At 52.5% G+C, this 69849-nt stretch overlaps 2 protein-coding genes and 1 pseudogene across 2 annotated transcripts; 2 read left to right on the top strand and 1 right to left on the bottom strand.

Moving 5' to 3' along the window:
- Nucleotides 1-15821: 15821 nt before the first annotated feature.
- Cebpb (CCAAT enhancer binding protein beta) lies at nucleotides 15822-17271 on the bottom strand. The gene has a single exon (XM_051143847.1). It carries the CDS (start codon nucleotides 17192-17194, stop codon nucleotides 16304-16306), a length of 891 nt encoding a protein of 296 aa, XP_050999804.1. The 5' UTR covers nucleotides 17195-17271; the 3' UTR covers nucleotides 15822-16303.
- Nucleotides 17272-40413: 23142 nt separating this feature from the next.
- Peds1 (plasmanylethanolamine desaturase 1) lies at nucleotides 40414-60355 on the top strand. The gene is made up of 6 exons (XM_051143848.1): nucleotides 40414-40551; nucleotides 48240-48359; nucleotides 56368-56459; nucleotides 57538-57682; nucleotides 58637-58849; nucleotides 59378-60355. The coding sequence occupies exons 1-6, from the start codon at nucleotides 40428-40430 to the stop codon at nucleotides 59497-59499; spliced, it is 816 nt and encodes a 271-aa protein (XP_050999805.1). The 5' UTR covers nucleotides 40414-40427; the 3' UTR covers nucleotides 59500-60355.
- A 2840-nt stretch (nucleotides 60356-63195) lies between these two features.
- LOC127187739 (40S ribosomal protein S13-like) lies at nucleotides 63196-63681 on the top strand (annotated as a pseudogene).
- Nucleotides 63682-69849: the final 6168 nt, after the last annotated feature.

Raw genomic sequence — 69849 nt, 5'->3', positions numbered from 1 at the left:
CCCCCACATAGAGCAGAGGAGGTTGGTTTCAGGCCATGCAAAGCCACAGAAGGCAGTAAGAGGGAACTGACAAGACCTGTCAAGTGTGGTGTGGAAGTGTCACTCTTGACCACCACTAGAGACAGCCTACAATGTTCTAGCACCTGAGGGGCATGCCCTGGCCTGATACATGAGGCTCTGGAGTTCAAGACTTGATGAGACAATTCAGCCCCACTTGGACCTCCTAGAGAACATTCCAGGCTGTGACTATCTCAGTCTTCAGCTTCCCTCTAGAGAGGCCCCCAGCCCTCCTGGCCCTTGGTCTCTTGCCTGAGGTCTGGGTAGATACTCTTCTGCCTAGCTCCAGGGGCACAGTGTAGGGACTGGTGTCTTCCTCCCAGCTTCCTCTTGGCCAGGAGAGGATGGACCTGCTCGGTTCTTCCAGCTCAGCCCTGGCTAGGTCAACCCATCCCAGGCCCTACCACCCTGAACCTGCAGGACTGTGGGAAGATGAGGTGTGACTTAGGGCCTCCTGGGAGCACACACTTGAGCAGAAAGACTAGGGCTGAGCCTCCCTGAAGGACCCCCATGTGGGGAAACCAAAGCTCAGAGAGGGAGCACCACTGGCGTAGGGCCACACAGCTAATTGTAGGCAGAACATGACCCCGGGCCTCGGGCAGGGCTTCAGAGAGATTCCCTCCCCCTCCACCCCCCAGCTTCCTTCCGCAGAGGCCACTGGGCCTCCTGTCCTGGGAGTGCTTCCAGAACCATCCACACACCACCTGCTTCTCACACAGGTAGGGAAGCAATCCACTCTTTCTGCACCTGTGCGGTGACTGAGAGTCCAGAGAGCTTGTCTGACTCAAAGTTCCTACCTCCAGTGTGCCAGCACCCTGACAGCTTCCACCAGGCCTCCTCCCAGCATCCCAGTAGACGCCAGTCTTTTCTGGTACAGGAAGTGACTGTGCTTCCTCATATCCTCACACGTATATGCACACATACGCATACCTCGCACCTCCAAGGCTGCTGAACTATAGGACAGAAGAATTGTGGGAAGGTGGCACACAGTCATAACTAGGGGCAGCAGGTGACCTTGTCAAACTACAGGTCTCCGGGGGTGCTCCAGACACCACCAGAACAGCTAGAGGATACTGGCCGTGACCATCAGAACGGAGGGAGGACTAGAATGGAGCAGGTTGTGGACCACTGAGCTAGGTCTCTGGCTGGCAAGCTTCCTGGGGGTGCAGATGGTCAGAGCCCCAGCTCTCCTGAAGCCCCCTTCTCCTTGTTAGTGTGTTTGAGGTTCTCGGAGAGAGTGGGAGCTAATATGGTGAAAACATCAACCAAGCCAGAGTGTAGACAGGAACAGAGCTGTGAGAAGAACTCCAATGGAGGGACCACACAACCAGGAACCAGCTCCTAGGATGCTAGGTAAGGAGTGCTGGGAACCCCTGCAGGGGTCTGACCCACTTCCTGCCCATCCCAGGGCACCAGCTAAGGCCTGCCTCCCACTGAAACCATCCCCCAAATGTATATGTAAAAACTAAAAAAAAATTTTAATTAAAAATGTACAATTAAAAAATAAGGAACCCCAAGAAGAGACTTGATACCCTATGAGCATATATAGGGGGAAGAGGTCCCCCTCAGTCACAGTAATAGGGGAGGAGAGTAAGGGGAAAATGGGAGGGAGGGAGGAATGAGAGGATACAAGGGATGGGATAACAGTTGAGATGTAATATGAATGAATTAATAAAATATATTTTAAAAAATAAGGAACCACCCCCCTCCCCTGCTCCACCAGCTCCCTCTCACTCACCTGCCCATCATCTGGGACAAGCTGTCTCCCTACCCTGCGGCCTTCCAGGGATCACAGAAGGTAGTGGGGTAGGGGGAGCACAGAGACCACCTCCCCTCCAGGAAAACTACTGAGTCTCTCTGCTCAGCCACCATAGGAAGGTAAAGGTACCTCAGGTGGTAAAGTGTCTGCCCATAGAATCTGTGTAAACAAGCCAACCTTGGTAGTGTCACACTTGTAAGGAGGCAGAGACAAGTGGCTCCCTGGGACTTGCTGGCCAGCCCAGCCTACTTGCTGAGAAGCCTGGGGGTGCAGTGGCACAAGCCCGTAATCCCAGCACTTTGGGAGGGAGAGGCAGGAGGATCGCTGTGAGTTTTGAGGCCAGCCTGGTCTACAAAGTGAGTTCCAGAACAGCCAAGGCTACAGAGACACCCTGTCTTGGGGGGGGGGGGGGGGGGGGGGGGGGGAGAACAGGTGGATAGTGCCTGATGAACAGCACTTGAGATTGGCCTGTGTGCATGTAGGAGCCTGCATGATTAATAATAATAATAATAATAGTGAGGAAGAAGAAGAAAAGACAGGCCAGGCAGGAGTCAAGAGAACTTTGTAAGGATTGAGCGTCCCTCACACTCCCAGTGCTACTGTGTGCCCTACCGATTTCTTCTTTGCCCATATTTCTCACTGCAAGGGTAGAGCCCAGGGTTCACCCTTGTCAGCAGTGGCCTTTCCTGGGGAGGACACAGGTCAGCTAGGGAAATGACAGGGACTGCTGTCCTCAGCTTACCGCTGAACCTCAAAGGAGATGATTCCAGTGAAAGTGCAGGTGACTTGGCAGGCCATCTATATGGAAAGGCCGGGTCTTCTAGAACCACTAAAATTTTCAAGATGGTAGCAGCAGGCTGATGTTAACTTGCATGGACCAACACTCTCTTCCTCCTCTTTCTCCTTATTTTTGTTGTTATGTTTTTGGTTTTGGTTTTGGTTTGGTTTGGTTTGGTTTGGTTTTTTTTTAAGACAGGGTTTCTCTGTGGAGCCCTGGCTCTCCTGGACTCGCTTTGTAAACCAGGCTGGCCTCGAACTCACAGCGATCCTCCTGCCTCTGCCACCTGAGTGCTGAGATTAAAGGCATGTGCCACCACACCCGGCCTGTTTTTAAATTACGTGTGTGTGTGTGTGTGTGTGTGTGTGTGTGTGTGTGTGTGTGTGTGTGTGACCATACATGTGTGGAAGTCGAAGGGCACATGGGGAAATTGGTTCTCTCCTTCCACTGTGTGGGTCCTGGAGAGTGACCTCAAATGATCATGTTAGCAGCAAGCACCTTTACCCACTGAGCCATTTCAACAGCCCCTTTCTGTAACCCAGGCTGGCCCCAAACGCTTGATTGTCCTGCAGGACCTCTGAGTGCTAGGATTGGGACCTATCCTGACAGCTGCCCCGGGACAGAGAATACCCCAGGAGCCCGCCCCAGCCCCCTTAGACTGCTGAGAACCATCCCAAACACCACTGTGGTCAGTTAAGAGTCCTTTCTGACCCCAGGCAGACAGATAGCTGCTTTCCTAGAACTTTCCACTCTGTTCTGCCATTCTGGCAGGCTGGGGTTGAGAGTGCCCCTTCTACCTTGGCAATCCCAAGATCAGCCAGGCACTGGAGTGTGTTCCACCCTCTCCAGAGACCTCCATGCTGCCAGAAAGAAGCTAAGAAGTTGGGCTCTGGGGTTCTAAAGCCAGCCCTAGGCCCATGTTACCAAGCTAGATGAAATTGGATTTGTATCCAAGCCCGGGGGCCTAGAGATCCCACGCTCTGACCCAGGAAGCAAGGCAAAGGCCATGGGAGGTAGGTGGAGGCTGGGGCTGCCCAGGGCCTGGAGAAATAGATGCTCCAACTGGGGGGGGGGGGTGTCTGTGCCCCACTGGCCCCCCTCCCTCCCCACTTGGAACTGCAGCTCTAGGCTGGACCTTCTTTGCCAAAGGGCTTTCGTCATCTCCGCTGGGCCCTGGGGAGCCTCCCAGGTTACAATGGGGCTGTTCCTGCTGGTGAGGCCAGCGAGGCAGGGAGGGAACACACACCGGTATCCTCAAACCTGGGTTCAAAACAGGTCCTGCCACCCACTCCGTGTGTGACCTCCAGCAATGTGCACGTCCATTCTGAACTCTGGGTTTGTTTTAGTTTTTCTCCTTAAGCTCAGGTGCCTAGGGCACCCCTTCCCCTGGAGACATGAGTGCCTGCACAGGCCCCTTTGCTTGCTTCCTTGCTTTGTCCCTTTTAGCCCACTTTCACCTCTCTGTCCACCTCGTTCTCCCGTTACTCTGAGTGGAGCTTTAACTGTGTGATTTTTTTTTTTTTTTTTTTTTTTTTTTTTTTTTTTTTTGAGACAGGGTCTCTGTGTAGCCCTGGTTGTCCTGGACTCACTTTGTAGACGAGGCTGACTTTGAACTCACAGCGATCCGCCTGCCTCTGCCTCCCAAGTGCTGGGGTTAAAGGCGTGCACCACCACCACCTGGCTGTTTTTCAAAATAATGTCTCGCGTAGCTCATGCTGGCCTGAAACGCCCTATGTAGTCAAGGATGACCTTCAACCTCTGCCTGTTCTGCTTCCACCTCCCTTGTGCTGGGATGACAGGTGTGCACCACCACACCCAGTTTTTGCACAGGGAATGGAACCCAGGGCCTCTTGCACAGCAGCCAAATGTTATGCCAACCAAGCCCTGGCCATTCTACAGTCCTACAGGCAGGTTTTGATCTGAATGGAGGACCACCTTTGTGGGTAAGATCCAGAGATGTCTCCGCTGTACACGAGACTTCCTGATGCCTCTACGCAGGCGGTAACTGCCCTGCCCACAGAGGGACTTGCCAGAGGGACCACGGCCTCCCTGGTTGGTTGGTGACTGCCCTCAGGTTTTGTAGCAGAGGGCTTAACACAGAGAGTGTTTTGTATCTGGCCTCTTTCACTCAGCGAGCACCTTCAAGACGCACCAGCCACATGCTCTGACCCACAGCTCAGCTGTGATTTCGCTATCATCAGGGCTGCTCCGTGGCTTGGGTTTGAGGCTATGGCAGCTCTAAGTGCTGTTCGCTCACAAGCCTCTTTGCAGGCAACTGTTTTCTTTCTCTTGGGTGCACCAGAGGTCAGAGTTTCTTTTGGTATCATTTTGAACATGCAGAGAAATGGGAAGAATCGTGTGAGGCTCCAGGCTGTCTCCCCGGGCTGTTCCTCCCACAGCTTCCCACAGAACTTTGGTCCTCTTCCCTCGTCATTTTCCTTTTATTTTTAAGACCGACTCTCAAATCATTGTGTAGCCCAGGGTGGCCTGAAACATGCCATCCTCCTCAGTGCTGGTAACCCAGGCATGTGCTGCCAGACCCAGCTTTTCATCGCCCCTTCCATCTGCGTTTTTACTTCTGGCTGGATGTGACGTCACTCTCCATCCAGTGTCTCCTGACCTCCATCACGCTCATTGTGCATGTGGTGCACACACCAGCAAACATGCATTCATATGTACGTGCGCACATGCGTGTGTGTGTGTGCGCGCGCACACACACACACACACACACGCACACACACACAGAAGAATAAAACTGAGTTCAAGTCGACATCACAGTTGTCCCTACATGGGTCTTCTGACATTTGTCTGGTCCAGAATGACATAAGTCCCTGCAGTTGTGTTTGGGTCTCACAGTCTGAAGCAGCTTCTTCCTTGGTGTCCCCTCACCACTCACAGACTCCACCTGATGGAGGGTGCCAGCCTCCATCAGGGCATTTCCTTGACTTGAGCTTAGCCCGCATTCCCTGAGGGCTAGAACTGGACTTCTCTGCTTCTGCACAGCGACAGCAGAGTGAGACCAGAGTGGCACCAGGTTCCGGAGTGTCCTGTGAGGACACCTGCAATTTGTCCCACGGCTGGAAAATGAGGACAGGGAAATATCCCCACCCCACTGAGCGATTTCAAGGATTAAGTGAGACACAACCCAATGTCTGCTTTTGTAATGTTCTCTCCCTGTGTCTGACCTATCTCCTGGGCCCTGTCCCCGGCCATATCCCAGAATTTCCACCCAACCCAGAAAAAGACAAGGATACAAAGAGCTTGGAATCCATCCCACCTGGTTGCAGGCAAAGCTGGTGCTGGCTCTGCCTGACCTCCTGACTAAGTGACAGGGACAGAGGCCAGAGAAGACAGGTGCTTCTCACATACCACCAAGGGACACTCAATCTCCCTCGGTACCAGAAATTTTTCAACCCAAGGCAGTTTTACCTCCAAGCAACAACTGGCAGCTTTAGGGGGAGGGGGGGGCCTCGCACTGTTAGCCCAGCACTTCAGTAGCTGAGGCAGGAGGATGGCAAGTTTAAGGCAAATGTGGGCTACACAGGGAGATCCTCTCTCAAACAAAGGGGGGAAAATATCTAAGAGTGGTTACTTACTCCTGTAATCTCAGCACTCAGGGTGCTGAGGCAGGAGGATCACCATTTGTTTAAGACCCCACTGGATGGAGAAGCCAGTGAAGTCCAGTAGGTGAAGAAGACATGAGCTGGCAGGCAGGCGTCACCATCGCTGCCTTCCGCTTTCTGCCTGGGTCCAGTGGCAGAAAAGGAAAGGGCATGTGACATCCCGCACACCCAGGACGTAAGAAACAATTTCACCCTATGGAGAAGGATGTTGGGTTTTTTGTTTTGTTTTGGTTTGTTTTTGTTTTTGTTTTTCTAAGCCCTCAGATGCTTCAGAGAGGCTGAAAACCCCCAACCTCTGGGAAGCCGAGAGTGAGGGTCTTACGGGGCAGCCAAGTCCTGTCTTTGGAACACAAGGGCAAGGGGTCCAGGATCCAAGAATCCCAGGCAAGTTTGGCATATTAATACATTAAAATGATGATGATGCTATCACGACGATGGCGGTAATGACTTGACCCTCGCCCCCCAGATAATGAAGAAACCATGGCTTCTGTACAGAGAAATGTAAACGAGGAGCTGGTAGATGCCTCAGAGGGTAAGGTGCTTGCCTTGCAAGCTTAAGGGTCTCTATTCAGAGCCCCAGCACAAACACAAAAGCCATGTTTGACAGACCGTGTAAGCCTGTGACGACGGTGCTGGGTAGGTGGAAACAGGAGGACCCTAGGTCAGGTGGATGGCCAGACAGCCGAACAAATCCATGAGTTCCGGGTTCAGTGAAAAAGCAGATGGAGGCTCATGTCTTTCATCCCAGCACTTGGGAGGCAGAGGCAGGCAGATCTCTATGAGTTCAAGGCCAGCCTGGTCCACAGAGTGAATTCCAGGACAGCCAGGGCTACACAGAGAAACCTTGTCTCAAAAATCAAAACAAAAACGAGAGAGAGAGAGAGAGTCAGAGTCTGAGAAAGACACCTGCCTATGACTTGCAGCCCGCACAGGTGTGAATGCACCAACCCTCAGATGAACACACACCACAGGAACACACACACACACACACACACACACACACACACACACACACACACAGAGTCAATAAATAGATAACTAGAAGCGTAGGCTGTTTGGATGACTCAGTGGGTGAATGTGCTTGCTACCAAACCTGACAACCTGAGTTGATTCTCTGGACTCACATGGAGGGCATTCCTACAGGCTGCCATTCGACCTCCACACACACACACAAACAAGCAAACAAATAAATAAATATCATAAAAATGCAATAATATGCATTTATATGATATACATTTATAATAATATGCAAATAAATGAATACTTGAAAATTGGAGGCCAGTCCAGCAGTGGTGGCATACACCTTTAATCCCAACACCCAGGAGGCAGAAGCAGGTGGATCTCCGTGAGTTCAAAGCCAGCCTGGTCTACAAAGAGAATCCAGAACAGCCAGGGCTGTTACACAGAGAAACCCTGACTCAATGGAGGGGGGGGGGGGGAAATATTGGAGACCATTTAAAATAGTTACTCTGTTTCAAAGTCCCTCCCAAATGCCTATTAAGTACAAAGAAGGAAAAGCTACATTTTAAGTCTGAGCCTCTGACCACCCGATAGTGGCCGCTGGTGAGCCCAGAGCTCCAAAGACAGAAACTGGGCACTGACTACAAGTTTGAGGCCAGCCAGGGGAGTTTGTCCAGGCCAGGCTGGTCTCAAAACCGAAAGTGAAGCCCTGAAGGACTTGCTCTGATCAGGTGACCAGAGTGTGACTGTCAGCACTAGGACAGAGTAGCAAGCACTTAGCCCTCTGGGTCCTGCAGAAGCTCAGGGCCTGAGTCACATGCCAGGAGACCTGCGGAGTTGCTTGGGAGGACCAAGCCACAAACAGTCCCCTGGAGTCCTTCCAACCGCCACGCTTGACAGAGGCCTGATGAGGCACAGGACAGTGAGGAGATGAGGCCCCCCAAGGCCAGCCTGGTCTACACGGTGAGTTCCAGACCAGCCAGAGTGACATAGTGGGACTGTCTAGAAAACAAATAAACAAAAATTGTATTTTATTTTCTTTTTGTATTGTGGTTTTTCAAGACAGTTTCTCTGTGTAGTCCTGGTTGTCCCGGAATTCATTCTATAGACCAGGCTGGCCTCAAATCACAGCAATCCGCCTGCCTCTGCCTCCTGAGTGCTGGATTAAAGGCGTGTGCCACCACTGCCTGGCAAGAAACAAAAATGTTAAAAGAAACAAATTGTGAAAGGTTGAAGAGAACTCAGTGATTTATTCTCCATTATTTAGAGTTTGTCATTTTCCCACAAAACCTAGGTCTTTTTCAAAATGGTAAGTGTTTTTTAAACCCCTCCCCCCCCACACACACACACAGATGTCATTAGCACGAGCGGGAATTTAAACAGCCCTATCATCTCCTATGTTTCCCAAGGTGTGGCCCTGATGTCCACTCTTTGGACCACTTAAAGACCTGTCTGTACAGTGTCTACCTCAGCCACCTCTAAAGAGCCCAGGAGGGGACCAATGGGTCTCCAAACTATTAAACACTCAGAATAAAAAGGACAAGGGAGCCACACACTGCCACTTGGGGAAATGTCAGCTTGGACTTATGGGGCCATGGTGTGGGATTCCTCTAACACAATTTACAGAAACAGGTAAGCCAGTTCTTGCTATCAGAAAGCAAGGTACCAGGGCTGGGGCCAGGGCTGGGGCTCCCCGGGTAGAATGTACTCACACCTAGCAGGCGCAAAGTCCAGGATTCAATCCTCAATCCCCACATTCTCATGAAACCTGGCATAGTGCAGACCTGCAATCCCAGCACTCAAGAAGTAAAAGAAAGGAGATCAGAATTCCAGGGCTAACCTGGGCTACAGGACATACTATCTCATCAACGAAACTGGGATACTGACAACGTAGGTATCGGGAGGGGCTCTTGAGCACCGGGTTGGCCCAAAGAGGTCCCAGGCTAGAAAAGCTAAGTGCCTTTGCAGGTGCGAACAGTAGATTAAAAAAGAGGGACACAAAAATAAAATAAAATAAAAAATAAAAAAGAGGGACACACTGCAGGAGATGGCCACATGGGCCAGACAGGATGAGCCTATAAAACAAGTGCAAAATGTCCCTGAAGTAAGACTAAAGGGACTCAAGCCAGATGCATCGGAGCCCTTGAACCTTGTGGCATGTGCCTAGAGCCAAGAACAAAGGCAAAAATTGCTGTTTCTGTCCATCAGTTACCACCCTGCCACCCCATGGAGCAGGAGAGGCTGGGGCCTGGCAGCCCGGACCTGCCCCAGTGCTCTCTCCTCCACAGCCTCAGCCTGGCTCCCAGGCCCCTGAGGAGTCTTCCTCCTCCCTGGCTACCTCAGTCCCTGCCAGGGCTGCAGGGCTGGGCCAGGGATCTGGTGACAGCTATAAAAATAATAACTCACCCAGCCAGCTCCCTGGCCTCCTGACTCGTCTCACGGTGATCTCGGTGGGCTGGCCCTGGCGGCTGGTGAAGGTGCCTTCCTGCCCTGACAGGCTGGCGGCTCTAAGGGAGCAGGTGCTAGTGGCTGAGGCTTAGGGCAAAGAGGTCATTCCGGGTGACATCTGGGCCCTACACAGTTGACAACAAGCTCTACGTACCACACCGCGGCAGGACCCTGGGCCTCTCTGACATTCTGGTGGGAAAGCAGGGTCTGAAGGCAGCGGAAGCCAGACGAAGCCAGCTAAGAAGTCTCTACCCAGCCCTAGGGCCTGGGTCACGCCTGACCTGAAGCACACTGAGATTCCAGGGCCATCTGGAGACACCAGACGCCTTCACACATGACTTCTGTAACTCAAATGAATTAAATCAACCCTTTCACCTCATCTGACAGAGAGACCTTTTCTCCTCTCAGGGCAATGTTGTCAGTAGAACAGCCTAGACAAGGAAGGACTAGGCCACCACTAAGAAACACAGGTGACAAAAGAGGCCCAGTCAGCTCTATGCCATTTGGGCAAATGTGTCAGAAATGAATTTTGGCTGCCAGTAACAGGAAACCAGCTGACAACGGTCTCAGTGAGCAGAGATATCTTTTCTCCGCCTAAGCAAGCACAGAGCAAGACCAGCAGGGACCAGTGTGGTCCCTCCGCCACCACCGGGGCTCAACCGCCTCTCATCTTCTGGGTTTGCCACCATGTATTAAGTGTTGCCTCTGGGTTCAAGACGGCCTCTGCAGCTCTAGCCATCACATCTGAGTCCCAGGAAGAACATAGGAGGTTATAAGGGATCCCGCGAAGCAGAAAGGGAAATCAGAGGTGTGTGTGGCTCACAGCTGAGTCCCGCGGTGACACTCCTGGCAGCCCCCTCCTAGGGTTCAGCTGGTGGCGCATTCCTAGCTGCAAGAGAAGCTGGGGGGAAAGGTAGTCTCCCCACAAAGCAGCTGTCCCCAGAAACTGGGCAGTCCCATTGCTGAGGGAGCTGGGGAGGTGTAGACACTGAACTGGCAACGTTAGCTCTGATGAAGGGGGATGGGATAAAAAGCCGTGGAACAAAATTCTAGACACTAAACAAATGCCATCTCCAGAGGTCTCTGCATGAACTAACCTGTCAAGTCTTTTCAAAACACTCCGAGGAATGCTGCTATTTTCTTGTCACAGCCAGGGAAAAGAAGAGCTTGCTTGCCCAATTCACATGTCTAGGACACAGTGGACTCAGCTGCATTGTACAAAAGAATGGCTAACAGCCACCCTGTACCAGGATGGGACCATTTTAAACATATCATGTAGACCAACTCAGTCCTCGCTACATCCTTATCCTAATGGAGCTTGTTCATTATCATCCCACTTAATAAGCAATGAATCAGAAACACCGAGAGGCAAAGTAACATACCCCAGGGCACACAGCAAGAGTTAGCAGGTTTATTTCTGAGTATTAAAATATGAATGCTTTTGACTTTTTTTTTTTAAGTTATCTACATTCTCTGGAAATTAAATAAAAACAAAAGGCCTCTTGAAAGTCCAGTCTCCTGCCTGTGCCCCAATCCTAAGGCCACCAGAGGCCTGGCTTCCCTCTGCAGCATGGCCTATCTCCCACCCACCACCCACCCCTAGGCAGTTGACCTCTGTCCCGCAGTCAAAGCTTCCCAGAGAACTGCTCTCTGTCTTGGCTCCCAGCCTTTGTTCTCCCAGTCCCTCCTGGCCAGCCTGGCCCCTCTTCCTGCCTGGCACGAGGCTCGAATGGCTCCAGGCCCTGGGTCACAGGCTCAAATCCCCAAGCTCTCCTGGGCCAGGCAGGCAGGCAGGCAGCCACTCTGCTCCTTCACCCACTGCACTTTGCCTAAGCCTCCAGGGCCAAGGGGCCTGTTTCGTTCGTCACAGACTTATCAGGGCCTCAGTGGGTGCCAGGTCCTGGCAGGGATACCCACTCAGCCATCTTCAAACAGTGTCTGTTGGCCTCACCCTGGCGTCGGAGGCCGTGTAGAAAGAACTCACCACCTTCCATCCTCCTCTGAGGCCGTGTAGAAAGAACTCACCACCCTCCATCCTCTTCTGTGAATTCCGGCCTTCAATGCAACCCCTCCAGCCTGCCTCAGGACCTTTGCACCTGCTGACCCCCTGAGGCCCATCCTCAGACACCTCCTACCATTTCTCAGTCTTCTGATTGCTGTCTGAATGAATATACCAGTTTGCTATTGCTTCCTTCTGAGGGGTAAGGAGTTTGAGACAGGGTCTTATGTAGCCCAGGCTAGCCTCAAACTTTCCACGTAGTGAAGGATAACTTTGAACTCCTGACCTTCCTGCCGTTACCTCCTGAGTGTTAGAATAACAGGCAAGTGCCACTCCACCGGGTACCACCCAACATTATTTCTACTAGCTGGTAATTTCCCCCTCACTTGGCAGCAAGCATTTGCTTGACATTGGTTAACCAGATGGAGTCTTTTGTCCACCATAGTGGAAGCCAAGCCCAGCCAGAGAAGCCAAATGCTTTGCTTGATGTCTCCAGCCATCAAGAGACAAAGCTCAAAAAACAAGCAAAACAAAACAAAACAAAAGGAGAGAGAGAGAGAGAGAGAGAGAGAGAGAGAGAGAGAGAGAGAGAGAGAAAGCTCAGAGCCATGGGTCCTGGGGCACATCTTATCCTCAGAGGTTGTGTGTGCCTGTTGTCAACTTCACCACATGGCCAGGCCAGCAGGAAGGGGTCTGAACTGACCAACTGACCTGGGTTCAAACCCAGCTCCATCAACACTGATCTTCTGGCATTGAACATTGCAGGTGTCTTCCAACACATACACACTGCCCATCTTTTTTCCACAACAAAGGTACCCTCCACCTGCCACACACACTCCTGGCTTGGTTTAAATTCCCTTCAAATCCTGTGCCTTTAAGTTACCCCATAATCTTGAATTTAAGAAAAAAGACAGACAGACAGACAGATAGACCATACTGCCCTTTAAGCAAAGAATGTCCTGTAGAGAGCTGTGGGTCTCACATATCACAAAACAGGGCTCCGGGCTACTGCCTCATAGGACGCAGGAGAGGCTTGGTCACCAACTCTTGGCTCCTCTGCTTTGCCCAGCCTAGGAGCCCTCTCCCGCTGCCCCAAATGACATCTGAACCCCCACAGGATTGGTTGGAGGAATAGCACTGGGGTCCCTCCATGTCAGCCCTCTGGCATAGGACCTTTAAGGGGAGGTCTAAGGTCACTGCAGGGCAGGTGAAGAGCCTCTGGGGTCACACTGAGGTGGGAATTCTCATCTTGGTTTAGCTGCTCAGCAGCTCTGGGGACGGGGACTTTGCCTCTGTGCCTGGCTTCTCCCGTGGGGTTCAGGAGGTGGGAACTAGGACTCGTCTCATGGGGGAGTTGAGGATAAAACGAAGCACACAGTTCAGTGATTAGTGCACACAGTAACCTGGGCTCCCTACCCAGCCTAGGCTGGCCGAGGAGAGACACCTCCTTTCAGAAGCCCTCAGGGACCTTCCACTCCTCCCCACCCCTTCCTGCTCCACTTTTCTTCCTTTAGCCTTTTTCTGTCGGGGGAGTTCTCTTTCTTTTTTTCCCTCCCCAAGTCGGGGTTTCTCTGTGTTAGCCTTGGCTATCCTGGACTCACTTTGTAGACCAGGCTGGCCTCGAACTCACAGAGATCCACCTGCCTCTGCCTCCCAAGTGCTGGGATTAAAGGTGTGCGCCACCACGCCCAGCGCCTTCAGCTTCTTTGTCTCCACCTGTCATTATCTTGTTCCAGTGGTTGAATATTTAAGTGTTCTTCTCTCCTTGTTAATTGTCACCTCCGTCTTTGTCACCACCCAACACCAACAATGGAGCTGGCATACAGCTGATGCTCAATAAATGTTTGTTACATAAATGAAAAGTAACCAGGCAAATAAATGTCTAAGAGATAAAGAACAAACAAGTCAGGGCCGGATATGGGGGAAGGGAACATTCCTCAGAGGGTTGGAAGAGACAGTCCCCCGAGCTCCCAGGCCAATTTTTATCCTTCCCGATTGTGCCAGGCAGAAGTGTCCCCGCAGCAGAAGCTATGGCCAAGGCTGAGCCTCCATCTTCCCTTTCTGACACCCACTTTTCTCCTGGTTAAAGTCACCAGGTTGTGGGTGGCTGCGTCAGACAATAAGATGAGAGTACATTTTGTGAACACTCCCATTCTGAGCAGGCGTGGGGAGGGCTCTGCTTGCCCCTGCTCCTAGCGAAGTCTCAGCAATGACAGTGGGGCTAGGGGCAATATGGCTGGCCAGCCCTGGGAGCAGGAGGACCCAGCAGCCCACCTGTGACAAGGACCTGGAGAGACACTTCAGCTCTGGGCTGTCCTCTCCCCACAAATATCCTTCAGGATGCTGTTTTCCCCACCCCCGCATCTTGCTGTTCTGTCTGCAGGCTTTTCGTCCAGTGATCTGATCTGTGGCGTATGTGTTCCCATCAGTGACATCGATCGTTCACGGTGTCCCTACACTGGTCCACACTGATAGCAGTCAAAGCCTTTAACCCCGCTGCTTTTGCCAATCCTGGAGTTACCCTATGGGCCTCGGTTCACATCTTACCACCCCCAAGCTGCTTTCCAGTCTGCTGCCACTCTGCTTGGGGGCTGGGTACCTGATTTTGGGGGGCCCAGGAAATGAACCTTCCAAGAAGAATGGAGGATCGGAGGTGGGGACAGGGAAAACAAACCACCCCCAAACTTGCTGAAGATAGCAGGTAGAGCCTCATACCCCTTGAGTAACCTGTGCTACTTCTGAGACTTCAAGTTATTTTATGCCAAGAAATGAATGCAAGGCCACCTGGCTACACAGATACACTAAAGTTTCCCGTCCCTGGAAAGATAGACACACACATTTCCCAGGTCCAGCCCAGGCTTGACTTCTAAGTGGTTAAATCTTGGAGCAGCGTAGCTGACCAGCAACCATTGGTATAAACAGAAGCCCCCAAGACACTGGGCCATGGGGCTGCACTGACCTTGGCCCCAGGGCCCATCAGGTCAAATGTCTGTCCATCTGTCCAGGCCTAGAAAGGGGCTAAATGGAAGCTCCAAGTGTCTGAGGCCTCCAGCCTCCAGCCACCTCAGCATTGGGCAAGCAGGGAGAGCCTCAGTCCTCAGCCCTGTGACAGTGAAAGGCCACAGGTGACCAGTCCCAACACTCCAGGTTCCCAAAAAGAAAAGGAAGAAAAAGCACTACCTATTCTCAAGCCAGTGCCACTGGTCACTCTCAAGACCCCAGTCTCAAGGTCTCTGGCAAACCACTCTGTTACCCGCTACCCAGAATTCCTTGAGGCAGGGTGCTCACAAGGACCTGACAGCCTCAAGCTATTCACATCCATAAAGCAAAGGGCACACAGTGGTGTCCACCTTCCATGAGGCTTGAAGGAGATACCGGCCCTGGGCAGGCACTCCACACCAAATGCCAGGAGCCTCCCATCAAAAATAATAACAAGAGCAAACGCTTATGTAACAGTCCTACCGTGCCAGGCACGGCGGGACACAGCATATCCACTACTCTTTGGGCACCCTCAACTCTCACTAATGCAGCCGGGCTGCAGCAATCAGTGCTGCCCCAGCAAATCCAAGTGGTGGTCCTGTGTTCAAGTCCTGACTCAGCCACCTTGAGCCAGGTGAGGTGAGGGAGGCTCCAAACTCCCGTTTGGGCAAAGGTGGTGGGGAAAAAAAGACCAGAGTAGGAACTGTCCCCTCCACCCTCCACTTGGCCCCAGTCTCTCCTCCAGCTACACTGAAGACACAGAGAACAGACATGCCGGGTCCCTGCGCACCATCAAACACACAGTACTTTGTGCAAGGTACTTACCAAAGCACCTGCCTGACAGGGCCGTCCGGACCAGCCCGTCCTATAGAGTCACTCACTGTCTGCCTGACACAAGCCTGACACTCAGAACCAAGCCCAAAGGCCAGCCCCATCTCAAGAAGAGTTTCTAGCAAGGTCCCCAGCACCGAGGGGTGCTGAGTCACCCTGAATTCCTGACCCAGCACTCTGCTCCCTCTCCTGGGGGGAGGGGCTGGCACCCCATCTGCCAGGGGAAGAGAAAAACCCAGATGGGACACCCCCACCCACCACCACACACAAACCAAAAATAACTCGCAGCCCCCTACACACCAGAAACACAAAAACAAAATCTCGCATAAATCCAAAGTCAGGAGGGAAGAAAAAATTTTCAAAAGCCAACTACTGCCCCCAAAAGGCTTTTAAACATTCTCCAAAAAAGTTTATTAAAATGTCTTCACTTTAATGCTCGAAACGGAAAAGGTTCTCAAAATATACATACGCCTCTTTTCTCATAGAAATAGAACTTTTTTATAATACAAAAAAAATAATAAGACCAAAAACAAAAACAAAAAAACCAAAAACATCAACAGCAACAACCCCGCAGGAACATCTTTAAGTGATTACTCAGGGCCAGGCTGACAGTTACACGTGTGTTGCGTCAGTCCCGTGTCCACACGCGCTTAGCCACGTTTGATCCGGATTGCATCAAGTCCTGAAACCCGGTGCGCGGTGCAGGTGCGTGCGTGCGTGCGTGCGTGCGCGCGGTGCCCACGGTGCCCCTTCGGTGCAGGTGCAGGTGCGCGCGGTGCACGCTCGGGGCCCTCGGCGCGCTCGGGGGCGCGGGACAGGGCGCACGGTGCCCAAGGGGGCCGCGGCACCCCCACGGCACCCCCACCGCGCTAGCAGTGGCCCGCCGAGGCCAGCAGCGGCTCGGGCAGCTGCTTGAACAAGTTCCGCAGCGTGCTGAGCTCTCGCGACAGCTGCTCCACCTTCTTCTGCAGCCGCTCGTTCTCCGCCGTCAGCTCCAGCACCTTGTGCTGCGTCTCCAGGTTGCGCATCTTGGCCTTGTCGCGACTCTTGCGCACCGCGATGTTGTTGCGCTCGCGCCGCATCTTGTACTCGTCGCTCAACTTGTCCACCGCCTTCTTGGCCTTGGCCTTGGCGGGCGCGGCCGGCGGCCCCGCGAAGCAGCCGGCGGGCGCGGCCTTGGCGTCGGCGGGGCTCGGCGTGCCGGGCGGGCTGGACGACGACGACGTGGACAGGCTACCGCTGCTACCGCTCGGCGTCGCCTGGTAGCCCAGGTAGGCGCGCAGGGCGAACGGGAAGCCTGCCGCCATGGCTGGCGCGTCGTCCGCGCGCTTGCAGTCCGCGGGTTCGAAGCCCGGCTCTGCCTTGAGCGCGGCAGGCGGCGGCGGCGGGAAGCAGGCGGGCGGCGGGGCCTTGGCTCCCGCGCGACCGAGGCTCACGTAACCGTAGTCGGCCGGCTTCTTGGCCGGCTTGGCGCCGTAGTCGTCGGCGAAGAGGTCGGAAAGGAAGTCGTGGTGCGCGGGCGCGGGCGCGGCGAAGTCCGCGGCGGGCGCGAGCGGCTCCAGGTAGGGGCTGAAGTCGATGGCGCGCTCGTGCTCGCCGATGGCCGGCTCGGCGGCGGGGGCGCGCGGCGCGGCGCGGGCCGCCTTCGCCCCGTAGGCCAGGCAGTCAGGCTCGTAGTAGAAGTTGGCCACTTCCATGGGTCTAAAGGCGGCGGGCGGCGGCGGGAGGCATGCTGCGTCCCAGGCCAGCAGGCGGTGCATGAACGCGGGGCCCGCGGGCTCCGCTGCGTCCCGGTCCCGTGCGCGGCTCGGACTCGGCGCGGCGGCGGCCGAGCGGGAGGTTTATAAGGCGGCGCCTGGCAACGGGGCTGGCTGCGTCACTCTGGGGCCGCCCCGACCCCTCCCGCCCCGCTGCCCGGCCGGTGCGCGTCATTGCCTGGCCACGGGAGCGCGAGAGGGCGCGGCGGGGAGCGGGGCAAGGGGCGCGGCGGGGGTCCGCGCGCCGGGTACTGAGCGGTGTCCTGGGCGCCCTGCCAGCCCCGCGATCGCCCCGGACGCGGGAGACGCGGGCCCGCCCCCTTCCTGCCCCCTCAGGGACACGGAGGAGCGCGGCCGGCGCCCGCCCCCTGCTGGAGGACGCGGTAGCTGGTCCCCCGCTCCTGACTGCTGTCCCGGGCCCCCAACTTTTGGGAAGCGCAGACCGATCCACCCCGTACTCGACCCAAGGCCCTGGATCCTGCCCGCTGTCCCGGGCTCCCAACTCCCGGGAAGTAGCTTTCCACACAATGCAAGCACCCCCTTCCCCTCCCCCGCCTCAGGTGCTGCCCCCTCCCCGGGCCCCAACTCCTAGGAAGCAGAACTCTCCACCCGGTACCCGCCCAACCCCAGGATGCCTGCTGTCCTGGTCTCCCAACCCTCCATCCTAAGTATGGCCCGCCCACTGCACCTGCCTACACCGCTCCCCGCTGCACTTTTCTTTGCGAAGGTAGCCTGGGGTGGGGGTTCCGTCACTCTGTGTCTGTGGGTGAGTCACTTCACTTCTTCTGAGCTTCCTCCGTGGAGGTTGTTGGTGTTGTTAGAAGTAGTGGTGTCGGGGTGTCAGAGAAATGAACCCCGCGTACCAGGGACGCGGATGCCTCCCTAAGACCTGCACAGCCCTGCCCAGAGGCTGCAGACTTCTTAAGTGGTTGAGGTGGGATCCTGCTAGACTAAACTCCAACCATAGGGACCCAACGGTAACCCCGCAAGCTGAAGAAGAGGGTTCTTCGTGCACTTAACCGGACCCCAGGCATGGACCACCAGCCTCCACCTTGGTGGGACCCTTTCAAGGAGGCCCAGGGCAGCTCTTGGGGCCCACTCTTCTGCCACTCCCAGCCAGGCCACTCAGGCAGGAGCTGCCAGCCTGTCTGGGGCTGACCCCCGACCCATTGACCCCAGCCCTGGCCCCAGCAAGCCAGCGGGCGTTGCTCAACCTTCGGTGTTATCTGCTGAGCTGGGGTGACCTCCGCCCCCAAGAGCTGGAGAAATGACATCTCCCGGTGCCCTTGGGGGTGGGGGGCAGGGAGGGAAAGGATAAGACACTCTTGCCCTGCCTGCGGCTTTCTGGCCTTCCCAGCAGCCTCTGGGCCAGAAAGGGATCAGGGCCCAGGGAGGCGTGGTGACATCCCCAGGGCCACCCAGCCAGGCCTGGCTATAAAGTGGGATACTGGGGCTCCACTGTCGGGCCCTCCCTCGGCCGTCACTGGTGACTGTGCTTTCCAGACTCTGGGAGGGATGGCCTTGGCAGAGTGAAGTCCGTAGCCCACCACAATCCCCACACTTCCTGTTCCCTGGGGACGCTGAACCCCCTGCTCGGGTCTCAGCCCAGCTTGCCTATGGGAAGACCAAGACTCCCTGACTGCCAAGGCCCTAACCTGAAAGCCCATCTCACCTGACCACTCTTCCACTGTCCCTGCCGCTGCCCTGTCCACCCCCCCTTTCTCAAATTATATTTTGTTCACTTGTTTACTGTGTGTTTGTATGCCACAACTTGTACCCACAAGGTTCTCTGACCTTCACAGGTCTCTACTTCCATCATGTGGGTCCTGGGAACTGAACTCAGGTCATCAGGCTTGCCAGTAAGTACCTTAAACCACCGAGCCATCTCACTGGCCTGACGTCTCTCCTTTGCTCACTGTTTCAGCTGAGTGTAGCCTCAGGTAAACTGGCTGCCCTCTCTGAGCCTTAGCTTCCTACCCAGCATTTCAGCAGTGTTGTGGGGAAAACACAGCAAAACCTGGGGAGAGCTATACAGCAACTCAGGCATTTGCTGTGTGACATTTTATGTTCATTTAACCCTCCTGGTAATTTGTGGGAGCTAGTCCTGCCATCTGAGCTTTACGGGTAAGGAAACAGGTTCGGCAGAATGTGGTGCTGGCTCAAGGTCCTCGCAGTAGAGAAATGGTGATGGAGAAAGTCTCCCCTCGGGTTGGTAATCAGCCCCAACAGTACACTGAAGTCTAAAGAAAGGGTGACTCGGTCACACAGGGACTCAGAGGGTGACTCAGGCCCTGAAGACCAGACTGCATCTCATCAGAGAGCTCGGCCCTCTGGCCTCCAGAATGGGCTAGCCTGCCCCTACAGCAGCTTCCCTGCTGGGACTCACCCACCCACAGCTGACCCAAGCCTCTCACAGGGAGGCCAGAGGAGTGTGCCCTTGGTCTCAACAGGCCGTGCCCGCCGCCTCGCCATGGCTGCCAGCCCTTCCCCAGGGTTCTGAGGCCCCACCATGCCTGAGCAGCTGGCACAGCCAGCCTCCTGCATCCAGCTGTGCCCAGCTCCTCCCCTCTCCCTGTACCACCCTCCTGTTTGCAGAACCTGGGCTGCAAAGGTCCCTGCTGCGGCCAGATCAACACAGAAATGGGTTAGCAGGCCACCACTGTGGTGCTTGGGATTTTCTTTCATTTTATTATGTTACAGCGCTGGAGTTGGAGCCCCCGGCCTTCATGTGCTGGCCACGGCTCCTCTTTTTACTTTTGAGACAGGGATTTGATAAGTTGCCCAGGCTGCCGTTGAACTTAGGACCCTACCTGTTCAACCTCCGGAGTAGCTGGGATCACAGGCCTGCACTCCCAGGCCAAGCTGTCTTTCTAAGTGAATTTCATCCCTAACATGTAAAGACTGGAGACGTCACACCAGGACTCCAGTTTCCAGTTCTTTTAAACTTGGAGGCCTGAACTGGCCTCTCTGGTGTGGGGACCGTAACCATGGTGTTCACTAAGGCAATGAGCATTTCCAACATGAGTCACACCCCATCTGCTGCCCCCAGACTCAGGGAAGGGGGCACTTAGGAGCTAAATCTTGATGCCCGTCTACAGGAAGGGTTAGGTTGAAGCCGAGCCCACCCCCACCTCCACCTCAGCCAGCTGGCAGCAGGTGGGACAAACTGGTGGTGAGAGGGGCCCGGGAACCCAGTTTGTTCTGTGGGGACCCTCCTTACATTAGTATTCTGGCCATTTCAGTCTTCAGCCTCCGTTCCTGACATGGGGGTGGGGGCGTGGCCTTCTCCTGACAGGTGAGGGCGACTCAGCTCCCTGCAGCCCCCCACAGGCCTTGATGGTGACAAAGCATAAAAACCCTACAGAGCAGGCAGATGAGGAAACAGACCCCTGTGGCTTGCAACTTCTCCCACATACCTGGTGAGGGCCGGATCCCCTGCGCCACATCTGAGCCTTACCTGGGTAGAGCACTTGGTTTCATTCCCAACCAAGAAAAATAAGCAGAAAAGGAAACCACCAGGCCTCGGCTCTGATGCCTCAGTTTCCCCGCTGTACTCAGCAGTCTTCAATCCTAGAGCCTCCACACACGCTGTCTGTGAAACTTGGCCTGTGTGTATGCTGTCACCAAGTGGCTGAACCTGGAACTGCAGGAGTGACTTGAAGGTATTTTGGACGGAAACCAACCGGGTGCCAGAATTTGATGCGGAGAGGCTCGCTCTCTAGGTATCGCACTCACAGGACATGATCACGCTGCTAAGGGAAGCACAGATTCCAAGAGATGGAGGAAAGGCCCTCAGCTTTCGTGTAGTTACTCGTCAAACCTTAAAACTATTGTTCAGATCCTAGAGACACACGATCCATGAGTAAAATCGCTCTTTTCAGGCTCTGGGAAGACTCTGGAGGAATGGGAACCTCAATGTCATAGGTGAAGTGAGGGGGGAGGGGCGCGAGTAAAGCTTGTAGGTTTGTACCAGGCAGTGAAACCAGGCAAAGGCCCCGCCTCAGCAGGGTTGTGTTGGAGGCCACATCGCAAACAGCTTTACTGGCTGTTTGGCTGTTATGGGGACAGGAGATGAAGAGAGATGGCGACAGACCCCTCTGGGTCGTGGTCCGTGGTACAGACCAACGAGGGCGAGATATAAGGGTGGACCTGGTGAGAAGCGGTCCTGTTCAGGACCTCTACTGAGGAAGAGACAATCGAGCTTTACTGACCTGCATGGTGGGACGCTGCATCTCTAGGGTCCAATCCGCAGGCAGAAATGGTTCGACGAATGACTACAACCAAGCCTGAGCTGCTTTGTCGCTTGTTCCTCTCAGTGGCTACTCATGACTGGTAATTGAAGCCCTTGGGGGGGGTTGCTCTGGGTTTTCAAGACCAGGCTTAGCTCCATAAGTGAGACCCTGGTCAGAAGACAAAAGTGTGTCAGAGACAGGAGCATGCATCCATCCACTGGTCAACAATGGCAGCACTCTGTGAGAAAGCCATCTTACTCAGAGCCCATACTGCCTCTCGCCTCCCTCCAGGGTCTTCTGAGGAGATCTGGGGTCCCCCTCTCCTGTATAAAGACCACTGCTACACCTTCAAATGTCACTACCCCTGTAATGGCACATCTCTTTTCATCTAAAGCACTGGCTGGAGCGTGACTGGGTGTCTATGTCACAGCGAGTTGGTGGCCTCTTTACAAGAGAATCACAAAGCGTGAGAGGAAAGTGATCGCATAAGCAACTCCACAAGAGCCAGGCATGGTGACGAAAGCCTGGGACCCTGCGCCCAGGAAGTGGAGGCAGAAAAAGCAAGAGGTCAAGGTTTCGGGACATGGGGGCGCACACCTTCAATACCAGCACGCCTGAGGCAGAAGCAGGAGGATCTCTCTGCGCTCAAGGCCAGCCTGGGCTGCAACAGTGAAACCGTGACTCAAAAATAAATAGACATAAGGATATCTTTCGATATCTCTGGCCTGAAAATGCTAGTTCACGTACAAAAAGACTCTGAGACGGGTGGACACGTGCCAGCGCTCGTGATGTCACAAGCGTGTTGTCCCTACAGAGAATGTAAAAGGATGAGGTGGCTTCGTGGGGGAGGAACGGGGCAGTGCTGTTCAACAGAACTTTCTGGTATGCCTGGAACAGCCTCTCCCTGTGTGTCACGTCAGCCACATGTGCTCCCAAGCACCTGGGACCTGGCTGATGCCATTGGGGAGGCTTTTACTGCATTCTTGTTTGGTTGTTTGGCTCTGTTGTTTTTGAGACCGCTTTGTGTGGCCCAGGCCTCCTCCACTGGGATGGCAAATGTGAGCCGCCACACCTGGCTTGAATTTCAGTATTTAAGTTCTCTCCTGTGGCTGTTGACCACTGTACTGAGAGGCAGTCTTCTACAAATTCTACAATCTACGGTTTCTCTTCTTTTTTCTTTCTTCCCCCCCCCCCTTTAATGTGTGTGGGTATTTTGCCTGCATGTATGTCTGCATGCCTAGTGTCTGCAGAGGCCAAAAGAGGATGTCAAACTCCTTAAAGCCGGAATAGCAGACATCTGTGAGCTTCTATATGGGAATTGAACCTGGGTCCTCTGGGAAAGCAGCCAGTGCTCTTAACCACTGAGCCATCTGTCCAGCCCCCTCTGTGGTCTCTTGTTAGAGAAAAAAACTGTAAGGTGCAAACCTGCTGTATCTTATAAATGTGTCTGTCTGTCTGTCAGTCAGTCAGTCTGTCTGTCAGTCAGTCTGTCTATGGGTCTGCTGGTGTCCATAGAGGTCAGAAGAAGGTATTGAATGGATCTGCTGGAATTGGATCTATAAACAGTTGTGAGCCTCCGTGTGGGTGCTGGGAATTGAACCCTGGTCCTCTGAAAGAGCAGTGCATGCTCTTAACTGTTGAGCCATCCCTCCTGCTGTATTTCTGAGGGAAGGTGGAAGCTCCTGCTTGAAATGAAAGACACAAGAAAGTAGGAGCCATGCAGATGGGGACCAGGCAGTTCACCCCAAAGTTCACTGATTTGACCTCTCTTTTAGCTTAACTCATTGCCTATCACCCCAGCACTCGGGAGGCAGAGGCAGGCGGATCGCTGTGAGTTCGAGGCCAGCCCGATCTACAAAGCAAGTCCAGGACAGCCAGGGCTACACTGAGAAACCCTGTCTCAGAAAAAAAAAAAAAAATCACTCAGCAGACTGGGACAGGAAAGAGTGCCAGCCTCAGCTACCTAATGCGTTTGGGACTAGCCTAGACTCTAGAGTAAGGCCTTGTCTCAGGGTGCCAGGGGAATAATAAGAAAAAGCACATTGTTGTATCCTTCTAAGGTCCCGTGGCTCTAAGAGCTTGCGCAGGGCAGGGCCAGTTGCCCACTGGAACATCCACAAGGTGGCGTCTTCACCCCTGAGTACAGCCCTCAGATAGGGTGGCCAACACGGCTGATGGATGGATAGACGATGGTGCGTCTGTGACTGCAGTCTTCTGTTCCCTAGCTGGCCTCCAAATAGCTGCTTCCTCCCCACGCGGTTTTCCACATGGTTTTCCATGTGGCCTTGGTATGTGGTCCATGTTGGCGCTCCTGGTGTCTTCCCCGTGTGGCCCACCCTCCCTGTCTTGTGGCTCACTCTTCTGACACGGCAGTGGGCAGTGGGTAGTGGGTAGTACAGAAACGGAAGCTACTGGACCTTCCTAGGCTTAAACCCAAGAGTGCCACCAGGACAGAGGTTACAGCCTCCGTCCGGCTCTCATGTCAGGATAAGGTTGAGGCAGAAGACACCCCACCATTGTGACCTTCTGGTTGGTGTTTTCGTCACTGTGACAAGATGCCTCGGATGCACATGACCTAATGGGAGAAGAGGGGTGTTGGTCATGCAACTCAGCAGGTAAGAGTTACCGCAGCCTGAGGGCCACAGTTCCATCCCTGAAATTCATGTGGAAGGAGAGAACTGACTTCCAAGGTGGTGCGTGCCTGTAATCACAGCTCTCAGGAGCCCAAGGTCAGAGGACCCGGAGGACAGGGCCAACCTGTGCTACATAAGAATAAAAAAATACTACAAGAAGAACATCTGGATGGGTGGATCGGGGACCAGTGGAATCTGCTCAAACTATTGCACTAACCAAGGACAATACAAGTAGCAAACATCGAACCCCTACTCTGATCTAGCCAATGGGCAGGACATTCTCCACAGTTGTCTGGAGAGTGGGGACTGACTCTGACATGAACTCTGGTGCCCCATGTTTGACCACCTCCCCTTGGTGGGGAGGCCTGGTGGCACTCAAAGAAAGAATAAGCGGGATACCAAGATGAGACTTGATAGCCTATGACCATATAGTGGGGGAGGAGGTCCCCCTCAGTCTTAGACCTAGGGGAGAGGAATAGAGTGAAAGCAGGAGGGAGGGAGGAATGGGAGGATACACGTGATGGGGTAACAATTGAGTTGTAATCTGAATAAATTAATTTTAAAATAAAATAATAAAAAATATAGGGACTGAAGAGATGGCTCACCAGTTAAGACCACTAGCTGCTCTTCCAGGGGACCCTGGTTTAATTCCCAGAACCCACATTGCAGCTTGCAACTGTCTGTAACTCCAGTTCCAGGGGGATCTGACACCCTCACACAGACACACATGCTGTTAAAAGACCAATGCACATAAAATTAAAAAGAATTAAAAAATGTAGAGAGAGTATGGGGCTGCAGAGATGCTCTCAGAGGTAAGAGCACTGGCTGATCTTTGGATATCTGGCTCAGTTCCCAGCTCCCACAAGACAGCTCACAACCATCTGTAAGTCCAGTTCCAGGGGCTTCTGGCACCCTCATCTGGCCTCTGCAAGGACTGCACACATGGTGCTCAGATATACATACACACATTTCTACACATTTTTTTTTTTTTTTAATATAGAGAGTTGCCCACCATTGGATCCTGTTCCCCTAACTGGGCTGCCTCACCTCATCATGATAGAAGATGCGCCCAGTCCTTCTCCAATGGGAGGCCTCCCTTTTTCTGAGCCATCTTCTGAGGAGAAAGGGAGGACTGGAGGATGGCAGGGAGTTGAGGTGAGAGCGGGGACTGGGAGAAGAGGAGGGAGGGGAACCTGCGATCAGGATGTAAAATAAATAAATTCATTTATTATGTCTATGTTTTTTAGAAAATATTCATTTAACTAACAAGGAAAAGAATCTCTGTGTTGTCTCACAGTTTTAGAATTCTTGTCCTGGGTCGTCGGCTCCATTGCGGAGAGTCTGAGGCCAAGCAGAAAGACCTGCAGAAGAAAGGTAAATAAAGCTGTAGGAACGCAGAGGCAGAGGGAGAAGGAATGCTCTGGGCGATGCCCCGCCTCCTCAGAGCCCTCCCTGGGTTAGCGGCGGCGGCGGTGGTGTCCAGCCTCATCTCAGTAGCACGCCCCCTACCCCCATCCCAACGCTGGGCTAAAACGTGAACTCACCAGCCTCTGGAGGACTCTTCAGATATGGACCACAACAAGGGTGGATAAGAAAGCCTGCCACTAACCTTTGACCATTCTGTACCCGCCATCACCATTTTCTGTGCTTGGTTGGCCAAAGTAAACTACCCCTCCATCTTCTGTGCATTCCCTCAGTGTTAGCCCAGTCTCCGTGTCTCCACCTATCCCAAAGGCGTACAGTGGGGTCGGCGGCAGTGGTTTGAGGACCCCATGCCAGAACACACACCACCCCCAACCCACAAGCCTGAAGGGCCACTGCCTTGGGCGCATCTGCAGGTGCAGTGCAAAGAGTCACCGCTAGGGGGCGCTTCTGCCCGCCGTCGCTGCCTGCCTCCATAGTGCTGAGATTACAGGTGTCCACCCGCAGACCCAGTTTGGCTCTGGGTATGGGCCCAAGGCTCTGTACCGGATAGGAGAGCGCTTTACCAACTGAGCCCGCCCCTGGTCCATCCACCTTTTAAATGTTTTGATTATGAAACTGTGTAATTTAGAGAAGAGTTACGAAGCTGCTATGTTATTACCATTGATGCTTAATTTCACAAACACAGGCTTCATTTTTTTTTTTTCTGAGCTGTTAAGGTATGAGTGCCAGGGATTACTCTGAATGCCTCAGCAGGCTTGCTGAGAACAGAGCTTCACTAAGACAGACCAAGGCTTCCCGTGGCTCCTGCTCACTCAGATGGCACCACGGGCCATAGCAATATTCTCTAAGATGCAAGTATGATCTGTCTGTCTCTGTCATCCCTTTACTGTCCTGTGCCTGGGACAAGGTTCTTCTTTCTTTTCTTTCTTTCATTTTCTTTCTCCTCCTCCTCCTCCTTCTCCTTTTATATTATTTTTGCCAGGGCCTTGCTCTGACGGACTGCCTGTCCTAGAACTCAGGACAGTCCTCCTATCCCAGCTTCCCAAGGGCCAGGCTCCTGATTCATCTCTTTCCTTTTTATCCTGCCATTTTGGAAGGTCACGGCTCATGCCTGCCTGCTCTTGCAGCCCTGCGATGTCCATGGGAGCAGAGCCCCGCAGCTTCCACCTGGGCACACCAGGTCTGCCGCTGAGGGGCTGAGGGCCGTGAGCTCAGCATCTCACAGGCTGCCTGGCCACAGTATTTTGGTGACAGAAGCTGTTGTCCCCAGAGACACCAAGGAGGAAGCAGGAAGCTTTCTAAGACTGAGGACCTCAGGTCCCTCCTGCCATGTTCCATTTGCCAGAGCAGAGAACCAACGTTCAAAAGTTGTGTGTGTGTGTGCGTCTGTCTGTATTTGTGTATGTCTGTCTCTGTATTTGTGTTTGTGTGTGCGTCTGTCTGTATTGGTGTTTGTCTGTGCGTCTGTCTGTATTTGTGTATGTCTGTCTCTGTATTTGTGTTTGTGTATTTCTATATGCATGCCAGGCATGTCTCTCTATGTGTGTATCTGTGTCTGTCTGTCTGTCTGTCTACATTTGTCTATGTCTGTCTGTATTTGTGTTTGTGTATCTCTGTATTTGTGTCTGTGTATTTGTTTAACGTGTCTGGTGTGTCTTTGTGCATGTGTGTGTGTGTGTGTCTGTCTGTCTGTCTGTCTATATTTGCCTATGTCTGTCTCTGTATTTGTGTTTGTTTATTTCTATATGCGTGTGTGTGTGTGTGTGTATGTCTGTCTGTCTGTCTGTCTGTGTGTGTGTGTCTGTGTGTGTGTGTCTGTGTGTGTGTGTCTGTCTGTCTGTCTGTGTGTTTAGATGACCGTCAGATGGCGGGCTGGCCCAGAACTGTTGTGCACCATGTCCTGCTCAGGTTTGAACTTCTTGAGCCAGTTCATCATCGTTGAGACAAGAGCCAGGCTTTTGTCGCGGGTCAGTAGGCTGAGGAAGAGGCCGGCCACCTTGGGAATTCACCGCTTCACTATCTAGCCATGGCCCGTCTCCCTGTCTAGCTGCCTGCTTCCAAGTCTGACTCCGTACCACCCTGACAAAGGCAGCTTAAGGGAGAAAGGGTCTGCTCATCGCACAGTGCAGGTGGTCGCAGCCCATCATTTGGGGATGTCACAGGGAACAAGAGCCAGAAGCAGCTGGACATGACATCCACAGCCAGCAGAGAGCAATGGGTGCATGCATGTGTGCTAGCGCCGGGCCCCCTTGCTACATTCACATAGCCCAGGGTCCCCAAGCCCAGGGAATGGCGCTATCCACAGCCTTTAGCGTCAATCATTCAATCAAGACATCCCTCACAAACATCCCTCAGAGGCCTTCTTAAATGATTCTAGATTGTGTCATATTGACAAGTTGTCACCCACCTCCAATGTCCCACTGGGCACATCCACTGGTTTATTCTCTAGGGGACAGGACCCAGGCCTGTATCCTTAACACCTTAGTGAGACCCTCCAGTCCTAGGTGCTTCCTGAGCAGAGGAGGATTCCTAGGAAAAAGTAGGCAAAGGTAGGTCTGCCCATGAGCGCCCGGTACAGAGGCGGGAATTCGAGCTCAGATCCGTGGTTTTACTCTATTCGCAGGACCTCTCCTCGCCTTGGCTCTTTCCTCAGTTACCCTTAAGGAACGAACCAAAGCTGGATCTGAAAACCCCCTTGCCCAGCTACGCAAGGTGCAGCACCTAATCCTGCCAGCAGGTGTCGCCAGGGGTCCCACCACAGTGGCACTACACAAATGCGGCACTGAGTGGCACAAACTGGCTGACAGCTAAGTAAGTAAAGTAGGACCAAGAGAGTGCACAAGGTTAACCAAGGACACACAGCAAACTAGTGGGCCGCGCCGCCTAAGAACCACTTCTCTCTGGCCATGAATTTCTTCTGTACATGGGCTGCAGCAGGGAGGGGTAGGGCGTCCATTCCTGTCCATTCAGAAGACAAATGGAAGCTATCTGGAATGCAATGACGCATTTTCTTGCTTTCAGAGACCCAGTCAGTCTCTTTCTGCCTTGTGTGCAATTGGCAATTTCCATTTTATGGCTGCTCTAGCTTCTGCCATCATATTCACATTCCAGTGTATGAGAAGCAAAAAATAAAAATAATCAGCTTCCTGACACTCTCTCTCGCGCGCGCACGCGTGTGTGTGTGTGTGTGTGTGTGTGTGTGTGTGTGCTCACCTTTCTGAAATCCAGAGTGGGGGGTGAGCTAAGCCCAGTGTCGCAGCCACTAGTTTACAGAGCAGGCCAGGCTGCCTTAGAGGGTTCTTTTACCAATGAGGATGGTGCCCGTTCTCCACTAATGATGTGCTGCCAGGAGGGCCTCCCTTATGGGTCAATGCCCTAGGAATCCCACAATCAGGAGTTTGATGGTGAGACAATGCATGGGCCGGTGTCTGGCATCACACGCTCAACAGGAAAGCAATGGTGGTGATCAGAAGTTAAAGTGTGTCAGGCAGGAGGCCATGAGTTTGGGGCTAGCCTGGGCTACAGGATGAGCCCATGAAAGTGGAGACATTCGCTACCAGCTTACAGAAAGAGAGAAAAAGATGGGCAGATGCATACACAGAAGCAGCGGCAGCAGCTGCCCAGATGAACGGGAGTGCCATGCCGTGGTCCCAGCCTCAGAGAGGCAGAGGCAGGAAGATTACCAGAAGTTTCAGGTCAGCTAGGTCTACATGGCAATTGGTAGGCCAGCCAGGGCTAGCATGAGACAATGTTGAAAAAAGGAAGAGGGGGAGGGGGAGGGGGAGCAGCCGGGAGAGAAGGAGGGCAAAGCTGCAGGAGTTGAGTTCAAAACTCAACAAAAGGAGAGGCAGGTGTGGTATCTTGGCACTGAGAAGGCTCAGGAGTTCCGAGGTCATCCTCCACTACAAGGTGAGTTCAAGCAGCCTGGGCTACGTGAGTTGATATGAGCCGAGTTCAAGGTGCTGTGAGAGGCTGGTGGGAGGGAGGTATGGCTCCCTGAGCAGGAAGCACAGGGTGGGGGTTCCTCAAACACTTAAACTGGGGATCCCCTATAACTGAGCATTTCCCCTTCTGGTCCCCAACTGAGTTGAAAACTGGAGGTCTTGACACGCCCACATTCACAGCAGCAAGACATGGACACATCCCAGCATTCTCAGGCACGTGATCTGAGTGACAAAACTTTCCACCTTCAATGGAAGGTATGGGAGGCAAACTGCAGTGTGAAAGTGCCACAGCGCAGGCTCCCAGAGGCACAGGACCAGGGCTGTGAGTCCCTCAGAGGCAGGATAGGGTCAGTAGAACAGAGAGGCAGATGGGAAGTTGTTCAGTGGGGCCAAGATGCAAAAAGCTGTGGAACCTGGTTTGGTAGTGCAGACCAATTTGCGTTATATAACCAGAACTTGTCAAACAAAATAAGAATTTTGGGGTAGCTTTTTATTTTCTTTGGGGAGATGGTTGTTTTATTTGGTTTTGGTTTTTGTTTTGGGCTGGGTTGTAAGGCTTACCCTGGATGTGTTTTGTGTCCCTAAACTGTATATTCCTAATGGTGAAGGGCTGGGGGCTCCACTTAGTTAATAGAGAGGTTATTTAGCAGGCATGAGGTCCTGGGTTCAGTCCCCAGCCAGCATAAAACTTCAAAAAGCATTACCCATAATCCAGCACTTAGATGGAGTCAGAAGGATCAGAAATTCAAAGGTCAGATATAGAGTTCAAGGCCAGCCTGGACTGCATAAATCAGCCCCCCCCCCCTCCACTCCCCTCCTCTTGCCTTGTTGTTGTGTTGGTTTTTTGAGACGGGGTTTCTCTGTGTAACAGCCCTGGCTGTTCTAGACTTGCTTTGTAGACCAGGCCTCTGCCTCTTGAGTGCTGGGATTACAGGCGTGCGCTACCATGTCCCGCTTTTTCCTAGGGTTTTACAACTGAGGTGATCTAGGGCTGGCGATGTGGTTCAGGTGGTAGCCTAGTCCTGGGTTCCATCCCACAACTGCAAACCTTGGATATGCTCACCTGTCATCCCCGAGAAGGGGACACCTGAAGATCAGGAGTTCAAAGTCATCCTCAGCTACTAAAGAGCTTGAAGGTAGCCTGGACTACATGAGACCCTGTCAACAAAGCAACCACCACCACAACAACAATAATAATAAATACTAAATCTATGGTAAAACACGTAGAAAAGTTGAATAAATAAATAAGAATGGATAAATAAATAATTTAAAGCCCTAGTGAAAAAAAAGTGGTTGATGTTTTCAATAGGAGTCTAAGGTGACTCAGCAGAGGCCCCACCATCCCCAGACTATGACCTTCTGGGACAGCTGCTCAGTTGATAAAAGCTGGTACCCAGCTGGCCTGACTCCAAGGCTAAACAGTCTCCATAGTCAGTCAGTCAGTCAGTCAGTCAGTCAGTCAGTCTGTGTATGTGTGTCTCTCTCTCCCTCTCTCTCCCTCTCCCCCCACCTCTCTCTCTCTCTCTCTCTCTCTCTCTCTCTCTCTCTCTCTCTCTCTCTCTCTCTCTCCCCTCCCTCCCTCCCCTTGGCTGCCCATTTAGACAGCTGCCAGCCGCCCGCCGCCCGGGGCTCCCAGGGCACTCACCCCAGCTGCTGTTTTGTAGTGTTTTGAGATCTTGTTTTGCATTTTGAGGTGGGGGTGGGGTGCACCAGAGCAGAACTGCTGCATCACCGGGCACTGGATGATCATTTCCTCTTCAAAGAAACTAAACTGCTGGGGATCCAGGGGCTGGAGACTAAGAGGGGCGTGCTTTGGGACGCACAGTCCCACCTCCTTCCCCTCCCTCCGGCCCTCCCTCCTGCCCTCCTTCCTTTCCTCACTGTTGTTTTCTTATTGGGGGGTATGAGTGCGGAGTCAGAGGACACCTCGGTGAGCCTGCTCCTTCCACTGTGGTTCCATCAGCATTCTTCCAACTGCAAGTGACTAGAACTTTGTGTCATGATTCAATTTCAAAAACCAGATGATGCTGGGCGGTGGTGGCGCACGCCTTTAATCCCAGCACTCGGGAGGCAGAGGCAGGCGGATTGTTGAGAGTTCAAGGCCAGCCTGGTCTACAAAGCGATTCCAGGACAGCCAAGGCTGTACACACAGAGAAACCCTGTCTCAAAAAAAAACAAAAAACAAAAAAAAGAGGATGTGGGCCATGGAGAAGAACTGTCAATGACATCTAGCGACAGTGAGGTCAGGGCCATTGGACACAAACTGCAGAGCATGCAGTGACAGCAAACACCACAAGTGTCTAGCGACAGTGAGGCCAGGGCCATTGGACACAAGCTGCAGAGCATGCAGTGACAGCAAACACCACAAGTGTCTAGTGACAGTGAGGCCAGGGCCATTGGACACAAGCTGCAGAGCATGCAGTGACAGCAAACACCACAAGTGTCTAGCGACAGTGAGGCCAGGGCCATTGGACACAAGCTGCAGAGCATGCAGTGACAGCAAACACCACAAGTGTCTAGCGACAGTGAGGCCAGGGCCATTGGACACAAGCTGCAGAGCATGCAGTGACAGCAAACACCACAAGTGTCTAGCGATAGTGAGGCCAGGGCCATTGGAAACAAGCTGCAGAGCATGCAGTGACACCAAACACCACAAGTGTCTAGCGACAGTGAGGCCAGGGCCATTGGAAACAAGCTGTGGAGCATGCAGTGACAGCAAACACCACAACTGTCCAGGTCCACTCGAAAACTTGGACCAGCTGGGCATGGTGGCACAGGCCTGTCTGTCATCCCTGTACAAAGAAGGCAGAGGTAGGAAGATGGCCATAAATTTCGAGGTGGAACCAGGGGTGTGGGGGGTGAGGGAGGGGGCGGGGAGGAAGAGCCTTTGAGATGGCTCAGTGGTGAAGGCGCTTGCTGCCAAGCCTGAGGAGCAACATGGTGGAATGAAACAGCCCACCAAGCTCAGGCAAGTTGTCTTCAGACCTACGCACACTAAATGAATAAATGTAAGGAAATCTTAAAAGCAAGGAGGGGGCCGGGCGTAGTGGTGCTCGCCTTTAATCCTAGCACTTGGGAGGCAGAGGCAAGCGGCTGGCTGTGAGTTCGAGGCCACCATGGTTTATAAAGAGAGTTCAGGGCAACCAAGGCTACACAGAGAAACCCTGTCTTGAAAAAAAAAAAAAAAAAGTGAATGAATGAAAGAAAAACAAAAAACAAAGGAGAGGAGAGAGGTAGAGAGGGCACAAGAAAAAACACAGACAGTTCCATGGACCAATAATCACGCTGGCCCCTGTGGCTCCAGCAGCAGCCCCTCCCCCAGCAGTTCAGTGCCTCTGGAATGAGACCTGTCCATCTGTCTCCTGCTCACCCATGGGTCAAAAGGTAACCTCAGCAGCACTGCCTGAAGCCAAGTTCCTGGACACTCCTGGGCTGTTTGACTTGCCTGGGTCAACAAAGGGAAGAAAGGAGTCTGGGAAGAAAGGAGTCTGGGAGACGGCCAGGCTCAGAGGCTGCTGGTCAGTAGCAGGTGCAGAGGCGGGTCCAGACCTGGTACTAAAGGCCACATATAAACCTGAGAACCTTAGTCATCCGCGCTCCATCTCAGCCTCAAGGAGTGTCTACAGGAACGGGGAAGTGGTAGTGCCGGGCTCATCCGTGTGTCCCAGGCGCACCTGGGACCACACTCCGTGCTTGGTGCATGTTAGGCAAGGCCTCGACCCACTGAATCACATCCCCGGGCCTGTGCCAGCAGGTCCTGATGAGACCAGCCTCCTTCACATCCCAGGGTCCTGAAGTTCACGTGAATGAGCCTTCTGAAGTCACATAGTCACTTTTGACCCGATCCCTATGTCCCCAGGCATAGGGGACATTGCTTAGCTTATATGAAGGTAAGTTAATCTCGTGCTAATCAGAAGCCTCAAAAGGAACAAGAAAGGGGCCTCTAAATTTCAGGGAACCATTTCCACAAAGAAGGATGACTTAGGGTTTCTATCGCTGTGAGAAACAACATGACCAAAAAAATACAAGATAAAAAAAGCATGCAGGAAGAAGGGTTGATTCAGCTTGCAACCCCCAGGTCACACTCCCTCACTGAAGGAGACCAGAGCAGGAACTCAAGGCAGGGGCTGAAGCAGAGGGCATGGCAGGACATCGCTTACTGGCTTGCTCTCCACGCCTTGCTCAACCTGCTTCCTTACACAGCCCAGGACCACGTGCCGAGACGGCCCCACCCACAGTGAGCTGGACCCTTCCACAGGCTTGCCTGCAGGCCAGTCCAACAGAGATGTTTTCTCAGTTGAGGTTCACTCTTTCCAGATAACTCTAACTTATGTCAAGGTGACATAAATAAACTAGCCAGGACAAAAAAGGGGTGGAAGTGGCAGCCCCTGGAGACATTAAACATTTTGCAGAGAATGCTGGGAATCAGAAGGTTGCTATAGTCCAGGCAAGTAGCCCCCGCCAGTCCCCAATCTCTCGGGAACATTATGGCATGTTACACACACACAGACACACAAAATACAAATAAGTTATGCTCTTTTTGGTTTGGTTTTTTTTGGGGGGGGTTGTTTGGTTGGTTGGTTGGTTGGTTCGTTGGTTTTGGTTTTTTGAGACATGTTTCACCTTATAGCTTTGGCTGGCCTAAAACTCTCTCTGTAGACCAGGCTGGCCTCAAACTCACAGAGATCCACCTGCCTTTGCCTCCCAAGTGCTGGGATTTTAAAGACGTGTGCCACTACATACTCAAAACTATACTTTTGTTTAAAAAAATAAAAATAAACAAAGCAAAACCTCTGACTGATACAGTACCTTTGTACATTGGTCTAGGTCTTCCAGTAAGCAATGCCAAGTGCCCTGGTGTCAACAGTGGCCTCTGGGTATTAACAGTGTCCTTGTAAGCTCATCAGGTGTGACATACATATCACCCTAGTGATGGGTAAAGATGACAGATGCTTGAGTGTGTGTGTGTGTGTGTGTATTTGTGTTATGAGAACCTGCAGGGTATCTTGAGACTTTGTCTCAATTGTACCATGAATCTAAAATTGCTCAATAGACATAAGCCTGTGGCTGATGAGGTGACTCAGTAAAGAGTCCACTGCCAAGCCTGACAGCCTGAATGTGATCCCCAGAACCCCACATGATGGGAGGAGAGAACCAACGCTTCTGAGATGTCCTCTACCTTCACAAAATGTTAAAAGTATCTCTTAAGGGGCCTGAAGAGATGGCTCAGTGGTTAAGAGCACTGACTGCTCTTCCAGAGGACCCAGGTTCAATTCCTAGCACCCATATGCAGCTCACAATCTAGTTCCAGGGGATCTGACACCCCCCACACAGACATACATACAGGCAAAACATCAGTGCACATAAAATTAAACTAAATCATTCTTAAAGTGTCGTTTAAAAGTGGGAGGTGTCAGGAAGTAGGATAAAGGGTTGTTGAGTGCCAGGGAGAGTGTGGGTCAAGTACAACACGTGGGGTGCTGAGAGGGGCACATAGTGCCTCTGTGGCTGGAAGGTTCTTCCAAAAGCACAGCTCTAACCTTCCCTACAAGGCTCCTTTGCTGAGTCCAGATTCCTGTGCATGACACCAAATTCACTTGTGGTTGTTACCCCACCCCTCAGTGTGCAGCCTAAGGAGCCATGTCTCTCCAATTCACAGACGGACAGCAGAGACACAGTCCTGTGCTCTAAACCACCTGCTGTGAGAGGTCAAGCCTTCTGTAGGGCTCCCTGCCTCTGGCTTTTGCTCTGGCCTGAGGGGGTCATTTGTTATTGGGCAGACACAACCCAGAGTTACCTGGGAGGGGAGCGTGAACCTGTAAGCAGTCTGCTTCCGCAGTTCCCGTCTGACCTCAAAGATGGGCTGTGATGCAGTAAACCCTTTGTCTCCTGAGTTGCTTTCGGTCATGGTGTTTTATCACAGCAACAGATTCCAAGCTAGAGCAAGCAGGGTGCTGCTGAAATGACCTGTGGTTGGGGAGAGAACTGTGCGAAGATTTGCGAGGTCTGGGCTGGAAATGCCATTGAGTGCCTGGCATTTGGCAAGCTGTTCTGCGATGCTGAGAGTAATGCAGACAACAGAGGCCTGGCTTGTGGAGGCTCAGGAAATGTGAGAGTCTCTCAAAGACTATCAGGGTCATGTACACAATATGTCTGAATTAAGAATCTGTGGATATAATGCCAGGTATGGTGGCACCTGGGAGGCAGAGGCAGGTGGATCTCTGAGTTCAAGGCGGGATGATATGGTCCATGTTTATAGTTAACACAACCCAGAGTAAGTTGAGAAAGAGGACAAGTCAGTAAGCAGCATTCCCCCATAGTTCGTGTCTCCAGAGTCTTACCTACAATGCCTGCTTGCCCTTAAAGATGGGTTATGACCTGGAAGTATAAGATAAAATAAACCTTTTCCTTCCCAAGTTGCTTTTGGCCATGGTGCTTTATCGCAGCAACAGAGAAGCTAATGAGGACACCGCCCTCCCCTTATTTCTGTCCATCCTTCAGGCTACAGGTTCTTTCTGTCCTGAAGGACCTGCCCCAGATGGTTGGATCCGGATCTTCAGCCACCGGCCTCAGGCTACCATTGAGCACATGACGTGACCCTAGCATAACAGGAGGAATACATTCTGAGCGTCTTTAAGCCATATACTAGCCATGCTGTCAACAAGGCTGTGGCTGGCGAGAGTACAAACCAGCGAACCATTCCAGGGGCAGTTTCTTCCTCACTGCCAGTTAGCCTAACCACATCTGTTGTAATGATCAAGGCATTAACATCTGTCTGAGTAACGCTATCCTGTGGCTCTCTCTGTGCATGCAAAAATGACATTGTATATGAGGCTTATAATGTGCAAAGAGGAAACCACCCACAGTGACATCTGAAACACAGAAAACCAAAGGAAAAATGTCAATAAGCCAGACTCCATCAAAAGTCAACTTTTCTGTATACAAAAGGATGCTGTTGCTGGATGTGGTGGCGCACACCTTTGATCCCAGCACTCGGGAGGCAGAGGCAGGCAGATCTCTGAGTTGGAGGACAGCCAGGGCTACCAAAGCAGACCCATTCTCAAAAACAACAAACAAACCCCCGCTCTTCAAATGGGCAAAAGATTTGAATGAGTGTTTATGTGAAAAGTTACGTGAATGCCCAAGAAGCACAAGAAATGTTTGCCACTAGGGAAATGTAAACCAAAGGCACACTGAGGTGGGCACAAGCCTGTGACCCCAGCATCTGGCAGGGTAAGGCAGGCAATCTTGGGCTGCACAGTGAGATCCTGTCTCACAAACAAAACGGGGCTGGGAAGGCAGCACACGCCTGTGACCCCAGCACTTGGAGGTAGAGACAGGCCCGTCAAGAGTTCAAGATCATCTTCAGCTAAGTAGCGAGCCCGAGGCCAGCCTGGGGTAGCAGGGACCCCGATCCAGAGAACAGATGAACAGATGGTACGTAGTTCGCTGTTCTCCCGGGCGGTCTGTGTGCCTCTGGGACAGGTGTAAAACAAAAGAGCCGAGATAGACTATTCCACTTCTTTTATGTTAAGAAGGGGAGTAGGGTGAGGGTGCTCTCGGTGCTGTAGGGCTGGCTCAGGGAATAAGAGCACCCGACGCAGAAGCTCGAGAACCCGAATTCAGATCCCAGCACCCACATAGAAATAAAACCCTTGGAGGGACCACCGCCATGTCTGTAAACTCAGCAATGTGGGGTAGAGACAGGAGGATGGCAGGCTTCCCGAAGGCCAGGTTAGCTTCAGGTCCAGTGAGGGATCCCCCTCTCAAGGAAACAAGGTGGAGAGTGACTGACTCCTCTGCCTGCGTGAGCATGTTATGGATGTGTACACAAAACACAGAACAGGCAGGTATGTGTGCATACAGACACACACAGAAGCACGAAAGAGTGTGGAAGAAGCAGGTAGGAAACGTACAGGCAGGGGCTGGCGAGATGGCCCAGCTGTTAAGAGCATTTGAGACTCTGACAGAGGTTCGGTCCCCAGCATCCGTGTTCTGAGTGGTTCACAGCCACCTGTAACTCCGGGTCCCAGAGATACCAGACCTTCTTCTGGCTTCCAAGGGCACCCCCCCACCACACACACACACACACACACACACACACACACACACACACGCAGCACATGCACACAGAGACACATACACATGAATAAAAATAAAGTCTGTAATAATCGGAAAGAAGCCGGGCGTGGTGGCGCACGCCTTTAATCCCAGCACTTGGGAGGCAGAGGCAGACGGATCGCTGTGAGTTCGAGGCCAGCCTGGTCTACAGAGTGATTCCAGGACAGCCAGGGCCACATACACAGAGAAACCCTGTCTCGAAAAACTAAAAACTAAAAATAAAAATTTAGAGCCAGTGGAAAGCAGAGGCCAGTAGATTTCTGTGAGTCCAAGGGCAGCCTGGTCTATAGAGCTAGTTCCAGGACAGCCAGGACGACACAGAGAAACCCTGACTCGAAAAATAAAAACAAAATTAAGAGACAGGTGTGGTGGCGCAAGCCTTTAATCCCAGTACTTTGGAGGCAGAGGTAGGTGGATCTCTGTGTTCCAAGCCAACCTGGTCTGCAGAGTGAGTTCCAGGACAGCCAGGGCTGTTCCAGAGAAACCCTGTCTTGAAAAGAAAAAAAGAAAGAAAGAAAATAAACAAATAAAAGAAAAGACATTTTTGTGTCATTTTGAGACAGGGTCTCACTGCATAGCTCTGGCTGGCCTGAGAACTTAATACATAGATCATGTTAGCCTTGAGCTCACAGAGATCTGCTGTCTCCTGCCTTCTGAGTGCTCGAAGTAAATAAAGGTGTGTGCCACCAGCTTGGTTTGATTTGGTTTTCAGACAAGATCTCACCGTGTAACCCTGGTTGGCCTTAAATTCAGAGATCCACCTGCCTCTGCCTCCAAGGGACTAAAAGTGTGAACCACCACAGCCCACTGCTGGTTTCAAGTAGTCCAGACTGGCCTGACCTTGCTTTGTAGCAGAGGATGACCTTGAACTCCTAATCTTGCTGCTCCCACTTCCTTTGTGCTGTGATGATAAACAAGTGTCTGGTTCTGAAAGGGGAAAAAAAATTTTTTTTAATGTAAATCAGATCTTGTCTTTCCCCGCTACTCAAAATCCTACAGCGCCATCTGTCAAAATACCTACTGCTAAGTCAGAAAACCCAAGTTTGATCCCCGGGACACCCATGGCAAAAGGAGCGAGCCAACTCCCAGTGCTGTCCTCTGACTACCACAGGAGACACTACACAAACACACATGCACACACACACACACCCAAAAAAAAAAAAAAAAAAGAAAGAAAAGAAAGAAAGAAAGAAAGAAAGAAAAAAGGAAAAATCCTCCTTCCTTTTCAGCAAACATCAGAGATCCTGAACTGAAGAATAGTCAAAGAGTAAGTTCAGGTTATCTGCCTTGTCTGTCAGTCACAGGATTTGGCCACTGAGGCGATCTAGCAGTAATCTGCAACCTCAGCCTGTTAGTAGGCACACGTGCATTTTGGGAGGATCTGAGACCCAGCACCCACCGAAGCAAGTCAGCATACCCTGACACCCCAAATCTAATTGTACAGTTAATACAAGAGCCAGGCTGCCAGCCTCACTGGAACCAGGAGGGACTTGGGCCACAGAATGTCTGGCGGGCATAAGAAAGAACAGGGAAGGATCGAGAACTGACTGGGCACAGAGACACCTGGGGGAGGGGGGAGCACGGGGTAGGGGCGGTGTGAAGGCTGTTAAGAACCAAGATGGAGCCTTGAAAAGATTCTTCAGATTTAAAAAAAAAAAAAAATCTCCTCCAAATTTATTAAATAATTCAGGTTTATATTGTGTTGTCTTTTTGTTTTATTTTGTTTTGTTTTAGCTTTGGTTTTTCGATTCTTCGGATCTTAAGTTCCCTCCGCGGGGCCTCGTCTCAATCCTGCAGTCTCTGGGGCAGACCCTGTTTTTCATCCTCTAAGGATGAGAGAGCCTGCAGCTCTCTCTCTCTCTCTCTCTCTTTTTTTTTTTTTTTTTTTGTTTTGTTTTGTTTTGTTTTGTTTGTTTGTTTGTTTGTTTTTTTGGAGACAGGGTTTCTCTGTGTAGCCTTGGCCATCCTGGACTCACTTTGTAGACCAAGCTGGCCTCGAACTCACAGCGATCCGCCTGCCTCTGCCTCCCGAGTGCTGGGATTAAAGGCGTGCGCCACCACGCCCGGCTGCCTGCAGCTCTCTTAATGCTGATGTTCTAAAGACAGGACATTCGCTGAGTTCGAATTCATTCAACCCGTTTTAGCTTCTAACATCTGCCAGCCGAAGCAGATGTCCCCCGCCTTCAGGAACCCCTTTCACGGTATGGAGACTTTACTCATGACAAGCCCTGACAAGCGTGAGGGTGATGTCACAGTGACCACAGGAAGGGGCACCCCAGCAGGTGGCCATGAGGGGCCTCTTCTAGGCAGTGTCACTGGTTATGTTCTGCGATTGACTCTTGCAATGTAGCCCAGGTTGCCCGCACTTGCATGTAGCCCAGGCTGGCCTCGAACGCGAGACTCTCCTGGGCAGCGAAATGAAACGTAGCGCATGCAGCCGGTGTGCCGCTCCGCCGAGCAGCTTCCGGGCATATGTCTGTCCGGCAGCCGCCGTTCACTCAGTAGGCGCTTTGCGGCGCGCGCCGAAGTCCAGGCGCAAACCTTGGCACCAACGCGTACTCCCTAGCTCGGGCGCGGCACGCAAGCTCGCGGGGCGCAGCGGGGACGCGCACACCCACCCTCCCTTCCGCGCCCAGCTGCGTCCAGCTGTGATCCCGCCCCGCGGTGCCGCGGAAGGCTGGGGCTCGGCGGCCTGCGATTGGCGGGGCGCGGCGCGGGCGCGGACCCCGATTGGCTGTGACGCGCAGCCCTGCCGAGGCCCCGCCCCGGCCGCCGCGCCCCGCGCCGGCCGGTCATTGGGCGGCGTGATCTCGCCGCGGTTCCGCGGCCGCCGCCGCTGCCGCCGCAAGCAGAGCGCAGCGGGCGGGCCGGGCGACGGGCCATGGCGGGCGCGGAGGACGCGCCGGGCCGGCAGCCGGAGCTGGACGAGGACGAGACGGCGGAGGGCCGGCGGTGGGGCGCACAGCACGCTGGAGCCCGCGAGCTGGCGGCGCTCTACTCACCAGGTAGGACGGGCGGCGGGCCTGCTGACTGATGGGTGCTCAGCTCCGGGCCCGCCCCGACCGAACCCCAGACGATCGAACGTCCGGACCCCAACCCATCCGGAGTCCACGGATCAGAACCCCAGCCTATTCGAACTTCACCTCGATCTGAACCCCAACCCATTAGGGCCCCCACGGATCCCCGCGCAGCCTCCCCAAAAGCCCGAGATCCGAACTCCAGCTTGTTTGGACGTCCTTGGCTCTGAACCCCACTCCATCCGAGCCCGATCCCCACCCGAATCCTACCCCTATCCCAATCCCAGCCTCCACCCAAAGCCAAACTCCAGGGCTTCCAACTTTAAAAGAGCACACCCAGGACTAGGGACCCCCAACCAGACCTCTTCCTCCTCCTAGCTTGAGGCTTTGGGGCTGCAAAGACACTCCTAGATCGAGGAAAAGCCCCATTGCATGGCACATCCGGAGTCTTAGATCCAGAGCACGTTGGGCAGTTTAGGAACTCCACCCTGGCCTGCCTTGTGTCCCCAGGTCCAAGGCTTCCGGTTCTCAGGCCCCCAAGCTTCAAGACAGCTCCTCAGACACAGGCACTGCCTTGAGCCACCTAAACTCACATGCCGCCCTAGAACCCCCCCCACCCCCACCCCCATGTTAGGAGTCTACACCCTGTGCATTTTTCTAGGGCCCTGGGTTGTAAACTGACCTACCCCCAATCTGGGACTATCAACTGCTAGGCCTCCAATTTCGATCTCAGCTGCAGAGGGTTGGGGGGGGGGGGCACTCTTTGCCCAAGCCCATCATGGTGCCTGCCTCAGTAGCTGCAGTGAACTTATCCCCTCCCCCTCCTCATGGGCCGGTCAGCCCTCACCTCTTACTGGTCGATTCTGGGCTGCGACTCACTCTGGCTCTGTCCTCTCCACACCCACACACTAGCTTCTCATTGGGACTTTGTGGGGTACCCTTGTTCCCCAACCGTTATCGCCATCCAGAGCCCCTCGTCCTGCCTCTACCCCGTCTCCCAAGGTCAGGTCCCCTTGGCTCCCTGCCTTGCTCTTAGCCTAACAAGCGCTGGCTCCATCCTGTGCTCCAGCGGACCCTTAGCAATCTCACCGCCTGACTGGGCGTCTCCAGAGGTTGAGAAAACGCGTGTGCACTCCAGGGTCAGATGACAGCCTGAGGCCCCTCTGCCAGGGTGTCGCCATGAGTCGGCTTTGTTGTTCAACACTCTGTTCTTTCTTCTTTGGCTGGGCAGCTACCGGGCACTGCTGTGGCCTGGGTGGGGCTGAGGCCACTGCCGGCTTGGCTCCCTGCCCTGACTGTCATGGGTTTGGTGCTCTTTCAACTGTAAGTGGCATGTACTATTGGGCCATTGGCTTTCCCTCTTTGGGTCCTAGGTCCTTGAGGACTCTCCCCACCTTGAATCTGTATGTGTGTTTTTCCAGCTTGTCTTGGGTGCTTGGTCTGTTCTGCTGGGTCCTTGGCTCAAGAGCAAACACCCTGCCTCTGGACCTGCGCTCCCTGAGGGAGGCTGGTGGCATTCATAGTGCTTAGCTGGGTGGCCCAGGACATGCCTTCTCCCTCACTCCCCAGCTCTGGTGTCCTTTCCTCATCCACGAGAGCAGGTGAAGTTTCTCTTCCTCCTGTGTCATTACAATCACCCACTGTAGTGACGCCCACCATGGGACAGTAGGGCCTCCTTGTAGTCCCTGTGACTCACCTAGCCCGCTGCCCTTCTCTGAGCGTGGAGCAAGCCTTGTCCTGCTGCTCCTCAGGCATACAGTCTAAGACCTGAAAATGGAGTTAAGGATTCATAGTGGGTGAGCTGTGCTGTGCTGTCTGCACAGCCTACTTTGTACTGGCCCCAAATGTTTCCTCTTGCTTTTCCCTGGGGGCCACCTCTCACCCCTCCTTTGTGATTCGTTACCTTATCAGTCCCTGAAGAACAGGCCAGAAAGTTCAGACACCCTCAGTCAAGGCCTTGTCTCCTGCCCTGGAGAGAAGGAAAGACTGGTCAAACTGGTTCCTCCAAGTTCTCCTCACAGTGGGTCTCCCTCTGCCTGTCTCTGTCCACCGAGCTGTGTGTTCTTAGAGACATGCCTTGACCTCTCTGGTCCTGACCTGTGAGATGAGAGAGCGGGCCTGCTGTATATCCTGCACCTATTGATACATATTCTGGTTCCTATTCTTGGCCCTGAGGGCAAAGCTGCAGGCAAGACTTGACCTGGCATTTTGCTTGAGGAGACAGGCAGCAAGCCTCCCAAATAATGGAAATGGGGTTGCAAATGCCAGGAAGCAAAAGTGGCAGGAAAAGTATTAGGGACATGTAGGAGGCCATGTCAAGCTTTGTTGAAAGGACAGCAATGGAACACAGCTGGAGAGAGGAAGGGTTGGAGGGAGGGGACTTGGAGAGATCAAGTGGAAAAGCCCTGAGGTGGTTATGTGCCTGGCACAGCCAGGGAACAGAAGAAACCTGTGGCGTGGAACAGAGAGAGAAGTCCCTGGGTCCCGGGACTGGATTCTTGAGATTCCTGTGACCAAAGGTGGTTTGTCACTTAAGAGCTGATAGCCATAAATGAACAAAGATGGCATTTATTGAACACTGACTTGTACAGGCATTTCCCCACGTGCTGTCATGTCTTCAAACACCAGACCTATTCAAGGTTAGGCTGCTGTCGTAACAGGGCAAGGGGATGCCTGCAGCTTTGTCATCTGGCTTTCAGGGAATCCGTGGCACCCCTGGACCACCCTGTCCATGTCTGTGGAGGCTTAGCACAGGATGGAAACCTTCCCTGCTCCCCTGTGTTACCCACAGGACCAGGACAGATGACGTGGTTGCATTTCCTATTACCTAGCTTTCGCCTTGGCTATAGAAGTTAGCCAAGGCCAGGCGATAGTGGCGCAGGCCTTTAATCCCAGCACTTGGGAGGCAGAGGCAGGTGGATATCTCTGTGAGTTCGAGGCTAGCCTGGTCTACAGAGTGAGCTCCAGGACAGCCAGAGCTATTACACAGAGAAACCCTGTTTCAAAAAAAAAAAAAAAAAAAAAGTTAGCCAAAAGTTTGAGGATACCAGTGGAGCCTGTTTGTGGGGTTAGTGGCAGGCACAGAGCTTGGTGTGTGTGTGTGTGTGTGTGTGTGTGTGTGTGTGTGTGTGTGTGTGTGTGTGTGTAGTTCTGACCAGAGTCGGCAGAAGTGAGGCAGTCGTGGCCACTGTAGATGTTGGGGGCCCTGGCACTAGGCTTCGTTCTGTGCAGTGATGGAACCATTGAAGGTCTTGCTCAGTGCTCCCCTCTGTGTTGGAGTTCCCCAGCACTAAGCCAAGAGCTGGGGCTGAGAGGAGCCTAGTGGGTTTGCTGGGTCCTCCCTCCCATCTTCTTGGGCGAGGTGGCAGCCAGAGGTACCAGCTGCAGCCTGCCATGTAAGCCATTTAATAGGTGCCCCAGCTGTAAGGATGACAGAAGGGTGCCAGATCCAACTGTCCATCAGCTTGGACAGCTGTGACTGCCCTCTGCCCTGGGGGTGTTTAGGACCACAGTGTAGTTAGTGGCCAAGCCTGTAGACCGAAGTTGGAACCAGCTTCACTCCAAAATGGGCCTGACTGTGGTATCTGTCCCTGGCCAGGGCCGGTCCCACTGCACTGGCCTAAGCGCCTCTGTCTCCACCTTGGTCTGGCTTTCTTGCTGGTCTTCTCCCTATGGTCTCATCTTCGTATGTCCCTGGTTTCTGCTTTCTCATCCCATTTGTCCCCTGTGTCTAGTCCTGACCTCTCTGTCTCTCTTGTCCACTCTCTATGGTGCACAGGATCTCCTGATGGCCTGAGGCCAGCATGAGTGTAGATTATTTGAGGCAGGCTGATGCCAAGCTTGTGCTGTGAAGGGTAGATGGCTCTGCCTCCCCTCCCAGGCTCCACGTCCAGCTCATGCAGGCGGGCACCCATGCCTGGGCAGTCACTGCTGCACCTTGGGCCAGATTATATATCTGTACCTGTCCCTCTAAGCCAGGAACAGGCTTTCAGGTAGAGGCCAGGACACCTGGGTCTTTTTTGGGGGCTGGGGGTTGGTTTTTTGAGACAGAGTTTCTCTGTAGCCCTGGCTATCCTGGACTCGCTTTGTAGACCAGCTGGCCTCGAACTCACGGCGATCCACCTGCCTCTGAGTGCTGGGATTAAAGGCGTGTGCCACCACACCCGGCAACACCTGGGTCTTGAGTAAAGGCCTCCCCACCTAGCCTACACATTTGTCAAGTTGGTTCTGTTTAGGTCTCTCTACTTTGTGGGCTGCAGGGCTGGTGGCCTGAGTCATGGCCTACACAGTTATTCGGTCTCCCTAGCACTGGGAAGACCGTCCTAAGGCACAAGGCTGGTGTGCGGGGCAGGCAGCATGTTAGCGTGTTGTGTGTGCATGGTTTCTGTAGGTCAGGACTGAGGTCCATCTGCAGCCAGACCCAGGTCCAAAGTGAGATAAGTTTCAGCGGGGAAAGACTCAGACTTCAGGGCCGTTCTGCCCAACAAGGCGAGAACTGGACGTCTCGGCAACTGGCAAAGCCCAGGCCTACAGTTTCCAGGCGAGGACCCACATCCAACACTCTGCCTCAGTTTCCTTGGCTGAGCCTCACTTCGGATTTCAAAACTCTTGACCACAGAGGCTAGCCAGACAGCCCTGAAAACAGTTGGGGGACTTGCTGGACCTGGAACCCATACATAGCCCCTTGTTTTGTGACTGTTGCCCAGCCTGGAGCTGCTGCCCTCTGTTTTCAGGGCTAACAAGAGCAAGGGGTGTTTATGTTTTTAAGTTTAGACAATGTTTTGTTTTTTTTTTTAAATAAGAGCAAACCTGAGCCAGGTGTGGTGGCCCACGCCTTTAGTCCCAGCACTCAGGAGGCAGAGGCAGGTGGATCAATGTGATTTAAAGGCCAGCCTGGTCTACAAAGCAAGTCCAGGATAGCCAAGGCTGCACAAAGAAACCCTGCCTTGAAAAACCAAAAAGAGAGAGAGAGAGCAAACCTGACTGGAGGATCCTGCTTGCAGCCACATCTGGTCCCCATATGGTGGGCACCAGCCATTGTCACCATTATGGTCACTGTTTCAGTCTACTCCTTGGCTTTGATTATGCCCACTTTTCGGCCACAGGCACCAGTCATTGTCATTACTATCGTCACTGTTTCTGTCCACCCCTTGCCTCTGACTTTGCCTATCTTTCATCCCTCAATCCCTACAGGTAACCAAACAGTTTGGCAGTGAGAGTGCCCTGTCCCCGTGTCTCTTCCTGTGTTCCTTTCTCCAACCCCTGGGGCTTCCTGCTTCTGAACTATGGGCCCTACACACAAACAGGAACTGGAAGAGGGCGGCAGGCGGTGGTCTAAACAGGGCTTAGAAACAGACCAGTTGAAAGAAGGAAAGATTGGAAGAAGCTCCAGGCCCAGGTCTGCTCCTGTGGCCTCTGGGGGCCTTGCCTTTCCTTGGCCTTCGTGTCCTTTTCTGTATATGGGCAAAGGGTGAGTGACCCTGAGCTCTCCTCCCACAGTGTCAGCCTTCTCTTGGGTCAGCCGCCTTAGCTCTGGTTCCAGCGGTCAAGAACAACCTGTTCCTGCAGGGGACACAGGTGAAGTCTAGTCTTTGCTTCCTGCCTAGGGCTGAGCGTGGGACTTGGAGGCATCATCTGCCTGGACGGGGTGTGGGGTGTGTCAGAGGATCAAAGAGCAGGAGATAAGGTAGAGGTTTCTAGACTCCGGTCTGCAGGGCCGGGGTGGGCAGCAGCCTGGCCTGGGCCTTCACTAACCCCGTACAGGAGCCTTCGCCAGGACAGCCGTGTGATAGAGTATAGGACCAGCACAGGGGCTGCAGAAGCAGGCCAGACGTGGATGGGAGGAGACCACAGCTTCCCTCTGTGGCTGGCACACTTGAGTTGCCTTGGGCTGCTCCGCTCCGCAACTTCTCTGAGCCTCTGTCTTTTTGTCTGTAGCCTCTGCTTCTGGGCAGGTTATTGGTGCCGGGTAGCCTCTGGCTTGATGCTAAGCGCCAACCGTGATCACATTGTCACCATTAAGGGTCTTCTGGCCTCTGGGACCAGCTTCCTGGGAAACAGGCACAAGGCTTGCCACTCATGTGGTAGTTTTTATTTATTTACTTAAATTAGTTGTCAATCACATGGTAGTTTTTCTTTCTTTCTTTTTATTTATTTAAAATTAAATGTCAAGCTGGGCATGGTGGCACACACCTTTAATCCTAGCACTTGGGAAGCAGAGGCAGGAGGATCACCGTGAGTTTGAGGCCAGGTTGGTCTACAAAAGCAAGTCCACGACAGCCAGGACTGTTACACAGAGAAGCCCGGTATCAGAAAAACCTTAAAAAAAAAAAAAAAAAAAAAAGACCAAACAAATAAATAAATAAAATTAGTTGTCAAAAGAAAACAGCTTGATGTAGCATAGCAGAGAGTACAGAAAGGCAACCCCAGGTGGTCTAGAGGCGGTCTTCTTTACTCCCCCCCACCTTTGTTTATTTAGTGTTTATGAGTATATGTGTCACAGTGTGTGTGTTCTGAAGGTCAGAGGACAACTTGTGGGAATTGGTTCTCCCCTTTCATTATGTAGGAGGTCCCAAGGTCTGAACTGGTCATCAGGCTTGACAGCAAGTGCCTCTGCCCACTGAAGCCTCTTACTGGCTCCCCTGTGCGTGGTCTCATGTGGCACCACACCCGAGCGTAGGGCCTTCCGCCTTCTCTTGCTGCGCTCTGGACACTCCCATCCCTCGATGTTAAAGTGTTTACACAGGTTTTATTCTTATTTACTGTGTGTGTGCGTGTACGTGTTGTGTGGGACAGAGAGCAACTCTCAGGAGTCAGTTCTCTCCTACCGTGTGGGATCCAGGCACTGATCTCAAGTGTCCGTGCTTTGTGGCAACCTCCATTTTCCAGCTGGTCCAGCTCCATGGCCGTTCTTCTGTCAGCTCACGTTGTTCTCTGTATCTCTGTAGAACCTGGGCAACACAGAGAGGCTGTGGGGGGTGGGTTCTGGCTCCTCCCTGGCCGTGGACACTTGGGTGATGTCACCTCCACCAAAGCCACAAGGAATGACCCTGCTTGTCTAAGCTTATGTGTCTATAAACTGTGACTGCATTTAAAGTGAAAAGCTTATACCCAAGTCCCCAGATCCGGCATCTTTTTAGTCACCTGTAGCCTTGCGAGGTGGGGGGGCGTGGTAAGGGGGAGCACACTTCTGCCTGGTTGGTTGCAGGCATCCAGGTGCCAACCCTGGAAGACCTAATGTTCCCAACATCCTGTTTTCTTTGGCTCTGAGGCTGATACTTTTGTCCTGCTACATGGATGCTGGGCAGGCTCTGGATGTCCTGCAGTTGGGGGATCAAAGACCAGCCATGACCTCTCCCTACAGATGGTCACCTACCTGGGGAACAGAGAGTGCTAGGAAGCTTGATTTAAAATGCAAGGAGGTCATTCAAGTTCCCTCAGTGGTGCCCAGAAAGCCTAAAGGGAGACCAGCACTGGGACCTGTCTGTCATAGAATTGGCACTCACAGGCCCAGACTCATGGGCCTGTGCCTCGGGCTCAGTGTCCTGCTTTTGCCAAAGCCCCTTTTCTGGATGTCAGTGTTGCTATCTGTGAGATGGATGGTTGGGGGTGCTTGGCACAGTCCACTCCCACACTACCTACCGAGGATGCCTCACTCTGCCCTCCTCCCTCCACAGGCAAGCGCCTCCAGGAGTGGTGTTGTGTGGTCCTGTGCTTCAGCCTGATCGCCCATAACTTGGTCCACCTCCTGCTGCTGGCCCGCTGGGAGCACACACCCCTCGTCATCCTGGGTGTTGGTAAGTGCCAAGGCCCCTCTGGAGTTCATTTGCCTTTTGTGTGAGCGAGCAGGTGAGCGCTCCAGGTGGTCTTGCATCAAGGACAAGCTGCAGGAGCATCTTGGGGCTCACTTCACCCCCAGTTCCTGTCCTGTTGTTGAATTCTGTCCTCAGCATTCTTCTTTCAGATGCTTCTGGAATCCAGCCACTCCTCCCCACCTCCTCCCCCACTCCCTTCTCCCAGCTGCTTTCCAGGCCTCCCACTTCCCTGTCCAATTTGCTGGCATGGTGACCATTCTGTTTGACAGCCGCAACCTCAGCACTCCCTGCTTGTCAGCCATACTGGCCACACACTCTCAGCGCATGCACGCTCGTGTTCGCGTGCGCTCACACACCACCTCCCTTGGAGCCTTTGTACAAGCTGCTCACTGTGCCTCTAGCCCTGGCCGCTAAAAAAAAAAACAAAAACAGGCCTAATGAGTGTGGAGGGGCAAGCCTTTTTGGTTTTTCGAGGGAGGGTTTCTCTGTAGCCTTGATTGTCCTGGACTCACTTTGTAGATCAGGCTGGCTTTAAACTCATAGTGATCCGCCTGCCTCTGCCTCCCGAGTGTTGGGATCAAAGGCATGCACCACCACAAGGTACAAACCTTTAATCTCAATACTTGGGAAGAAGATCTCTGTGAATCTGAGGCTGGCCGGGGTTACAGAGTGAGACCCTATCTCAGAAAATACATTGACAAGCAAAGCCTTGTCACACACTCTATCCCTGACCTTGCTGGGTCTTTTTCTGTTTCATCCACTGCTGTGTCTCCAGCCTTACCACGAGGTCTGGCTGGCACATGGCAGGTATTGAGAATTCAGTGAGTTGGGGTGGGGCGCATGGGGTGGGGTACTATTCCTAGGAAGGCCTGGTGTTCCCCTGGCCAGCCATGGAGGCTAAGGTGCATCTTCTTGATGAGGAACTAGGGGGTCAGAAGAGGGACCCCTCAAACCTAAAACACAGTCGTAACGCCCAGTTGCATTCCAGGCTCCAGCTAGCTCCGTGCCCCTCCCTTCCTGCCTTCTGTCCGCTGCCTCAGGCGTTTACTCAAGGAGCCATAGTACCCTTGGTCCTCCCTGGCTCTCAGTCTCTGTGGTTTTGCTTCTATGGTCTCATTAAAAGCATTCTGTCTGCCTAAGCCAATAGTGTACAGGCCTGCTAATCAAGCTCCCTCTCCGTCCAGGGTAGAGCCAGGCTTACCTGCTCCATCCTGGGGAGCCCAGGCACCACCCCCACCCCCATAGGAGTCTCCTATAACCCCTCAACAGGAGCACTTAACCTCAGAGTTGGGAGGCTCCTGCAGCCCAGACTAGGCTGGGCTGCCTGCTGCAGATGTCATGAACATTAAAGCTATGGCGTGTCATCTCCTGGGGCTGTCCTCTGCCCACTGGCCCTCACGGAGGCGCTCTGTCCACACCTTCCCTACCTGAGACCTGGGTTTCCGCAGCTCCCTGCCCCATCCTCACGGCTGAGGTGGCCAGCTCTTCCACTGCATCCAGCTCCTGGGCTGATAAGAGCAAGTAATCCCCTGATAGCAATGTTTGCACAATCCTCAATCGATTTAAATAGCCGCCCTGATTTGTCTGCTAACATGCAGGTAGCCGCTGTGGGCCCTGTGCCAGCTTGTTGCTATCTCTCCAGCGGTTCCCAATGCCCCAGGCAGCCCCGGAAACCAGAGCTCAAACTGAAGAGATTCCAGTTGGTAAAGCCAGGCCTGTGTGATGCAATGCCTGAGCTGATCGAGATAAAGCTATGGTTGTTAACAGCCTGAGAGGAGGAGATGAAGGAAGAGGCTTGTGTCCGAGGCAGCACAGCAAGTGCAAAGGCCCTGAGGCTTATGTGAGCCAGCGCATCCAGGGAGAACTAGTCAAAGGAAAGAGGCTCGGTGGCGGCTCACTGGCCAGGATGGATGAGTGGGACAGGACCTTGGGGGTCTGGACCGTGGGTTTATCTTGAGTGCTGTGGGGAGTCACTGCTGAGTTTCCCATGGGAAGATGATTTCTGGTGCTGGGAGCCAAGGAGCAGGAGGTAGTAGGTTTTTCAGACTCAGAGGAGCTGTGCGATTAAGCTACATGGGCACTCAAGCTGTTGGAAGGTGCGTGGGAGGTAGGGTATATGAAAGGTTTTATCCCGAATTCAGCCCGAGATATGAGCGGGTGGCAGGGGAGAAACAGGAGTAGCCTAGGGGAGACCGTGGCTGGAGAAACAGGGACAGGGCCAAGCAGAGCCCAGGACCGAGGAGAACTAAGAGGGCAGCAGGGCTCAGAGGAGGCTTCACCAGAGTCCGGCAGCACAGTGGCCTGGTGGTGCAGAGAAGGCACCTGGCCCTAAAGGTCACTGGTGACTGACAAGGACAGTGTGTGGTGAGGAGCCACTCATCCCCTTGTGGGGAGCACAGCACACTAGGGACTGTAGTGGGTCCTTGAAGGAGCAGCTCGGAGATGCAGGAGGGAGGCCATGCTGTGTCTACCTAGTCTGTCCGCCTCTCACCTCCACCCAGCCTTCACGCTGTCGATGTCGCTGGTAGCGCCATCCCTGTCCCCTTCCCAGTGTCTGCAGGGAAGGGTCGTGACCAGACCAAAGCTGCTCCCAGGGTGAGCCAGCCGCCAGCCACCACCAAGGCTGGAACAAAGAGACTTCTGTACGCCCGTGTCTGCCACCCTGCCCCCCACTAGAGGAGACTCTTGGGCAACCGGATGGCCTGGAATTGGTGCCCTAGAAACACTGATGAGGCCCCAGGAATTGAGAACCATTTCCTCATATAGTAGAAAAGGAAGGTCTCTCACCCAGATTATCCCTGACACCAGCACAGAGCATGTCCCCGTGAGTGCCAGGTGCCAGCCATCTGACAGGTGGCAAGACCACGGCTTGCAAATGGATTCCAGGCTCAGGCTACGGGCAGCTGCCACTGCGCAGCCCGTGCTAGAACCCAGAGCTCTGCACCCTTGCACCTGTTTGGCTAGCTGCTGCTAGTTAAGGGACATGAGGCTGAGTGTAGTCGTCTTGTCCCTCCATGGGTGACCTTGGACAGTCCCCCTGCCGACCTCAGGAGCTCTGCAGCCTCTGGCAGGCCGCACGTGAAGGGTAGTTAACACTGTTTTGGTAGACGGTTCTCTTTCGTTCTGAGACAGGGTCTTGAACCCTGTGCTGTCAGAGATGACCCTGAACTCCAATCTTCCTCCTTCACCTTCAGCTTGCTGGGACTATGTGGTGGCTGTTTCTGCATTACTGGGACCAAACCCAGGGGACTCTGGGGCTCTGTGTGTGTGAGATAAAAACTCTGTCAGTGGGACACAGCTCAGCAGTGGTTTTTTTGTTTGCGTGTGTGTTGTTGTTGTTGTTGGGTTTTTTTTTTTTTTAAGGCCAATTCAGGTTTACTGGGATCGTGGTAGGAAGCAGGCTTTTTTTTTTTTTAAGAGTTGTTTATTTATTATGTATACGAACCTCGTTATAGATGGTCATGAGCCACCATGTGGTTGCTGGGAATTGAACTCAGGACCTCAGGAAGAGCAGCCAGTGCTCTTAACCTCTGAGCCATCTCTCCAGCCCAGGAAGCAGGCTGTTAAGCCCCACACTTGTGCCAGTTAGTGCCCAGTGGGGCTGCTCTGTGCCTATACTCTACCGTTGGTCACTTCCCTTTAGTTTCATAGCCAGTGCCCCTTTCCTATCCCAGGCTCCCATCTAGGCTACCACAGTCTGGTCATTTGTCACACCCCTCATTTAGGATCACTGGGCTGTGGCAGTTTCTCAGCCATAACCCAGGCTGCCTTTGATTTCTCTGTGTAGCCCAGGCTGGCCTGGAACTCCTGATCCTCCTCCACTGGGGGTGGAAATCAGGCCCTTGCACATGCTAGGCAAGCAGTCTCCTTTGCTCTGACTCCTTACCAGCGATCTTGGCCAACTCAGGGGCCACTGCTTGGAATTTGTAGGATGCCCTCCAAGGCCATTTTGGTATAAGCAGAGTAGGTCAGCAGAGCAGGCAAGTGCGGCTTGCCACTGTGAGAGGTCACTTTGCCCTGGATCGGGAAGCAGAAAGCACCTTCTGGGTTACTCTTGATTTTTTTTTTTTTTTTTTTTTTCCTGAGACACAGCCCAAGCTTAAGTGAGAGCGAGGCCCACCCAGTGCACTTTCCTAACTCCGTTGACAGCTCTGGGTCACCCTGCCTTGACTCTAATACTGTTCTGCCATGTTCCGATCACAGAGGATTAACTGCCGAGGACAGTTAAGGGGAAGGAGCTTAGCCACACAGACCTGGCCTTGGTCCACAGGGATCAGCGGAGGTGAGCCAGAGAAGGCTGTGGTGTGCTGGTTTAAAAGCATAGTGGCACACACCTTTAATCCCAGCACTTGGGTGGCAGAGGCAGTGGATCTCTGAGTTTGAGGCCAGCCTGGTCTACATAGCATGGTCCAGGACAGCCAAGGTTACATGGTGAGACCCTGTCTCAAAAGAGGAAGAAAAGGCGTCATCCTGGGGTCTGATGGATGGATCAGAGCTCACATCCCAGCATTCTTATAGAGACTCCAAGTGAATACAGCAGCCTGCTTGTAATCACTGCCCTTAGGAGGTGGAGACAGGATCTCCAGGGCAAGCTGGCAGGCTAGACTAGACTAGCCAAAGCCGCAAGAGGTCCAGTCTCGGAGGAACCCCAGAGTCAGCTCCTGTTGGGGTATGCTTGCATACCTGGCACGCTCATATTTGACAGGCTGAAGTGGGAGAGTCAGAAGTTCAAGGCCAGCCAGGGCTGCGTGGGTCTGTCTCAAAATCACAATGTCTCTGCCATCCCCAGCCCAAGCAATGGGGGCATCTGTGAGCACACAGGCTTCTCCATGAGTGAGCAATGCAGCTGGAGTTCAGTAAGAGTCCCGTGGAGGGCGCTGTGCGCTCCATCTGGGTGATGGAACAGTATTTAGCAGCAAAAAGCAAAAGGGGTTGGGGGTGCTGGAGAGATGGCTCAGAGGTTAAAAATACTGAATGCTCTTCTAGAGGTCCTGAGTTCAATTCTCAGCAACCACATGGTGGCTCACAACCATCTATAATGTGATCTAATGCCCTCTTCTGGTGTGCAGGTGTACATGCAGGCAGAATACATAATAAATAAATGAAAAAAAAATTTTTTTGAAACAGAGTCTCTCTGTATTATCTTGGCTGTCCTGAACTCACTTTGTGGACCAGGCTGACCTGGAGCTCACAGGGATCCACCTGCCTCTGCCTCCTAAGTGCTGGGATTAAAGGTGTGTGCCACCATGCCTGGCAAATAAATAAATCTTTTTTTTTTTTTTAAGGGGGTGGGGTTAAATGGTCCATGCACATGATACACGAATGACTCCAGATGAGCTTCCAGAGAAGCAAGCCAAACCTAAAGTTGCAAACAAGGTATTGCAGAAATACCATCCCCTACCCTCACCCCCACTTGTTGACACATTGCCTATGGCTGCCTCGTGATGTTGGCAGGGTTGCGCCATAGCAATAAGGCTGTGTGGCCACAGCAGCCTGACATGACAGCCTTTGTGTCTGTCTAGCTCCCTTAGATGCCACACAGAGTAGAGTGCACGTGGTGACCTTGTATGGTCAGAGGTCCAGTCATGCGAGCCTGCACACTGCCGGTTAGGTGCAGTTATAACCAGGTGTGAGGTGTAACTTCGGAAGGAATTGTTTCACCCACAACCTGAGCCCAGCACTCAGGACAAGAAGCCTGGGCTTGGAGCCCCTTCCATGCTGCACCCACAGGCATCCAGTGTTCCCCATAACTGTGTGCCATGAAGGCAGTGTTTAAATCTGTCACTGACTAGTGACACTGGGACAGGCCTCTGGAGACACCACAGTTGTTCTAAGCCCAAAGAAGGCAGGAGGCATAGCCATGTCCTTAGAGGTAGGGTCCCCAAGTCTCCCTTGGTTAGAGGCAAAGTGTCTATTCATTTTTATTTTGTTGTTGTTGTTGTTATGTTTTTCTTTCTTTCATTCTTTTTTTTTTTTTTTTTTTCTTTCTTTCTTTTTTTTTTTTTTTTTTTTTTTTTTTTTTTTTTTTTTTTTTTTTTTTTTTTTTTTTTTGGTTTTTTTTTTTTTTTTTTTTTTTTTTTTTTTTTTGGTTTTTGGGCAGGGTTTCTCTGTGTAACAGCTCTGGGAATCCTGGAACTCACTCTGTAGACCAGGCTGGCCTCAAACTCACAGAGATCCGCCTGCCTCTGCCTCCCAAGAGAACCATTCATAATATGAAATAGGTGCTTCAGTAACCCCCAGGCCTACTGGGGTGCAGGGGAGCAGCAGGGGAGTCCTCCTGTCCTCTGGTTTCTCCATGCGTTTTTGGCCTGTCACCCACTCGGCCCCAAGGAACTTGCCTCTGTGACTTTGTGTTACCTCCACCCACCCACTGTCCCCCCAACCCTGCCACAGCCCTGTGCTCAGATGGCTGAATAGACAGAGAGGGGGAAGGGATGGGTAAACAGGTACATGAATGGGTGACTGGACAGTGGGTGGATGGGTAGAGGGATGAGTGGATGGTGAACAGACAGCAGATATAGGTGGGTAGGTGGGTAGAGGGGTGAAGGGACAGATACCCCTGGCCTCTGAAGACCTATCCTTAGCAGCTGCCTTTTAACAGGTTTAGACATTAAAATCCCATGCCCACAGTGGCTTACACCCTTACTCCTGTCCCCTGGGTCACGGGACTCACTCTCCAGGGAGATATCTAGGGTTTTTCACCTGCAGTCCTCAGGCTACCCCATGGCTTTGATGCCCTGAGGACACCATTGCAACTCAGAACCTGGGCCTCAGCCAGCCAGTATACAGTGAGAAACTGCAGGCAGGCGGGAGGCACAGGCCCGCAGAGCTCCTCTTTCCCAGCTGCTCTCCTGGGTCAGTACTGAAGGCCAGTTGTGTGCCAAGCACTATGCCTCAAATGTCGTTGAACCCATTGGTGTTACCAATCCAAGGTCCAGCCCTAAACCAGAGCCCACAGTGCCAAGCCCAGACTCAACAGTAGAAAATCGCAAAGGGTGTGCTCTGAGGAAAGTGACGAGAGGTGGGTGGAGGCGCTTGGGGACGATGCCCCTGTTAGTTCAGCTCTCAGGAGAAGGTCATTGAGCAAGGTCCCTAAGCAGCAGAGGAAACCAAGCTGCTGAACTGCATCCTGGGAAAGGAGGGATGTTCCAGACAGAGGAACAGTGACAGCAAAAGCTCAGATGACAGGGAGTGAGGAGAGAATGGTGGAAGGACACTGCTGGCCACTCTGCTTCAGTTTCCCCATGGGTCCTGCTATGCCAGATTTGGATCTCAAGGCACATTAGGAGCCAGCTGTGCCAGGTGTTTGACCTCACCACCTTACTTCTCCCCAGCCCAAGGTTCACTTCTGTCAAATGTGCTAAAGGCTACTGACAAAGAATTCTGACACCCTCACAGACAAAGGGTCAAGTCCTCTTGAGACACTGCTGCTTAAGCAGTCACCACTGCACTCTGTCACCTTCACCACTCATGCCTTACAGAAGGAAACTGGGACACACAGATGTTAAGTAACATCTAAGATGTCGCACAGCTCATGTGTGATAGAGGTGGGAGTATGGTCCTGATCGAAGGCCTGTGGTGACTGTTGGCCTCGCCCAGGTACCCCAGGCTAGTTCTGAGAAGATTAAAAGCAAACAAAGGAAAAGCCTGAAGGGATGAATTCATTGCTGATAGAAGCTAGCTGGGGTAGGTAGGATGGAGATGTATTTGCAGGTGAGGCACTGCTTTTATTTGTTGTAACCCAGGCTAGCCTCAAACTCTGGATCCTCCTGCCTCAGCCTCCTGAGTGCTGGGCCCTTGACGCCTAGTCCAGGAAGGCAGTGTTGCTCTCACCACAGCAGGAGTCCGCTCTGTGCAGACCTGAGCCAGGACTCCCATCCTCCTGTCATAAATGAATGGCAAAAGAACGATGAGTGAGTGGCCTCTGGTGGGAGGGTTTGGGGGTGTCTCTGCGTGCCTCTGCCCTGGCTTACACTCTTGTTGCCCACAGTTGCTGGGGCTCTCGTTGCTGACTTCCTGTCCGGCCTGGTACATTGGGGTGCCGATACGTGGGGGTCTGTGGATCTGCCCATTGTGGGAAAGGTGAGTATGCCAGGCTGTGTGACTGGGCAAAAAAAAAAAAAGAGAAACCAAACTAGTTTTATCAGGCAAGGATTCTGACTCAGTCAGTGCCAAATTAAAGCCCCACTGAGCCTGAGGGACTACCTTTTCAGATTCGGCCCTCAGGGTCTAGGCTCAGGCCTCCACACCTGGCTGCCTAGAGAATTCATTCCCCTAATGGCAGCTAAACTCCCAGAACCTGATCCTATTGGTCCAACTGTCATCACACTGCCCACCCTGCAGCCAATCACTGCCAGGGACTTGCATGCACTCTGGTGAGCCATTCCTGGGTCTGCGCTCACTCAAGGCAGGCTCCATTTAGCAGCATGAGCTGGAAGTTTGGCGGGGAGGGGGGTGGCGGGTGGCTACTCATAGAAGCAGGAGCTTGAGGGCCAGGTAGACAGGATCTCCTTTGTTTATGTGGGGCCTCTTCACCTGCTTCGGGGTGGAGGTTGTCTCCAAGGGCCTCATGGATGGGTGAGGAGACTGGGACCCAAAAGGATTGGGGAAGGTCCCCCAGCAGTGTTGGAAACCGTCTTGCACTGCATCCTGCCAGATTTCTCAAGGCCCAGGGAGGGTGTGTTGTATGGCAGTGGCAGGTACAGGAGGGGAACCTGCAGGAGGGGAGCTCAGGCGTCGTGTTTGGGGTCTGGATGGCACCAGCTGCCTTCAGCTAACTGGGAGGCCACACCTATTTTAGTAAATTAAAAAATAAGATGCCAGGCAGCAGAAGATATTAGATGGAGGGGTTTATTAAATGAGCGTGGGGAAGGAAGGGGTGCCCCAGAGAGACAGGAAGAGAGAGGAGGGAAGAGAGAGAGAGAGAGAGGTGGGTCTGTTCTTCATCACACGTAGGCAGACTAGGGCAGAATCCTTTTTGTTTGTTTGTTTTTTGTTTTTCAAGACAGGATCTCTCTGTGTAGCCTTGGCTGTCCTAGACTCACTTTGTAGACCAGGTTGGCCTCGAACTCACAGCAATCCACCTGCCTCTGCCCTCTTGAGTGCTGCCTAGCAGGGGCAGAATCCTAACGCCTATTACTGCGCCCCTACCCTACCCCAGGCCTTCATCCGTCCATTCCGGGAGCACCACATCGACCCCACGGCCATCACAAGGCATGACTTCATCGAGACCAATGGTGACAACTGCCTGGTGACACTGCTGCCGCTGCTGAACATGGCCTACAAGTTCAGAACCCAAAGCCCAGGTGAGACCTGCAGCTGGGGCTGTGCAGAGTGGGCATCAGGGACAAAGGCTCCCTGGGAGCCTCTCAGGCTGTGTGTGGGCCCCTCGTGTCATTTAAAGTATCCTCCATTAGTGGGGTCCATGTAAAGGGTGGGCAGAGACCCCGTTCCCAACTTCTCAGAGCACTTTGGCTCCCAGGACCTCCTAATTTGACACACACTCCCTGAGTCACTGCCACCCTACCTCTCAGGATGCAATGTAAGGACTTGGGTGGAGCCTAGTAGCGAGAGTCAGCCTCACATGCCCAGACCTCAGATTCAGTCCTGAAGAGGGATTTTGTTTTTTTCAAGCAATGAAAAAGAAAGGCAAATACAGACTGTGGGCTGAGGCCAGCAAGCCCTGTTTCTGAAGGGATCTCAAAGCTAGCCTGCTCATTGCCAGGCATCAGGTGAGGCGAAGCTAGCAGCACCTCGCTTTGGGAGGAACCTAAGATCTGTCCACACCCACAGGCAGGGCTGGGGTACTGCTGGGCTCCACCCCTGCTGACAGTCTCCCAGCAGCAGCCCCTCCCCATCCTAGGAGCCAGAAACGGACTCCAAAGGCCTGTGGCTTCGCTTCTTTCCAAGATGAACTCTGTAGAGCTATTGACACCCTAGAAGCCCGCAGGGCCCCATAGAGACAAAATCCTTGTCTCAGACTCTGTCCTGCCTCCCTGGCTCTGTAGATATCTTCCCTCAAGAGATACTCCCTTGAAAACATGCATGTCCTCAAGCCCTATTTCAGAGAGCCTGACCCAGTCCCTGCCTGCCCCAAACTCACACACCCCACAAGTGTCACGGAATCAGCCCAGCCCCAGTTGGCTGCCGAACCCACACTCTTACCCAGTCCCTGGGCTGAGGGGGGCCTGGGTGCACCCGGCACAGGAGCTGGTCAGCCAGGCGGGCAACTACATAAGTCCCATGCCTTTACCCTACAGAGACCCTGGAGCAGCTGTACCCCTGGGAATGCTTCGTCTTCTGCCTGACCATCTTCGGCACCTTCACCAACCAGATCCACAAGTGGTCGCACACATACTTGGGGCTCCCATGCTGGGTCACCGTCCTGCAGGACTGGCACGTGATCCTGCCACGGAAACACCATCGCATCCACCATGTGGCGCCCCACGAGACGTATTTCTGTATCACCACAGGTGGGTGGTGCCATCCTCAGGGTCAGGAGGTTGGAGGGCATGCAGCCGTAGTCTACCCAGTGTTCTCAGTACACATACATTTATTGAGCACCTGCTGTGTGCCAGGCCATGAACACACCCGAGCTCCTTCCCTATTTCAAGCTGCTATGACTCCAGACACTCACCCAGCCAGCAGACAACTTACTCGGTGCCTATTGACTACCCTGGGCTTGGGATCTAATATCAAACAAAACATAGAATGCCTTTGTGATTAATCTCAGCACAGAGGCAGGCGGATCTCTGTGAGTTCGAGGCCAGCCTGGTCTACAGAGCGAGTTCCAGGACAGCCAAGGCTACACCGAGAAACCCTGTCTCAAAAGACCATAAAAAGAAAAAAACAAAACAAAAACCCCAGTGATTGGGGAAGACCTGAAGAAGGGGCCCAAGTGCCTCTTGTGGAAGGTGTCTGTGCCCCCCCCCCACGGTCTTCAGCCTGTTGAAGACCCCACCCTCTCTCCTCACTTGGCCCCCTGACTGTCTCTGCTGCAGGCTGGCTCAACTACCCCCTCGAGGTGACAGGCTTCTGGCGGCGCCTGGAGGACCTCATCCAGGGCCTGACGGGCGAGAAGCCCAGGGCAGACGACATGATGTGGGCCCAGAAGATCAAGTAGTCTCCTGGTCGCCAACCTTCCCCAGCCTGAACGGAAGCCATCTGCCAAATCCCTGAGACCCCTCCAGTGACGAGAAGTCCCCTGGGCTGGGCCCGGGCACCCCCTAGCCCACCCCCAGTGACAGAATACTTGAGCCACCAAGTTTCCATTTCTTCTTTTCCTTTTCTTTCCTTGGGCTTTTGTGGCCACTGAACTGCTTCAAGCCAAGCCTGACTGCAGAAGGGGAGCCCAGTCCTGCTGGCCAGCCCCACCCTGTGCTCTTGCCCTGCTCACCGGCTCCCTGGCCGGCTTAGGGGTCGTTGACTCACTTGGTCTGTCCCCGTAGAGCCCCCCCGGAACACTTAAATGTCCCTGGATCATGATCCTCCCTCAGCCCTGCAAACTGACCCCAGAGGCCTAGGTGGGCGGGCCACCCCAGCTGCCACCCAAGGGAGGCAGAGCTAGGCAAGGGTCAAAGGGCAGCTGCTGGCAGAGAGAGGCCAGAATCCCCTGTCCACACTCGTATACTCCCTTTCCTTTCCCTAGTCCTATCCACATGTCCAGCCACATCTGAGGTCTCCAATGTGAAGACCTCTTCATAGGGCATGGCCCTTGTAAAGGGCTTGGTCATTTGGGGAGGGGACCCTGTGTTCCTTCTGGCCAGTGTGTCAGAGGAGGGGAGAGAAAGGCTTTTTTATTTTGGGTTTGTTTGTTTTTTTTAAAGGTGCTTGCTTGTCAATGTAAATAATAGAAAGCCTTAATATCTTTCTGTAACACGGAGTAATATTTTAATGTCATGTTTTGGATGTATATAATATATTTATAACAAAGGAAGAATCTCCTTAACCCTGACTGCCTCGTGGTGTTTCTGGAAGGTCACATAGGGTTAGCCCTGGCCTGGGGGAGGAGGCTTTATCCCCTGACGTGTGTGTGTGTGTGTGTGTGTGTGTGTGTGTGTGTGTGTGTGTGTGTGTGTGTGTGTGTGTGTGTGTGTCTGTGTGTGTGTGTGTCTGTGTGTGTGTGTGTGTGTGTGTGTGTGTGTGTGTACACACCACGTGTGTGCCTGGTGCCCACAGGGGTCACAAGAGGACATTGGATTCTTGGAGCTGGAATTACTGATGGCTGTGTTAGAAACTAAACCAGGTCCTCTTAGGTGCTTAACCATGGAGCCATCTCTCCAGCCCTGAATTTTTGTCTTTTGAGGCAGGGTGTCATATGCTTAGAGTAACCTCACACTATATATAACTGTATATGTTGGGGTGTGTGTATGTGCATTAGTGTTTTGCCTGCAGCATGTATGTGCTATGACAGGATGTCAGATCTTGGAGTTTTAGACAGTTGTGAGCTGCCATGTGAGTGCTGAGAATTGAATCTGGGTCCTTTGGAACCACGCTCTTGACCTCTAAGCCATCTCTCCAGCCCAACCTCACACTTCTCATGTGACCAAGGCTGACCTTGAATTCCTGACCCCCGGGCCCTCACCTCATAAGTGCTGGGGTTTACACAGGTGTGTGCCACCAATCACAAGGCCTTTCACCTAGATCATGAGGGCAGTGCTGGTTGGCCTGTCCCAGAATGTCTGTTTTAGGGGTCCTTAGCACCTAGTATGTGTCTTGGCTCTGGCCTGAACCCAGACCAGCAAGGACCAGACTGCTGGAAGGACTGTGGTGGGTACTGACCTAGGGAAAGAGACAGTAAATACAAAAAGACATAATGCAGTTATTTTTCTTTTTTTCAAGAGTCAGGGTCTCAGTATATAGTACTGACCTGGAACTCAATCTGAAGATCAGGCTGTCCTTGAACTCACAAAGATCTACCTGCCTCTGCCTCCTAAGCTCTGGGAGGTGAGCTCACAATGCAGTTTCCTCATGGAGGATGTTGGGGCTGGAGGAGGGGCAGAGGCAGCCTGGCTTAAACAGACTAGGCCTCTTCGTAGGACAACAGGTACAAAGGCCCTGAGGCAGGGGCAAGCTTGAGGTGATCAGCAAGACCAGCCTGCACTGAACACAGGGTCAGTGAGAGCTGGAGCGGCCGTCATGCAGCCTCTGGTCACCTAATGGGCATTTCAAAAGTGTCCTTTGAACAGGCACTTCTGAGGCAGCAGAATTTAGTAGTCAGGCTTTTCTGTGGCTCCAGGCATGGTGGCCTAAGCCTGTAATCCCAGCATTCAGAAGGTGAAGGCCAGAAGATTACAGGTTCAAGGTCATCATTGGCTACAAAGCAAGTTTGAGGCCTGCCTGGCCTGAAGGAGAGAGAAACCTGTTTTTTAGGAGTCCATGTGTGGGATCGGAATGGTCTCGTGAGAGAGCAGGTGAGGTTCATTCACTAGAAGAGCAACCACCTCGTGCAGGAGCTTAATTGTTGCCAGCTGAAAAGATTCCATGAACAGACTCTGGGAGGAGATAAATAAATGAGCCCAGAACTGGAGGTGGGGCTTCTTGGAGACTTGGAATAGTTTTGGCTGTTCATCGCTGCATTTCGAGACGCTCCTAGAGAGAACCGCTCGAGGGAAGGCTTCAGGGCTCCGGCTCCTGCTGAGGTTCTGGGTTCTGGTTACTCTAGGTTCCAGCAGAAGAAATCCTGCTGATGTGCCAGGAGAATCGTTCCTTGGAACTGATATCCTTATGGTTTTGTTATTGTATCCATTAATCCTCATTTCCTATTTTGGTTAGTCAGGTTATAAGTGACGTATACTCAGTCACTAAGTCGTTAATAAAACATATTGTTTACGAAAATTGAGCCTACACTGGCCTATATAAGAATCTGTCTTTATTTTTGAATCTTTGTTTTGTGTTGTTATTGTTTTGAGACAAGGTTTCTCTGTGTAGCCTTGGCTGTCCTGAACTCATTTTGTAGACCAGACTGGCCTCAAACTCACAGAGATCTGCCTGCTTCTGCCTCTCTGAGTGTGTGCCACCATGCCCAGCAGAACCTAACTTTATTAAAACAAAACAATGACAACAAAAAACTCTAGACTAAACCAGACGTGGTGGCGCACGCCTTTAATCCCAGCACTTGGGGAGGCAGAGGCAGGCATATCACTGTGAGTTCAAGGCCAGCCTGGTCTACAAAGTGAGTCCAGGACAGTCAAGGCTTCACAGAGAAACCCTGTCTCAAAACCAAAACAAACGAACAAACAAAACCCAAGGCTAATTTCTGCAGTATTAACAAAGGAGAAAGGAGGGCCTGTTGACAATAATCTGAAAAACAACACTTAAAATACATATGTGCCTATGTGGGTGTATGCACACACCTGTGAGGATGCACCTATAGGCCTGGAGAGGGTGTTAAGTGTCTTCCTAGTCCTTTGAGGGAGGGTATTTTCCTGAACCTGGGCCTGCTGTTCTCGGCTAGGCTGTATCCCAGCAGACCCCAAGGACTCTGTCATTACCCCCATCTGTGCCCCATCCCGTGTCATCCCCCACCCCGTCTCCGATCTGGGGTTATAGGCGTACATGAGACACTCAGCTTGTTAATGGGAGCTGCATGTCAGTTCTGATCCTAATGACTTCTTTGTTGAGTGATTTTTAACTGCTGAGCCACATCTACCATCTATTGGTTAAATGTGACCCATCACTTCATTTTCCTAAAAGTTGCCAACCACTGACCATTTCAACCACAACCACTGAAGGCAGGGGGTTGCTACTATTCATCGGAAAACTAAAGATAATAAATGAGATTAGGGCTCTTTGCTGCCAGACCTCCGCCATCGTGGGTCACATGCACACTCTTGGGAAGGGCCTGTCCCAGTCGGCGCTGCCCTACGGACGTAGTGTCCCCACGTGGCTGAAGTTGACGTCTGAAGATGTGAAGGAACAAATTTACAAACTAGCCAAGAAAGGGCTGACCCCCTCCCAGATACGTGTGATCCTGAGGGACTCACATGGTGTGGCACAGGTCCGTTTTGTGACCGGTAATAAAATCCTGAGAATCCTGAAGTTCAAAGGCCTTGCCCCTGATCTCCCGGAGGACCTCTACCACTTGATTAAGAAAGCCGTTGCTGTCTGCAAGCACCTTGAGAGGAACAGAAAGGATAAGGATACTAAATTCTGCCTGATTCTGATAGCAGAATTCATCGGTTGGCTCATTACTATAAGACTAAGCGGGTGCTCCCACCCAATTGGAAATACGAGTCGTCCACAGCGTCTGCTCTAGTGGCATAAATTCTCTTGTGTGCACAGCAATAAAATCACTTTGAATAAAATTAAATAAATAAATAAATGAGATTAGGCCTGGTGTGAGCCTGTGCCTCCAGCTATTCTGGGTTTCAGGTTCTAGACAGAGGGAGTTCAAGGCCAGACTTAGTGGTAATTTATCAAGCGACTCAAAAGTAAAAAGGGCTGGAAATAAGCTCAGTTGTAGAGCAGAGCCTAGGTGGTGGGTGGAGAAGCCTGGGTTTAGGTGGGTTATACTGCCATCTAGTGGTAGAGCCAGCTCAGTGACGTGCAGGGCAAGTATGGGTTTTGGAGCAGACCTAGGTCCTGCATCTGTGCCCACCTCTTTTGAGGGGGTCTAGGCATGTGCCTCTAACTCCCACCGCCCTGGATGAAACCCAAACCTCCCAGGCCTCCCTTAACTAGCAGGGTCAGCTGACGGCAGCCAAGGGCCCCATCCATCCCACCTGCTTTTCCAAGGCTCCAAGAGCCTTCTCCAAATGACAGCAGGCAAGGAGAGGGCGTGTTTCACAACACAAGAGTGTGCACAAGTCATTGCCGAATGCAGCTGTCGCCCGTTCATGCTGTTCATTTCCACACCCTCTCAGCTTCAAGTGAGTGCTTGCAACAGAGACCAGATGGCCTGTGACACTTCAGCTACTGTGACGCTCTGCAGAAAAGGCTTTGAGCCCTGGTGCAGTCTGAGATTTGAGTTTCCCAAGGCCCCCCCAGTTTCTCAAGGCACACATGCTCAGTGTGGGGTGTGGAGACCAAACTTTGCTCCTCTGGTCACTTTGACAAGACTCTGAAGCCTGGTGTATGAGCATAGTTGGTGATCAGAAAGATTTCTTACTTCTTTTTAGAGCTGTGTAATATTCCAGTTTTAGAATGGACCGATCTTGAAGGCTGGGGAGATGACTCAGCAGTTAAAAGCACGAGCTGCTCTTCCAGATGAACTTTGATTCCCAGCACCGTGTGATGGCTCACGGTCCTCTAACTCCAGTCCTGGGGTATCCGACACCCTCTTCTGACCTCCACGGGCACTGCTTGTACATGGTGCATACATACACATATAAAAATAAAGTGTGAAAAACATAAATGTATGTGGGGCAGGGATAGACCAATCTTGTTTTTGAGACTCTTTGTAGTCGCAGCTGGCCTTGAATTCACAACCATCCTTATTTATCTACCTCTCAAATGCTGGGAATTATGGGATGTGCCACCACACTGTAGTCTGTATTTATAGTTGTGTGTGTGTGTGTATGTGTGTGTGTACACACCGGAGGTCAATGTCAGGTGTCTTCCTTTCTGTCTACCTTATTTTTTGACACAGGATCTCTCATTGAACATGGCAGACGGCTGGGGACCCAGGGCTGTCAGCTGGAATTACAGGCATGCTGGCTTTGTGCATAGGTGCTGGGGGTCATCCTCCCTTGGGTCCTCGTGTACACACAGCAAGCACTTTCTGAACGGAACCATTTTGCCAGATCCCACCTTCATTCTTTGGGCCCATTGGTCAATGGGGGAGACAGTCTTTTAGGCTCAGGGACCACAGACTATCTTCCTGTGTCGCAAAGGACCTTGGCTTGGCTCCTGAGTGGGTTGGCAATGCAAGGTCAGGTCTCAGGCAAAGTCAAGACTGTTCGTGCTTTCCACTTTAGTCACTCTCAGCAAAAAGTCTTCCTCTAGGCTGCACTGTGTCATCTCAGCTGCCTGTCTCCCCATACCCCTGCCAGCTCAGGGTCCTATGCTCTCTGCCCATCTGATAGGCACTTGAATTTGCATTTCCCCTGATGTGTCTCTCTGAATCTGAGATGTCATGTCCCAGGCCCTAAGAGATGGCCTGATTTCCCAGATGCTCCAGTGTAAAATACAAATTTTAGAGTTCCAGAAATAGATGTGTTGGTCTCTGAATTTACCAAGTGTTTGCATTCCTCGTGACTACTTCCCATTCTCCCGGAAGACAGTGCCGGAGGAGTGGTGTGCCAATGCTTAATGCTTTTGGGGGGCAGGGGAGGTGATGAGAAAGTCTTGCTTTGTAGCTACCCAACCCAAGCTGGACTGGGACTCACTCTGCAGGAGGCAAGGTTGGCCTCAGGTTCCCTGCCATCCTCCTGCCTCGGCAGGCTCCTGAGTGTTGGGGGTTACAGCTGTGAACCTGCTACATCCTGTGTATTGGTCAACCTGATCATATCCCGGAAGCACAGCAGACAGCAGAAAAGTGCCCCAGCTGCAGCCTGGGTGACATGAAAGTGGGAGGGAGAAAGGCTGGAGTGAGGCCAGGAAATTGAGTTTAGGGTTTGCTGGGCGTGACTCATGCATTCTGCCATGATTTTAAGACCAGCTTGGGCTATAGAGCAAGGTGAAAGAGACAGAGATACAGAAGGGGAGAGGAGAGGGGAGGGGAGGGGAGAGGAGAGGGGAGGGGAGGGGAGGGGAGAGATGAGTCTGAGCTACACAGCAAGAAGAGAGGGGGAAGAGAGAGGGAAGAGAGGAGGGGCTTCAAGTCCTAGCTCTGCTGTTTACAGACTTGTGCCTCAGGTCGCAGTCACTTCCCAATGACTTAAGGGAGCTGGTTCTCTCCTTTCCACCAGATGAGTCTGAGCTACACAGCAAGAAGAGAGGGGGAAGAGAGAGGGAAGAGAGGAGGGGGCTTCAAGTCCTAGCTCTGCTGTTTACAGACTTGTGCCTCAGGTCGCAGTCACTTCCCGATGACTTAAGGGAGCTGGTCCTCTCCTTTCCACCAGAGGTTCGGGTTAGACTTCAGGTTCCAGGCGCCAGGCTTACGTGGCGAGCACTTTTACCTGCCGAGCTACCTTGCCAGCCCAGGGGTAGACCAGGTTGGCCTCACTTCTGTCTCTTTAGCATACTTAACGGAAAAGGTAACCACAACCAGCCTGCTTTCTTTTTAATCCTCTTTCTCAAAGTGCTGCAAGGTCACTGTCCCCACCCTGCACCTCAGACACCAAGCCTGCCTGCCCCTGCCTGCCTGCCTGCCTTTCCTTTCTTCCTTCCTTTTTGCAGTTTTGTTTTCTGTGTATTGAGTGTTCTGCCTACACGTACGTCTGTGTACCATATGCATACCTGGTGCCTGCAGAGGCATTAAGAGATCATTGGATCCCCTGGAACTGGAGTTACAGATGATTGTGAGTTGCCATTTGGGCGCTGGGAAGTGAATCTGGATCCTCCAGTGCTCTTAGCCACTGAGCAGCCTTACCTTATTCCTTCCTTCCTTCCTTCTTTCCTTTTTTCTTTCTTTTTTTTGTTTTTTGTTTTTTTGTTTGTTTGTTTGTTTGTTTTGTTTTGAGACAGGGTCTCTCTATGTAGCATTGGCTGTCCTGGAATTCACTATGTAGACCAGGCTGGCCTCTCGAACTCAGAGATCTGCCTGCCTCTGCTTCCCAAGTGCTGGGATTAAAGGCGTGCACCATTGCTGCAGCTCCCGCTGCACCACCACCACCCAGCATTCATTCATTCATTTGTTCATTCATTCATATCTCTATCTCTCTCTCCCTCCCTTTTTTCTCTCCCCAACCACCTCCCCTTTTTTTTCATGACAGAGTCTCTCTGTGTAGCCATGGCTGTCCTGGAACTCACTCTGTAGACCAGGCTGGCCTAGAACTCAGAGATCCCTCTGCCTTTGCCTCCCTGAGTGCTGGGATTACTGGTATGAGCTGCTGCCACCGGCACTACCACCGGGCTTCTCTTTCCCTTCTTTCTTCTTCCCTCTTTTTCTCAATAATAATGGAAAGTGAACCTTGGGCCAATACACATGAGGCAAATGCCCTCCCCTGGTCTAAAACCGCAGCTTTAGACTCCCTGATTGCAGTTTCCTGTCCCCCAACCACAAAAATAACACAAATAAAATCCAGACACTGCGCAAAACAAAACACTGTGTACCAAGAAGCCCCAGTGCTGAGCCAGGACTCAATCTTAGCACCGGGAAATGACTAGGGCAAGTCCAAAATGCTCATCTGTAGAGAGTGGGTGAATGGCTCCATCACCCACCCCCTCCTCACCCCCTCCCGCCCCTACAGGGCTGTAGAGCAATGACATCACTTACTAAAATGTCTCCTAGGTACACTCTGAGGCCATTAAGGAACTGTCACAAATGCTGTCAGCCACAAGGCCCTGGCAGGGTCCTGTTTCATCTCCTGAGTGTCTGTGGTCTTCCTGTAAAGAGACCATGTGCTTTCCTCTCTGGAGTGTGTATTCAGAAGCTGAGGTGTGAGGTTTGGCTAGCAACATAAGCTGTTATCACTTTTTTTTTTTTTTTTTTGGAGAGGTATAGGTAAAATTTATTACTGACACACCAGAAGTCCCAATTGTTTTTTGTTTTTTTGTTGTTGTTGGCGGTGGTGGTGGTGGGTTGTTTTGCTTTTCAAGACAGGGTTTCTCTGTGTAGCCTTGGCTGTCCTGGACTCACCTTGTAGACCAGGCTAGCCTCGAACTCATTGTGATCCACCTGTCTCTGCCTCTCAAGTGCTGGGATTACAGGCATGCGCCACCACGCCCAGCCCCTCCTCCTCCTCCTCTTCCTCTTCTTCGACAAGGCCTCACTATGTAGCTCCAGACTGGCCTGGAGCTTGCTGTGTAGACCAGATTAGCCTGCCTTGGCTTCCTGAGCATTAATATTAAAGCATGTGACATATACCAAACCTATTTTTCCCTTTTTTTTTAAAGATTGTTTTATTTATTGTGTACATAGTATTCTGCCTGCATGTATATCTGCACACCAGAAGAGGGCATCAGACCTTATTATAGATGATTGTGAGCCAACATGTGGTTGCTGGGAATTGAACTCAGGACCTTTGGAAGAACAGCCAGTGCTCTTAACCTCTGAGGCCGGTTTTCCTTTTACTAAAAAATATTTATGCCAGGAATGATGGCACAGACCTCTAATCCCAGCACTTGGGATTCAGAAGTAGGCAGAGCTCTCTGAGTTTGAGGCCAGCCTGGTCTACAAAGTGAGTTCTAAGACAGCCAAGGCTGTTACACAGAGAAACCCTGTCTCAAAAAAAAAAAAAAATATATATATATATATATATATATATATGTATATATATATATATATATATATATATATATATATATATGTATCTTTGTGTGTGTTGAGTGTCCACCATCTATATTCCACCATCTGTTTGCCAGTGCCCACAGAGACCAGATGAGAAAATTGAATTTCCTAGAGCTAGAGTTACAGGGTTGAGTCTCTTGACATGGGTGAGTGGATGTGCTGGGAACTGAACTTGGGTCCTCTGAGAGAACAGGAAGAGCAGGAACCACTCTTAACCACTGAGCCACCTCTCTAGCCCCTCATTTTAAATACAACATATTTTGTTTATTATTATTCTTGTAAGGGATATGCTAAACCAACTTGGTAGTGGCCCTTCTCTGTTTATTTCTATTTCTTAGATTTTTTAAAATGAGTTTTTGCCCGAATGTGTATATGCGTACCCTGTGAGTGCCTGGGGCCTGTGGAGGCCAGAAGGTGGCACTGGGTCCCCTGGAACTGGAGTTATGGGTGGTTAGCTGCCAGGAGGATGGGCCACCTCTTCCTTTTTGTTGTTGTTCGTTTGTTTGCTGTTGGGTTGTTTGACTTTCTCTCTCTCTCTCTCTCCCTCCCCTCTCTCCCCTCTCTTCTCTCTCTCTCTCTCTCTCTCCCTCCCCTCTCTCTCTCTCTCTCTCTCTCTCTCTCTCTCTCTCTCTCTCTCTCTCTCTCTCCCCTCTCTCTCTCTCTTTCTCTCTCTCTCTCTCTCTCTTTCCCATGACAGGGGTTTCATATGTCTCAGGCCGGTCTCAAACTCCCTCTGTAGCCACTTTAATCTTCCTGACCCCATTGGTGGGATCATAGGTGGGCACCACCACACCTGCTTTGCGTGGCCTTCATGTATGTTGGGAGAGCTGTCTACCAACTTGCCACATCCTCAGCCCCTTTTCTTTCTCTGTGTGTGTGTGTGTGTGTGTGTGTGTGTGTGTGTGTGTTTGCTCATGCATGCATGAGTGCATGTAAGTGCACATGGATGTGTGTGTGTGTCCATGTATAGGAGTACACATGGAAGGCAGAAATTAACACCAGGCTTTTTCCTCAATAGCACTCCACATTAATTTTTGTTGTTTGTTTGTTTATATGAGACAGAGTCATTCTACATATCCCTGCCTGGAAGCAGGCTGGCCTCAAACTCACAGCAATCCACCTGTCTCTGCCTCCCAAGTG

This window comes from Acomys russatus, chromosome 4 (assembly GCF_903995435.1).
Source record: "Acomys russatus chromosome 4, mAcoRus1.1, whole genome shotgun sequence".
Classification (NCBI taxonomy): domain Eukaryota; kingdom Metazoa; phylum Chordata; class Mammalia; order Rodentia; family Muridae; genus Acomys; species Acomys russatus.
The sequence above is the reverse complement of the archived record's forward strand: the minus strand, read 5'-3'. Positions and strand labels throughout refer to the sequence as shown.

Bases quoted from the DNA above. Each gene is read 5' to 3' on its own strand.
- Cebpb (XM_051143847.1), bottom strand. From the start codon at position 17,194: ATGCACCGCCTGCTGGCCTGGGACGCAGCATGCCTCCCGCCGCCGCCC.
- Peds1 (XM_051143848.1), top strand. From the start codon at position 40,428: ATGGCGGGCGCGGAGGACGCGCCGGGCCGGCAGCCGGAGCTGGACGAG. The intron at 40,552-48,239 runs GTAGGACGGGCG...CTCCCTCCACAG, and splicing joins GGCGGCGCTCTACTCACCAG to GCAAGCGCCTCCAGGAGTGG. The intron at 56,460-57,537 runs GTGAGTATGCCA...ACCCTACCCCAG, and splicing joins ATCTGCCCATTGTGGGAAAG to GCCTTCATCCGTCCATTCCG.